The sequence below is a fragment of the Salvelinus alpinus genome, chromosome 28 (genome assembly GCF_045679555.1).
Source record: "Salvelinus alpinus chromosome 28, SLU_Salpinus.1, whole genome shotgun sequence".
NCBI classification, from domain to species: Eukaryota; Metazoa; Chordata; class Actinopteri; order Salmoniformes; family Salmonidae; genus Salvelinus; species Salvelinus alpinus.
The window spans coordinates 19,740,570-19,811,757 of record NC_092113.1 but is presented as its reverse complement, the minus strand read 5'-3'; the positions used below and the strand labels follow the sequence as shown (position 1 = coordinate 19,811,757).

General features: G+C 42.7%; 4 protein-coding genes across 10 annotated transcripts in view; 2 read left to right on the top strand and 2 right to left on the bottom strand.

Moving 5' to 3' along the window:
• The window catches only part of sike1 (suppressor of IKBKE 1), a 2,706-nt gene extending 49 nt beyond the window's left edge, over window positions 1–2,657 (top strand). The window contains exons 1-6 of one of the 3 annotated variants that reach the window (XM_071372052.1): window positions 1–78; window positions 321–494; window positions 602–707; window positions 897–1,039; window positions 1,167–1,280; window positions 1,396–2,657. The exon at window positions 1–78 is cut by the window's left edge and continues 49 nt beyond it. In XM_071372052.1, the coding sequence (XP_071228153.1) occupies window positions 336–494; window positions 602–707; window positions 897–1,039; window positions 1,167–1,280; window positions 1,396–1,515 (642 nt within the window). In that variant the 5' untranslated portion in view covers window positions 1–78; window positions 321–335 and the 3' untranslated portion in view covers window positions 1,516–2,657. Of the gene's footprint in view, window positions 118–207; window positions 495–601; window positions 708–896; window positions 1,040–1,166; window positions 1,281–1,395 lie in introns of those variants that run through there. The other 2 variants (XM_071372053.1, XM_071372051.1) reach the window with 2 other exon arrangements.
• Window positions 2,658–20,640: 17,983 nt separating this feature from the next.
• LOC139557355 (5-hydroxytryptamine receptor 6-like) lies at window positions 20,641–33,392 on the top strand. Its single transcript, XM_071372050.1, has 3 exons — window positions 20,641–21,723; window positions 25,764–25,898; window positions 32,713–33,392. Exons 1-3 carry the CDS (start codon window positions 20,755–20,757, stop codon window positions 33,058–33,060), a joined length of 1,452 nt encoding a protein of 483 aa, XP_071228151.1. The 5' UTR covers window positions 20,641–20,754; the 3' UTR covers window positions 33,061–33,392.
• Window positions 33,381–53,166, bottom strand: tmco4 (transmembrane and coiled-coil domains 4). Of its 3 annotated transcripts, XM_071372047.1 has the most exons (14): window positions 52,909–53,166; window positions 52,235–52,385; window positions 51,197–51,371; window positions 50,954–50,981; window positions 50,712–50,841; window positions 50,232–50,329; window positions 48,602–48,745; window positions 48,312–48,431; window positions 47,797–47,961; window positions 46,639–46,775; window positions 43,927–44,011; window positions 43,582–43,699; window positions 43,174–43,291; window positions 33,381–34,260 (listed from the first exon to the last, which is right to left on the bottom strand). In XM_071372047.1, exons 1-14 carry the CDS (start codon window positions 52,958–52,960, stop codon window positions 33,703–33,705), a joined length of 2,079 nt encoding a protein of 692 aa, XP_071228148.1. In that variant the 5' UTR covers window positions 52,961–53,166; the 3' UTR covers window positions 33,381–33,702. The 3 variants fall into 3 exon arrangements, with proteins under 3 accessions (XP_071228148.1, XP_071228149.1, XP_071228150.1); XM_071372048.1 differs by lacking the exon at window positions 48,602–48,745; XM_071372049.1 differs by lacking the exons at window positions 48,312–48,431; window positions 48,602–48,745.
• Window positions 53,167–61,966: 8,800 nt separating this feature from the next.
• LOC139557353 (myb/SANT-like DNA-binding domain-containing protein 4) lies at window positions 61,967–66,526 on the bottom strand. Of its 3 annotated transcripts, XM_071372045.1 has the most exons (11): window positions 65,287–66,526; window positions 64,921–64,991; window positions 64,657–64,833; window positions 64,505–64,566; window positions 64,336–64,422; window positions 64,207–64,248; window positions 63,965–64,138; window positions 63,850–63,885; window positions 63,197–63,751; window positions 62,804–63,127; window positions 61,967–62,709 (listed from the first exon to the last, which is right to left on the bottom strand). In XM_071372045.1, exons 1-8 carry the CDS (start codon window positions 65,442–65,444, stop codon window positions 63,850–63,852), a joined length of 807 nt encoding a protein of 268 aa, XP_071228146.1. In that variant the 5' UTR covers window positions 65,445–66,526; the 3' UTR covers window positions 61,967–62,709; window positions 62,804–63,127; window positions 63,197–63,751. The 3 variants fall into 3 exon arrangements, with proteins under 3 accessions (XP_071228146.1, XP_071228145.1, XP_071228147.1); XM_071372044.1 differs by having other exon boundaries at window positions 62,804–63,751; XM_071372046.1 differs by lacking the exon at window positions 64,207–64,248 and having other exon boundaries at window positions 62,804–63,751; window positions 65,287–66,525.
• Between the last annotated feature and the right edge of the window lie 4,662 nt (window positions 66,527–71,188).

Genomic DNA, 71,188 nt, shown 5'->3' with positions numbered 1-71,188 from the left:
TGAACGCAACCCTGCTTACGACCGGAAGTGATGTAAAACTAATGAGTCACATTTTGTTCCGAAAACAGCGGTCTCCAGGTCAGAGAGTTTGTTTTTGAAGTATTTCTTGAGATTTTGGTAAATTTCCACAAAATACTTGACGATACTCATGTTTATCTATGACGTATATCAGTAAAGCAAGGATTTAATCTGTCCGCTAATCTACAAAAGATCTGCCACTGTAACTAGCTAGCTAAGGTTAGCTATTTCGATGATTGGTTAGCTAATTTAGCTAGCAAATGTAATGTAAAAAGGACCTGCGTCTTCCGTTTGTAATCAAGCTAGTGCAGAAGGCTATGGCGTGCACTTTGGAAAAGGTTCTTGGAGATGCTCGCACGCTGCTTGAGAGGCTCAAAGAGCACGACACGGCAGCGGAAGGACTAATCGAGCAGTCTGGAGCGCTCAGCCAGAAGGTTCAGGGCATGAGAGAGGTGGGGAATGCCCTTCCAGACAAGGTACATTTGGTTGCTACTATCTTTCGAGCTTGCTGAATACCTATCTAGTATTTTTTTAATGGCATATAGATGAGAGCCTTGGATTTATCTGTTCACTGTTCCCCTAGTACATGGAGGACAGTTCTGAGATACAGGAGTTGTCAAAGTACAAGCCTCACGTCCTGTTAACGCAAGAGAATACCCAAATAAAGGAACTACAGCAAGAAAACCGAGGCAAGACACAATTCATATGTTTTAATCACTTTAATATTTTATTCTACCCCACTTTGTCTCAATCAAATGTAATTCGGTGTCAAATGTTTGCAGCATGAGAAAAACAACATCTGTTAATATATTACACCAATGTATGTGTCACATATTTGAGGCACAGAAATGACCGGTAAATGTGTTAAATCTCCACAGAACTGTGGCTGTCTTTGGAGGAGCACCAGTATGCACTAGAATTGATCATGGGTAGATACCGCAAGCAAATGCTACAGCTTATGATGGAAAAGAAGGAGCTGGACACAAAGCCTGTTCTTAGCCTTCATGAGGACCATGCCAAGGTACACACCCTTTCTGTCTACTCAGAATGAATGTAATAACATTTGACATTGACTCTGTTTTTATCATGTGATAAATGTATTAGCTATGTGTCGTGTTTTATTTGTTTGAATTTGTATTATCATGAAGGAAGTGCAAAGCCAACTGGAGCGGATATGCGAGATGGGTCAGGTGATGAGAAGAGCTGTTCAGGTGGATGACCAGCACTACTGCTCTGTGCGAGAGAGGCTTGCCCAGCTAGAGGTAAAAAATTGTTAAATCAAGCAAATTACTATTTTTATTATTATCTATGACTCTGGGTCAGGGTAAATTAAAAATACTATTTATCAACCCATGGCCAATATTCTCATGCATTTAGATTGAAAACAAGGAGCTGCGAGATCTACTGACCATTAGTAAGAGTTCTGTGAGGCCACAGAAGGAAGACTCCAGCCAATCAGCGACAGAGGAAGAAGCCGAACAGGGGACCAATCAGTGATGGAATCGATAGAGAAGATCTCAGTTGCATACTCCTCGCATCCTCTCCTCGTCTCCTTCTCAAAACCCTTTGGATGAGAAAGCCAGAGATCCCGCCCCTCTGACATTCTCCTCCAGTGGGTTTTGAGGAGAGAGGACAGGAGGAGTATGCAATTGAGAACTTCCCATAGAGAGGAGTTTGGATTGTTCACGGAGAAGAACAGTTCTCCAGGGCCACAAGACAGGGTTGATTACATTTTCACCACCGGTCACCCCTTCCCTTTAAGACAAAGTCCATGTTTTGTGTTGTTAGTTACCATTTAATATATATTTCCAAAGGTGCTCCTGCTGCCCAATGAAGCACTGTAAAGGCACAGAGAAGAGAGAATACTGTTTTTTGTCAGGAAAGATTAGCTCCTGTAAAACAGTTTTAGTATAGAGGGTGAACTTTTGCATTGGCCAAAGAGAATCACATTTGCTTTTTATGGCATGGTCTCTAGCTTTTCATTTTGAGTCATTTGTTCAAATGTACTTGCAAAATTGTAGAAACAATCATGTGGTCAATTCACAGGAAACCAAATGCCAACTCCCCACATGGTTTAGCAAATGTTATGCTGTCAAAATGCAAGTCTTGATGTTTATTCCCCTGGGCCTGATATGACCTCTTGTTGTCTCCAAATGTTTAAAATCAAATTGCGTTTTTCACATGTGCTTACTTATGGGCCCTTAACCAACAATGCAGACTTTAAAAAAAGTAAGAAATACAGTCAGTCAATTTTCAGTCTGACTTGCTTGTAGCAGATTAACAGTTTGTATCTGTATGTAATTATCTGCTACTTTAGAACTATTTGAAATATTTTGTTAATGTCTGTAATTCATGTGTAAAAAAATATATATATTTTTCATGTCTGGTATAATACTTACATAATGAGTCAGTGTGTGAGTGTAACATGTTCTAGACATTAGCGTTTGACCATAACTTTGATTTGAGGGGCTCTTTTTTTTTTTAACAATCCAACAGCTTGACGGACTGTTAAATTGTATATGACATTGTCATCTCAGGAAACTTTCTTGTCATTATTGCAAAAGTGAGCTGTAATTTCTTCAATGCTTTGATGAATTTATTAATTTGATGTGTCAAATAAATAGTAATCAAATGCCTAATTTTACTGATTTTATTTTTTACAGCAAAAGGAAATGCGGACATTGCAAGATATGGAGCACTTGCTTGATGGATAGATTTGGTGAAAATGTCCCTTTACTCAGGATGACAAAAATGTTCTTTGAATTTCCCAGTTCACTCAAAAGTAATGGCGATCTGAAATTCGGGGCTTTCGCTCGATGGAGACATTGCTTTTAGGTCTTCACTTAAAACGAGCTATCGTGAGATTTAGGTTATGGCTCCAGAATCCAGGGACTGCGTTTGACATTTTTAGCAAGAAAAAAAGTTAGTCATGCCAGGAAAAAGCTCTCGCAGAGACTGCCATCAAACTTGGTAAATAACCCAATTTGTTCCAGAACGTTAGCTACGTTCTGCTTTGCCAGATAATAAAAGCGTGTGCATGTCTTCATTTGCTGGCTAGCTATCTAGCTGTCACTTACTGCTAGCTAGGTCTACTAAAGACTAGTATTGTAGTAGCCAGCCATCCTATTCTCATTATATAGCTATTATAGTAACACAGTAATTTACACCCACTATCAGTCCAGCTAGTATGCAGGATGTGCATAACCATATATTTTGCTAGTAGCAGACATCTAATGACATATCTCACTATATTGCTGCTACCTACCTGTCAGTGTCGGTCCAAAAGGGTGTTGGGCTGCATAAGAGTAGCCTAATATTTCCAGGGCTGCCAACTTTTGAAGAAAGCTTGGAGTGAAATTTGCTATGATAATTTTATTGCTCCCTGGCACAACCCCAAGATGGGGGGGTCTGAAAATGTTACTGTTTTAAAGCTTATTTCCTGCAATTCTATGTATTTTTATATGGTTTACACCTATGATCTGAATACAGATAAATTGTATTCAGGATGCTTTGAACATTAAATGAACACTCAAAATTGTATCACTTTCTTACTTAGTGATTTTTGGGGGATTCAATTTAAAGTATGCACATATTTATTTGACACATTTTTTAGGTTGTTTGAAATTAGATGGGGAGACACTAATGTGAGAAACAGTGTGAAGGTTTGAAGCAGGGATTGATTCCTGTTCTCAGGTGGAAAGTTGTATGCAACATGTCGGGGAGTGTTACCACTACACCAAGGCTCTGCACAGGAAATAATAATGTTGATGGCAGTGGGTAACCAAACATAGATTGCAGTCTCCTTGTCCATAGACTGATTTCAAGGTATGGACAGAATTTTTTTGTAATTTGGATGAATTCTTTAAAATAGGTCTGGAAGAAAATCCTGCTTACGCTCCAGGAGTGTTGGCCACGCCTGATCTATGTTTCCCAAGTGCTGGGTGTTTAAAAATGCTTCTCTGGCATTAGCACCTAATTCTAATGTTATAATGTTGTTATAATGTTATGTTGTTATAATGTTGTTATAACAATTAATTTCTCAAAATCACTCAACCTTCAAGAAAATGTTTATGAGTATCAATATTCAGGTAGTTATACAAATAAATACATTTTAATTAAGTGATAATGCCAGAGAAGCCGGTGTTTGGGGTATATATTGGCATGGGTGTTGTTCTCTCGGGCCGGCAAACCGTACCAATATATCCTCCAAACACCGGCATCGAGGGCATTATAACTTTTATACAATGGGTTACTAATATTAAAATAATGATTTACATATTTTCATAAATGTTTTTCTTTTGATGAATTTATTCATACTATTTCATCCTACAAGATATAGTCCCGACATAAATCTAGGGTTGCTAGCCAAACTGGCTGGTAGTTTGTTCTATTGGTTAGGTTGCCAGAGACGCGACCCAGTCTTTAAGTCTTTTTGTTTTGTATCTATGGACGCGACTCAATCATTCGTACTTTCTAAATGTTCTATTGCCATACTGGCTGTCAACGTTCTTATCCCTTGCTTGCTAGCTAGCCAAATACGGCTAACTTACAGTCACGTCAAACAGTGCAGCCAGAATAACAACAAAGTAGCCGCTTTCTTTTATGCTGTTTTCTAGTGACATTTATTTAGCATATTTTTCTTTTATTTAACCTTTATTTAACTAGGCAAGTCAGTTATGAACAAATTCTTATTTACAATGACAGCCTACCAAAAGGCCCCCTGCGGGGATGGGGGCTGGGATTAAAAAATAAAATAGAGGACAAAACACACATCACGACAAGAAAGACACCACAACACTACATAAAGCGATACCTAAGACAACAACATAGCGTGGCAGCAACACATGACAACACAGCATAGTAGAAACACAACATGACAACATGGTAGCAACACATGGTAGCAGCACAAAACATGGTACAAACATTATTGGGCAAAGACAACAGCACAAAGGGCAAGAAGGTAGAGACAACAATACATCAGGCGAAGTAGCCACAACTGTCAGTAAGAGTGTCCATGATTGAGTCTTGAATGAAGAGATGGAGATAAAACTGTCCAGTTTGAGTGTTTTTTGCAACTTGTTCCAGTCGCTAGCTGCAGCGAATTGAAAAGAGGAGCGACCCAGGGATTTGTGTGCTTTGGGGACCTTTAACAGAATGTGACTGGCGGAACGAGTGTTGTACGTGGAGGATGCAGTAGGTATCTCAGATAGGGGGGAGTGAGGCCTAAGAGGGTTTTATAAATAAGAATCAACCAGGGGGTCTTGAGACGGGTATACAGAGATGACCAGTTTACAGAGGAGTATAGAGTGCAGTGATGTGTCCTATATGGAGCATTGGTGGTAAATCTGATGGCCGAATGGTAAAGAACATCTAGCCTCTCGAGAGCACCCATACCTGCCGATCTATAAATTACGTCTCCGTAATCTAGCATGGGTAGGATGGTCATCTGAATCAGGGTTATTTTGGCAGCTCGGGTGAAAGAGGAGTGATTACGATAGCGGAAACCAAGTCTAGATTTAGCCTTAGCCTGCAGCTTTGATATGTGCTGAGAGAAGGACAGTGTACCGTCTAGCCATACTCCCAAGTAATTGTATGAGGTGACTACCTCAAGCTCTAAACCCTCAGATAGTAATCACACCAGTGGGGAGAGGGGCATTCTTCTTACCAAACCACATTACCTTTGTTTTAGAGGTGTTCAGAACAAGATTAAGAGCAGAGAAAGCTTCTTGGACACTAAGAAAGCTTTGTTGTAGAGCGTTCCACACAAAATCCAGGGAGGGGCCAGGGGAGTATAAGACTTTATCATCTGCATATAAATGGATTAGAGAGCTTCCTACTGCCTGAGCTATGTAGTTGATGTATATTGGGAGAGCGTGGGGCTTAAGATCGAGCCTTGGGATACTCCCTTGCTGACAGGCAGTGGCTGAGAGCAGATGTTCTGACTTTATACACTGCACTCTTTGAGAAAGGTAGTTAGCAAACCAGGCCAAAGACCCCTCAGAGACACCAATACTCCTTAGCCGGCCCACAAGATTGGAATGGTCTACCGTATCAAAAGCTTTGGCCAAGTCAATAAAAATAGCAGCACAACATGGCTTAGAATCAAGGGCAATGGTGACATCATTTAGGACCTTTAAGGTTGCAGTGACACATCCATAACCTGAGCGGAAACCAGATTGCATACCAGAGAGAATACTATAGACATCAAGAAAGCCAGTCAGTTTATTATTGACAAGTTTTTCCAACACTTTTGATCAACAGGGCAAAATAGAAATTGGCCTATAACAGTTAGGATCAGCTTGATCTCCCCCTTTAATTAAATAAAGGACGCACCGTGGCTGCCTACCAAGCAATAGGAACCTCCCCAGAGAGGAGAGACATGTTAAAAAGGTCAGCGATAGGCTTGGCGATGATAGGGGCAGCAACCTTAAAGAAGAAAGGGTCTAAACCATCTGACCCAGATGTTTTTTGGGGGTCTAGTTTAAGGAGCTCCTTTAGCACTCAGTGACCGCCTGCAGGGAGAAACTTTATAGCAGGGCAGGGGAAAAAGAGAAGGGGTGGGAGATGAAGAAATGTTAGACGGCAAGGAGGTATGGCTGAGTCAAATAGAAATCCTGACTTAATAAAGTGGTGATTAAAGATCTCAGCCATGTGCTCCTTGTCAGTAACAACCACATCATCAACATTAAGGGACATGGGTAGCTGTGAGGAGGAGGGTTTATTCTCCAGGTCTTTAACCGTTTTCCAGAACTTCTTGGGGTTAGACCCACAGAGCGAGAACTGCTCCTCAAAGTAACTAACTTTGACCTTCCGGATAGCCTGAGTGCACTTATTTTTCATTTGCCTGAACGAGAGCCAGTCAGCCTGAGTATGTGTGTGCCTTTCGCCAAATGGAATTCTTGAGGTGGAGTAACTCTGCCAGATCACGGTTGAACCAGGGGCTGAACCTGTTTTTAATGATCATTTTCTTTATGGGGGCGTGTTTGTTAACAGTACCACTGAAGATATAAAAAAAGAAGGTCCAAGCGTCTTCGACAGAGGGGATCAAGCTGATTCTATACCAATTTACAGAGGCCAGGTCATGAAGGAAGGCTTGCTCATTCAAGTTTTTTTAGCAAGCGTCTATGACAAATCAGGACAGGTCATTTCACTGAGCAGCCATTACGAACACAGGCTGTAAAACAGTTATCACTAAGGTCATTACAGAAAACACCAGACTGATACCTACCACCAGACTGATACCAGGATTATTTGTGAGAATAACATCGAGGAGAGTAGCCTTTTCTGGGTATTTGGAGTCATGCCTTGTGGGATTGGTAATAACCTGAGAAATATTTATATAGTCCCATTGCTTTCGGACTTGGTCAGGTGGTTTAAGCATGTCCCAGTTTAGGTCACCTAGCAGGACAAATTCAGACTTAGTGTAAGGGGCCAGGAGAGAGCTTAGGGCATTTAGGATACAGGCCAGTGCTGATGGTGGACGATAACACCCAGCAACAGTGAACAAAGAGCTATTTGAAAGTTTAATGCTTAAAACCAGCAAATCAAATTGTTTAGGGACAGACTTGGTGGAGACAACCGACCACTGAAGGTGTTCCTTGGTAAAGATTGCCACTCCACCCCCTTTGGAAGATCTGTCTTGCTGAAAAAGGTTATAACCAGAGACGTTAACATCACTGTTCAAAACACTCTTTCTTAACCACGTCTCAGTAGTGACCAACACATCTGCATTGGAGCTGTGAACCCACACTTTCAATTGATACATTTTAGGTAATAAGCTTCTAGTGTTAACGTTCAAAAAATCCAGGCGTATAAAATGTGCTCCCTCGTAAATAAGCCTGTAACTTAACAAAATGTGGAAAAAGTCAAGGGGTCTGAATACTTTCCGAATGCACTGTATAATATCCATAAATAATGATGCTGATTCATGATTTCGACTGGCTGAAAAAATCTGCCTGCCTGCCTGTCTCATCCCAACTCCCGACACGTTCATTACTATGGGCCAGCTGGAGATCGAATTTGAATATTGAAACAATGTTGCAAATGTTGGAGAGACAGACAGCAAGAATTATACAAATCTTCGCTGTTGAAAACTAAATCTTAGTCCAAAATAAATGTGAGATAATGTCTAGATGCTTTATATTGCCTGATGAGACAGTGGATTGCACAATCAGATGGAACAGTGTAAATAGGCATTTTAACGTCATAGATTTAGCGGGTGGTAATTTGTGAAATAGACACCAGCTGGAATGCGGTTTTAAACAATCAGCATTCAGGATTAGACACACCCATTGTATAATTAATTGTATGAAGAGTGCCTTGGTCCTCTTTTTGGTTTATGCCTACTAGTTGAAGGTCCTTGCCATCATCTTACTCTATATAGACAAAATATGATGTGTTTATGAGTTGTGAGTCCCCCTACCATCTATGCCTAGCATGTGTACAATATTAAAATGGCAAATTATATTTGAGGCCTGGAGTATTCAATATCCAATGCTTTTTTGTATGACTTATTCAGAACTGTCCATGAATGGCTGCAAAAATACATAGCCTCATAATTCATTCTCAAAGACTCAAGTAGGCATATCAGATTTCAAATATGTGATTACACTGGCAAAATTGGGAAGAAATTGAATAATAAAATACGTGTGGAGAATAAGAGCAGTGTTCTTGCTGACAAGCACACTAATTACCCAATATTTTAGCACATTGGTCCAATGATCAGACTAAATAAAGTAAATAGATCCCCAGCTGGCACAACTGGGGATGGCTATGGAAGAGGTTGTTCGCAGTGTTCAACGTCTCGAACATACCCGAGAGGGGTTGCCTTCAACTAGCGGAGGATACTCTACCACCAGTCGACCCAGCATACCAGCAACCTGCCTAGGTCAGCAATGCCCGTTTGTCCCTCCCGGATAAATATGACGGCACCCCATCTACATGCCGTGGGTTCCTACTCCAGTGCTCTCTCTACTTTGCACACCAGATGGGAGCTCCTACCACGAGAGGTGGTTGCTACGGTTATTTCCCTGCTGACTGGGCGGGCGTTGGAATGGGCCACGGCCATCTGGGAGAGAGGAGAGGTGCTGGATTCGTATGAGGGGTTCATGGCTCCGTCCAGAGGTATCTTCAATCATCCATCGGAGGGCAGAGAGGGGGGTGAGAGTCTACTCTGACTACAGCAGGAGGATCAGACTGTTGCTGAGTATGCGCTCACCTTCCAGACAGTAGCAGCATCCAGGAGATGGAATGAGCTGTCGCTTCGTACGCTATTTAGAAGAGGACTGCGTGAGGAGGTTCAGACGGAACTGGCCTGTCGAGACTACAACCTCTCCTTAGACGCACTCATCGCGATGGCCATCCGTCTGGATAACCTTCTTCGGGAGCGTCGGCACTCTAATCGCTTCTCTCCCTCCTTCAGTGAACACTTTGGATCAGAGCCTGAACCCATGGAGGTAGGGGTCACACGCCTCCCCGCGGTGGAGCGACGTAGACGGAGACAGCTGGGGCTCTATCTCTATTGTGGTTAAGGAGGGCTCCAGCAGTGTCCGGTACGTCCCAACTCGGGATCCACGAGAGCAGAGGGACGATCACGTGATCTTCCACCTCCTGGGGCAGGTGTGAGTATCCACTCTTCATCACTTTCTGCCAAACCCTTTTTGGTGTCAATTGCACTAGTTGACTGTCCTTCATCTACAGCATTACTGGATTCTGGTGCCTCTCTCAACATCACCTCATACCTGCTCTCCTCTCCTTTTCCGGTTCAAGCCCTAAATAATCGGCCATTAGGTTCCGGGACCATCACACACATCACCAAACCACTCACCCTCACCGTGGAGTCCATCCATCAGGAGAACATCCCCTTCTTCATCACCAGTGCACCAGCTCACAAGATCATCCTCTGCCTACCTTGGCTTCAACGCCACAACCCTACCATCTCATGGTCGAGGATAAAAATCACAGACTGGGCACCCGAATGCCGGAGGACCTGCTTCCCCGTCCCTTGTGGTTTCACGTCGGTTGAGAGTCCTGTGGTTGCCCTTGAGCCCGACATTCCAGAGGCATACCAGGACCTGTGGGAGGTATTTTCCAAAACCCGCACAACCTGTCTCCCTCATCGCCCCTGGGACTGTGCCAACGACCTGCTTGCAGGCTCTGCGCAGATGCATCTACCCTCTGTCGGTGGCTGAAACCCAGGCCATGGAGGAGCACATCCGAGGCGCTCCAACAAGGTTTTATCCGCACGTCCACTTCTTCTGCGTTGGCAAGTTTCTTCTTCGTGGTCAAGAAGGATTGAGGGTTACGCCAATGTATTGATTACAGAGTACTCAATGAAATCACCACCAAGTACCGTTACTTCCCTGCTAAAACATACTCTAGGACTGTCTGCTTGCTGAAAATCATCAAACCAGGGGACTAATGCAAGTGTGGATTAAATCGACTTTAGTACATGCTGTCAAAAGGTTGCATTCGGCAATAGGGACGGGAGAAACAGCAATCTAATTTTGTTAACAACATTGTATATGAAACAGTGCTACCGTCTCTTTTACAATTTTATAAACTCAGCGGAGAACGTTCTCTCTCTCCATTCAGCTCCACTCTCCTAATCTTGAGGGGCGTTTCTTTAAAATGCACATCCAATTCCCTTGATCCCTTACATAACTAGACCAATCGTATGCTTAAATGTGCTGCGGGTCACAGTGCTGTGGTAAGACAGGACAATGATAGAGGTTCCGCTCGTGATGTTAAATTGCAGGCGCAGATGCTACGATTTGGAGCACTGTTGAAATGTTAACGCACACTATACAGTGGACTGTTTAAAAAATAAACACAGTACTTTTCAATACGTGAGATATAAGAGGCTGTGAGAGTGTCAAATACATGTGTCTCACGGCTAATGCGTGAGAGTTCGCAGCTCTGTATTTCTCAAGCCGTTGGATATTAATTTACATTTTCTAGCTAAATGTGTAAAAGAAGGTAGGATACTCTGGCAATGCTTTCATTATGTAACCTATTTGATGTGCATTGGTGGTGACATTAAAAGGTAACTCTCAACTCCAATTTTCGCCTTTGCCCAACCACTTCAAATAAATAAAAAATCCATTCAGGTGAGAAGTGGGGGGGAATTTATCATAAATATTCATTTAGGGGGTGGGTAAACATAGTTGTACCTGCATACATACAAAAAGTCCACTGGCACACAAAAAAAAAAAAAATATGTGCATCGGGAGCAAATACGGCTCAAATCACAGCCATTGAACTATGAGCAAACTGTCTTACCGGACTGCACCACCAATCTATCGAACGCCGATTGGGTCTTCGCTTGTCCCAAAAAATGTATGTCTGATAACTCTGAGGACATTGGGAATAAAGCACTTGGGTACTGAGTAGACTGATACCCCATTTCACTGATCCACAATCCTTAGGTCAGGCTGTACAGTGCAATATCAATGTCAATACGCACAATACGCTTCTCCATATTCCTGAATGGATCAAACGGCACCTTCTGGTAAGAGTAGGGGGGGTTATGTTTCATAAACAATTCCTGGTGTATCGAAGTTGAAGGCATTGCGAGCTCTCCGGACGACCAGGTGCTTTCGCTCTCCGAGGCTGGCGTGAGGAAAACTCTCAAAAAAGTGAATACTCACAAAGCCGCCGGCCCAGATGGCATCCCTGGACGTGTCCTCCGTGTGTGCTGACCAGCTGGCGGGCGTCTTCTCGGGCATCTTACACGTCCCTGTCCCAAGCTGTAGTCCCTACCTGCTTTAAGGAGACCACCATCTTCACAGTGCCCAAGAAAAACAAGGTGACATGCCCAAATGAGTATCGCCCTGTCGCGCTCACCTCGGTCATCATGAAGTGCTGGTCATGGACCACGTCAAGTCCAGTGTGCCAGGCACACTGGACCCACTCCAATTTACCTACCACTCCAACAGATCCGCAGAAGATGCCATTTCCATTGCTATTCACACAGCTGTAACACATGTGGAGAAGAGGAACATCTATGTGAGAGTGCTATTCATTGACTACAGTTCAGCATTCAACACTATTTTTCCCTCCAAGATCGACACCAAGCTTAGAGCCCTGGGTCTGGACACCACCCTCTGCAACTGGATCCTGGACTTCCTGATAGGTAAACCACTGGTTGTGAAGATTGGCAACAACACCCCCTCTTAGCACGGGGGCCCCCCAGGGGTGGGTCTTCAGTCCTCTGCTGTACTCCCTGTTCACCCATGACTGTGTGTCTTTGCATGACACCAACTCCATCATCAAGTTTGCTGACAACACCACGGTTGGCGCCCACCCCACGTCATGCTTCAGCCGGCCCATCAGGCTCCCACGCCTCAGCCGGCTCGCTAGGCTCCCACTCCTCTGCCGGTTCGTCGGGCTTCTACGCCCCAGCCAGCTTGTCCAGCGTCCATGCCTCGGTCGGCCCGTCAGGCTCGCCCAGGTGGGACGCTGGGTGGCAACCCTAGAGGGGGGGTACTGTCACGCCTGCTCCTGCTCTCCCTCTTTGGGGCTCGAGGGCACCAGGCTGTCCTTCATTACGCACACCTGTCACCATCATTATGCGCAGCAGCGCTCATTGGACTCACCTGGACTCCTTCCCTTTGTTGATTGCCGGGTCTATAACTGTCTGCTTCCCGTTTGTTCCCTGTGTCTGCATTAATGTCATTATGTGTTTATGTCCAGACACTGTCCTGTCCTGTTCCATGTCCCTCGCCATTAAATGTTCACTCCCTGTACCTGCTTCTTGTCTCTACCAGCGTTGACCCTTACAATTTGTTTCCATTTTAATCACTTTCAAAGAGAGACTTTTATTTTGAAGGCGAACTGCAAATTCCACTATTGTGGCTAATCCTTATTGTGGCTAGCTTCACATAGGTGTCTTACCAGGTCCAGTCAAGCCACACTAGCCAGATGAAGCTAGATAGCTGCTTATAACATCAGGTTGGGGCAACAGGGATAGATAGATGGCTAGGTTGTTTAGTTCATTATCTAGCTAGTTAAAACCATGCTTTGGTTTTGAAAAGAACAGAGAGGAGAGGGCTGCCTCACTTAGGAAACTTTGCAGTATTTTTTTTCATGTATTATTTCTTATATTGTTAACCCAGAATTTTTAGGGTGTTATTACATACAGCCGGAAAGAGCTATTGGATATCAGAGCGGCGGTAACTCACCAACATTACAACCAGGAATACGACTTTCCCGAAGCGGATCCTTTGTTCGCACCCACCAGGGCAATTGAACTGATTCCAGAAGCCGACCCAAAACAACGCCAGCGGAGGAGAGGTACTCGGAGTGATCAGGGATTTTAACATACTCTGTTTCATGGAAACATGGCTCTCTCGGAATATACTGTCTGAGTCGGTCCAAGCAGTTGGGTTCTCAGTTCATCGCGCAGACAGGAATAAATATCTCTCCGGGAAGAAGGAAGAAGGGCGGGGTTGTATGTTTCATGATTAACGACTCATGGTGTAATTGTGATAACATACAGCAACTCAAGTCATTTTATTCACCCGACCTAGAATACCTCACAATCAAATACCTACCGTATTATCTCCCAAGATAATTTTCTTTGGTTATAGTCACGGTCATGTATATCCCCCCTCAAGCCAATAACACGACGGCCCCCAAGAACTTCACTGGACCTTATGCAAACTGGAAACCACATATCCTGAGGCTACATTTATTGTAGCTGGGGATTTTAACAAAGCAAATTTGAGAAAAAGGCTGCCGAAGTTCTATCAACATATCGACTGTAGTACTTGTGCTGCTAAAACACTCGACCACTGTTATTCCAACTTCCGCAAAGCCTACAAGGCCCTCCCCCGTCCTCCTTTCGGGCTAATCTTACCATGACTTCATTTAGCTCCACTCTTCCTATAGGCAGAAACTCAAACAGGAAGTACTCGTGCTAAGAACTTTTTAACACTGGTCTGACCAATCGGAATCCATGCTTCAAAATTGTTTTGATCACGCAGACTGGGATATGTTCCGGGTAGCTTCAGAAAATAATATCGCAGAATATACTGATACACTGACTGAGTTTATCAGGAAGATGTTGTACCCACTGTGACTATTAACCTAACCTAACCAGAAACCGTGGATAGATAGCAGCATTCGCGCAAAACTGAAAGCGCGAACCACCACATTTAACCATGTCAAGGTGACTGTGAATATGGAAGAATACAACCAGTGTAGTTATTCCCTCCGCAACGCAATCAAACAGGCAAAACGTCAGTATAGAGACAAAGTGGAGTCGCAATTCAAAGGCTCAGACACGAGACGTATGTGGCAAGGTCTACAGACAATCACGGACTACAAAAAGAAAACCAGCCACGTCATGAACACCGAGGTCTTCATCCCGGACAAGCTAAACAACTTCTTTGCCCGCTTTGAGGATAACACAGTGCCACCGACGTGGCCCGCTACCAAGGACTGTGGGCGCTCCTTCTCCGTGGCCGATGTGAGTAAGACATTTAAGCATGTTAACCCTCGCAAGGCTGCCGGCCCAGACAGCATCCCTAGCCGCGTCCTCAGAGCATGCGCAGACCAGCTGGCTGGTGTGTTACAGACATATTCAATCTCTCCCCATACCAGACTGATGTCCCCACATGCACCCAAGAAAGCAAAGATAACTGAACTAAATGACTATCGCCACATAGCACTCACTTCTGTCATCATGAAGTGCTTTGAGAGACTAGTCAAGGATCATATCACCTCTACCTTACCTGTCACCCTAGACCCACTTCAATTTGTTTACCGCCCCAATAGATCCACAGACGATGAAATCGCCACCACACTGCACACTGCCCTATCCCATCTGGACAATAGGAATACCTATGTAAGAATGCTGTTCATTGACTATAGCTCAGTATTTAACACCATACTACCCTCCAAGCTCATCATTAAGCTCGAGGCCCTAGGTCTGAAGCCCACCCTGTGCAACTTAGTTCTGGACTTTCTAACGGGCCGCCCCCAGGTGGTGAAGGTAGGAAACAACACCTCCACTTCGCTGATCCTCAACACTGGGGCTCCACAAGGGTGCGTGCTCAGCCCCCTCCTGTACTCCTTGTTCACCCATGACTGCATGGCCAAGAACGCCTCCAACTCAATCATCAAGTTTGCAGACAACACAACAGTAGTAGGCTTGATTACCAACAATGACGAGACAGCCTACAGGGAGAAGGTGAAGGCTCTGGGAGTGTGGTGTCAGGAAAATAACTTCTCACTCAACAAAACTAAGGAGATGATCGTGGACTTCAGGAAACAGCAGAGTGAGCACACCCTTATCCATATCGACGGGACCGCTCTCATCCTTCTAGACCTATCGGCTGCCTTTGATACTGTGAACCATCAGATCCTCCTCTCCACCCTCTCCGAGCTGGGCATCTCCGGCGCGGCCCACGCTTGGATTGCGTCCTACCTGACAGGTCGCTCCTACCAGGTGGCGTGGCGAGAATCTGTCTCCGCACCACGTGCTCTCACCACTGGTGTCCCCCAGGGCTCTGTTCTAGGCCCTCTCCTATTCTCGCTATACACCAAGTCACTTGGCTCTGTCATATCCTCACATGGTCTCTCCTATCATTGCTATGCAGACGACACACAATTAATCTTCTCCTTTCCCCCCTCTGATAACCAGGTGGTGAATCGCATCTCTGCATGTCTGGCAGACATATCAGTGTGGATGACGGATCACCACCTCAAGCTGAACCTCGGCAAGACGGAGCTGCTCTTCCTCCCGGGGAAGGACTGCCCGTTCCATGATCTCGCCATCACGGTTGACAACTCCATTGTGTCCTCCTCCCAGAGTGCTAAGAACCTTGGCGTGATCCTGGACAACACCCTGTCGTTCTCAACTAACATCAAGGCGGTGACCCGTTCCTGTAGGTTCATGCTCTACAACATTCGCAGAGTACGACCCTGCCTCACGCAGGAAGCGGCGCAGGTCCTAATCCAGGCACTTGTCATCTCCCGTCTGGATTACTGCAACTCGCTGTTGGCTGGGCTCCCTGCCTGTGCCATTAAACCCCTACAACTCATCCAGAATGCCGCAGCCCGTCTGGTGTTCAACTTTCCCAAGTTCTCTCACGTCACCCCGCTCCTCCGCTCTCTCCACTGGCTTCCAGTTGAAGCTCGCATCCGCTACAAGACCATGGTGCTTGCCTACGGAGCTGTGAGGGGAACGGCACCTCCGTACCTTCAGGCTCTGATCAGGCCCTACACCCAAACAAGGGCACTGCGTTCATCCACCTCTGGCCTGCTCGCCTCCCTACCTCTGAGGAAGTACAGTTCCCGCTCAGCCCAGTCAAAACTGTTCGCTGCTCTGGCACCCCAATGGTGGAACAAACTCCCTCACGACGCCAGGTCAGCGGAGTCAATCACCACCTTCCGGAGACACCTGAAACCCCACCTCTTTAAGGAATACCTAGGATAGGATAAAGTAATCCTTCTAACCCCCCCCCCCCCCCTTAAAAGAGTTAGATGCACTATTGTAAAGTGGTTGTTCCACTGGATATCATAAGGTGAATGCACCAATTTGTAAGTCGCTCTGGATAAGAGCGTCTGCTAAATGACTTAAATGTAAATGTAAATGAGAAGGTGGAAAGCTTCAAGTTCCTTGGCCTACACATCACTGACAAACTCAAATGGTCCACCCACACAGACAGCCTGGTGAAAGAGGCGCAACAGCGCCTCTTCAACCTCAGAAGGCTGAAGGAATTTGTCTTGCCACCTTAAACCCTCACAAACTTTACAGATGCACAATTGAGAGCATTCTGTCGGGCTGTATCACCGCTTGGTATGGCAACGGTACCGCCCAAAACTGCAGGGCTGCCCAATGCATCACCGGGGGCAAATTACCTGCCCTCCAGGACACCTACAGCACCCGATGTCACAGGGAGCTTAAAAGATCATCAAGGACAACAACCACCCCAGCCACAGCCTGTTCACCCTGCTATCATCCAGAAGGCGAGGTCAGTACAGGTGCATCAAAGCTGGGACCGAGAGATTGAAAAACAGCTATCTCAAGGCCATCAAACTGTTAAATAGCCATCACTAGCACATAGAGGCTGCTGCCTACATACATAGACTTGAAATCACTGGCCACTTTAATAAATGGAACACTAGTCACTTGTCATAATGTTTACATATCTTGCAATACTCATCTCATATGTATATACTGAATTCTATACTATTCTACTGTATCTTAGTCTATGTTGCTCTGACATTGCTCATCCATATATTTATATATTCTTAATTCCATTCCTTTACTTAGATTTGTGTGTATTGGGTATATGTTGGGAAATTGTTCAATATTACTGCACTGTCGAGCTAGAAACATAAGCATTTCGCTACACCCACAATAACATCTGCTTAACATGTGTATGTGACCAATAAAATTTGATTCGATTTTTACCTGGACACTCTTTCAAATGCTAACGTTTTAGCATTTGTGGCTCAAATCCAAAGCAAGTCAATGGTACCTATATTAACATTTTCACACTTCATATCCAAAATATCTATAAGGAACATGATTGAGTTACACAATACATTTTTATATACTTTAGGATCATTTTGACATGAACTGTGAAAATGCTAATATAGGTACCATTGACTTGCTTTGGATTTGTGCCACAAATGCAAAAAAGTTTGCATTTGAAACATTGGACAACAAAACCAGATCATGGATTGCTGTAATACCATGTCCATAGACTACTTACAGCAGTGGTATTCAATGTCGGGGTCGCGACCCACTGGGGGAAACTGCAGTGCGGTCACCGTAAATATATATTTTGGGATTTTAAGGTTACAGGTTTAAGTTTAAGGTTAATTTTAGGCTATTACATAGCCTAGATTGAAATAGCATTATTTTAATATTTTTTCCATTGGCCCAAGCATATCTACTTCAGAGAAACATTAAGGTCAGTATAAGAATCCTTGCACATTTCGTATTGAAGATGTGGTACAAATGCATAGTATATTGGACCGATATTCAAGACCATATCGTGCATTAATGTTATTGTATAATGTACTGAGATGTAAATCCAAATGAAAACTAACTCCATTTTATCTTCACTCTTTTCCTCACAGGAGCAGTAGCCACACGTCAGCGACGAACTGTCTTTTTTTGGTTGCCCATCATTTGCAATGATCTCCAGCCAGACTCATTTCTTTCTGTGGGTCGACCCTTCCATACTTACGCATATAATTTCTACGTGCCTGAACAGGAAAATCTGTGTTTATTAAATAAAATAATCGTAAAATAAGGACAATTGTGGTTTTTGTGTGTTTTTGAAGGAAGACAAAATTACATTGCCATGAGCAGCACCGCAGATATTGCCATAGCGAGATGCAATACTTCGCTCTCACACAGTCACATCTGCGTATGTGCAGGGATTCGCTTCACACCGTTAACGTAAACTCACCCCACTCCGTACAAATGTGCGCAACCGCAACATTCAAACGAGGCTGCAAAGAAAACTAATGGGACTGTAGTGACTGTGTTGACTTCAAAATCGGGGGTGTGAACTAAGTTTCTATTCAAGCGTTGATCGACATGGTAATGGCTCTATAGTATTGGAGAAAAGTTGAAAAAACGGACCCTCCGTTACATCGTGACGTGTCATGTCGTAGCGTACAGCACGCATATAGCAACTATTTCTGTCTTACAATCTCTCTCCACCAGGTGTAGCACTTCTCTCATCGTTTAAAAACAAGAAATGGACAGTGACTGGGGTAAGGGGGGATACCTAGTCATTTTTTTGCGTCATCATTGCATGCGATCATCATTCTCAAAGCCACTGTTTACTTCTAAGATCACTTTAGCACCGCCCTAAAAACCCGATTCAAATTCGACACAAACCTTCAAATAGGTATGTAATGACACATTATATAAACTCTTTATTGTGTTTTATTTTCATTTTAGAGGTGATAAGGTGATAAGTTGGACAGATCGAGTGAAGAAAAAAAAAATTCCCGTCACAATATCTCTCCTTCTCACTCTCACGCATTAGTTTCGCTTCCCCACCCGCCATTTTTAATAAGACCCGACGGGGCTCATTGCCTGCTTGAATTATGCAGAAACGGGCAGCATTTAGGTCATGTAATTGATTCTGTTGGAAAGGGGAGAAATTGTGCTTTACAATGGTATGGACATTACAGTTGATCTGGAAGTATTACGTTTTTGGGGCGCTAAAATAAGGGCAATTGTACGGACCAAGGCGATGTACGAGTTTACGTGAGTTTACGTTACGTGGTAGTTACGGGAGCAAAACAGCGGAGAAGTTTAGCCTTGTTAATAATTACCAGTTGCGGTAATTGACCCACTGTACTGTTTACTTTGTGCATCTAAGTCATATAACTTAATCTACCTTTAAAACATCTGATTAGATGTGTTGTGTTATATCATAGAGTGAACTGGAAGATACATCAACAATGCAAAACCGGCATTAATTTGTGTGGATACAAACACTTCCATGGAAGCACATTTTGTACTCATTAGCATTCAAGTGCCCTCCGACTAAGCCGACTAATTTACCTTGTCTTAGAATCAATTGTAAACGGTGTCAGAGAATCTGCATAATTGTCTGAAACACAATGTTCTTGACATCCTTGACTTTTACTTAGTCTATTGTTAAGATGTTAACATTGAGGGACAAAAAGCTATTAGTAGTTCTGTGAAAAATGAAGCTTTATGCTATTATTAAATAAGTAAGTGGAATAAATATGATAAACCACATATACCCACAGAATTGAATAGTACACAATTTCACAATTATATATACCATAAATGCTCTACAAAGAAAATATGAGTCAATACATTTCCAACTTTTTTCACAGAAATAATGCAGAATGTCACAACAAGCACTGGCTATTAAATGAAATTGTCCAACAGATGTAGAGTGTATAAAGCCCACACTGCCTCCTTGCTGTGATACAGAATTTGCATCACCTAGCTGTGTATTAGCAGCTCAATGCTCAGACACGCTCCTTCCCCGGGAGCAAAATGCTCTTGCTGGGAGGCACACTGGAGTGGCTGGCATGGGGATTATCAGGAGAGGGGATCCAGAGGCAACCCCACAGCAACCATGATACCTGTAGAGCACTTGTGGCCAGAGCCTTGCTTACAAATGACAGCCTCACAGTGGTGTTTATTCTATTCAAGAAAAAGGGAGCAGCTAATAGACTTCACACCGCTCACTCACTCTCTCTCTCACACACACATATTAAACATAATATCATTAACCTTGTGTGTGTAGTAAAGAATATCTTGGATAATTTATTTTTCCCTCTTCTCGCATTTCGTCTCTAACTGCCTTTGCGCTCCCACGTTGTAGCCCACCTCTCAATTTTCCCTCCCCCAGCGAGTGTCATCGTGACGCACTGAAAGCCACAGAATTGCTCACACTGGCTCCAAAGCTGAGAAGAAGCAGGACTATTTGACACGATGGAGATATGGAAACAGTGTTGGCACTTCTGATCACAGTGTTAAGAGGAGATTTTCACACTTAGGAGAGAGAAATGACTCTCAGGCTCCTCTCTAACCTTGGGAAGGATGTGGTGAATGGATGATCAACACAGGACTTCAGTGGCTTCTCTTTATTCTCCTCAAGTGTCAGGAAAGCTTTAGTGACACTAACAAGCACCAGAAGTCACATACATTTTGCGCTTCACAGCAACTTTTCGTGTTCACAGACTGGGAGAGGAACAGGGAAGCTCTCACATTGACCAATGTCAACTACCGCTATGGGCGACTCTGCCTTAACTGGCCTAGAGGCAGCAGGTGTGGATGCTGTTAACCCTTTAGGGAGCTCCAATGGTAGCTTGTCCACGAGCAGTGCCTGGGGCATCAGTGGCAGCGGTCCGTGGCTGTTGGCGTGCATGTTAACCCTCATCATCCTGATGACGGCTTGTGGGAACACTCTGTTGATCACTCTGGTGTTTGCCCAGCGCTCCTTACGCAACACCTCCAACTGTTTCCTGGTGTCTCTCTTCCTGTCGGACCTGATGGTGGCGCTGGTGGTGATGCCGCCAGCCATGCTCAATGTGCTGTGCGGGGCCTGGGTGTTGTCGCCGGGCTTTTGCCCCGTGTGGCTCTGCTTCGACGTCATGTGCTGCAGTGCCTCCATTCTCAACCTATGTGTGATCAGCCTGGACCGCTACCTGCTCATCATCTCGCCTCTGCGGTACAAGCAGAGGATGACCCTTCCCCGGGCCCTGCTTCTGGTGGGAGGGGCCTGGAGTCTGGCCGCCCTCGCCTCCTTCTTGCCCATCAAGATGAACTGGCACAGCTTGGGTCACCGAAGTGACCATTTCCCAATGCACGGGGCTGGCAGTGCCAACATCAGCACATACCCAGAGCTAAGCTTGCGGTACCCCGCTTCCTACTTCCAACTGTCACCCTCCGATGGCCTGTCCTTCCAGTGTCGTCTGCGGGTCACCCTGCCCTTTGCCCTGGTGGCATCCGTCCTCACCTTCTTCCTGCCATCCAGCGCTATCTGCTTCACCTACTGTCGGATTCTCCTGGTGGCACGGAGACAGGCAAGGCGAGTGGCGGCGCTAAGTCACCCTCCGTACCCGCAACATTCGCCCAGGGGGCCTTCTCAGCCTCCCTCACCAGGTGGGGGCGCCGCGGGACATGCTCACCATGACAGAGAAGACTACAGTCATCAGGAGCGCTCTATGTCACGCCAAGTACCGGTGAGAGGGAGAGGGGAGTTGTAGAGGAAATGAAGGGAGATACATTGAGGCTACATCTCACAGCTGTGTAAACTGTCACTGCATGATCACTGTGTGCCTAGATAGGTTTCCACCATGATGCCTTCTCTGCCTTTCCAATCAGTTGGGTCGTTCCACAAAAAGAGTGCCTTTCGCGTCCCTTTGATATTTTTATAGAAATTGAGCTCCAATATTGAATTGTAAAAGACTGTTATATTAAATGAAGTGCACCTTTAATATCGACCACATGGAGAATTCAATAAATCTGATTTTTAAAATATTATTCATATTCAACATCCATGTCCCTCCATGGACTCTCTGTGACTTCTGGAAGATTTTAACCCACTTAACCCCAAAATGTCTCCAAGTTTTCACCATCATTGTAAAGCCCTAGTTATTTGGTTGCTTTGACAAAGTCATTCATGAAGATTATTATTTATTCATGTGATTAGTGATTATTTTAAGGTCAACCCTGTTACGTGAACTGAACTCTCATTTAATAAGGTGAAACTATTGCTTTTTAAAGAAAAAAATAAACATTGAACATCTTATAATTAAATCATAGTGTAAAAGCAGGTGAGCTAGTTCTACTCTTTTTGGCTGTTTTCTGGTGGAAAACTGACCTGGTAGACCATAACGCGTCAACCGCTAGAAATGTTTTAACAATAAAAAAATAAATAATTGCCACTCCCTGTTTCACACAACAAGGGGATTTATGGTTGATTTAAGATGAAGTCGTCAACTCTTTCAATCAACCCTACTTTATTCGGCACTTAATAGGCACTGACTATAGTAAAAATGTAATTCAACCTCTTAAAATGGGAAAACATGTTTTTTATTAAGTTGAACAGGTGCTCTTAATGATAGGATGTTCAAATTAGGTGAAATTAAACTCCCCCCCCCCCTAAGTTACACTGCTTAAAAGTTACCAAATTGGTGGAACGACCCAGTTGTCATGAAGGAAAACAAATGTGGTGATCTAGCTAGATAATTAGGAAGCGGCCATTGACTTGGGAGATGAATCAAGAAGGTGAGATTAAAGAGCGACTGAACAAATGTCGATTGGCACGTGTTTTTATGTTGCTCATTAGAAAAACGAGATTTCAGTCTTGGAGGTTTCCTGACTGATTCTGCGTTTGGTTAATGATGTTTGTCTTCCATGAGACACTGTAGACGTGGAAGCCTATTTCACTTCCTCAAAATCCCCAGAATGAATCTAAGATAACTCATGAAATCTGTACTAAATGTTGACATTTTTTTGAGGATGATATATTTGCGCAATTTTACATCTAAGGTGTTTGGTGCAGTATTTCTCAAGTAAAAAAATGTGCTATGTGTTGTCGTATGCATACAAAGTCAGAGCTGCTGGGGCAGGTGTCTCACTGTCTATGCTATTGGATAGAGAGCAATCACTGCAGCTGATCACGCTATGTTAGTAGGCAAATGGAAATCGGCAAATCAAAACCCAACCTTCATTTACCCGCTGTGATGCACGGATGTTCCAAACTTCGTTTTAGACTACTTACTTTATGACCAAAATTATCCTATTTACACATGTAGTACATTTTGACACTAGAATAACTGTTTGACTCATATCGTTGCCATATAGGCTGTTTTCAAATGGATTTGTTGCTTTTTAAAGGCAGTTGCTCTTTAAAGGTGGAGTGGGTGGGTTACAGGGCCTTCAGAAAGTATGCATACCCCTTGACTTATTCCACATTTTATTGTGTTACTGCCTGAATTCAACATTTATTTACAAAACTAAAACATGTTTTTTGAAATGTTAGCTAATTTATTGAAAATGAAATACCGTACATATGTATTCATACCCCTGAGTCACTACTTTGTAGAAGTACCTTAGGTGGCGATTACAGCTTTGAGTTGTCTTGGGAATGTATGTATTAGCATTGCACATCTGGATTTGGTGATTTTCTCCCATTCTTCCTTGCAGATTTTCTCAAGCTCTATTAAAATACATGGGGAGTGGCGGTGAACAGCAATCTTCAAGTCTTGCCACAGATTTTCAATGGGATTTAAGTCTGTGCTTTGGCTGGGCCACTCAAGGACTTTCACATTTTTGTTCTGAAGCCATTCCAGCGTTGCTTTGGCTGTAAGCTTGGGGTCATTGTCCTGTTGGAACGTAAATCTTCGCCCACAGTCTAAGGTCGTTTGCACTATGAAGCAGGTACTCATCAAGGATTTGCCTGTATTTGGCTCCATTCATTGTTTCCTCTATCCTTACCAGTCACCCAGTCCCTGCTGCTGAAAAGCATCCCCACATCATGATGCTGCCACCAACATGCTTCCCGGTAGGGAAGGTGTTAGACGGGTGATGAGCTGTGCCTGCTTTTCTCCAGACATAGCGCTTTGCATTCAGGCTAAATAGTTACATTTTTGTCTCATCAGACCACAGAATCTTTTGCCTTATGCTCTGAGTCTTTCACATGCGTTTTTGCAAATTCCAGGCGTGTTGTCATGTGCCTTTTTCTCAGGAGTGGCTTCCGTCTGGCCACTCTCCCATAAAGCCCAGATTGGTGAAGTGCTTTAGAGATTGTTGTCCTTCTGGCAGGTTCTGGGTAGTCCCATATTTTTTCAATTTTCCAATGATGGTGACCACTGTGCCCTTGGTAACTTTCAACACACTAGAAATTGTTTTATATCCTTCCACAGATATATGCCTCATCACAATTATATGTCAGAGATCTACAGACAGTTCCTTGAACTTCATGGTATATTTTCTGATCTGACATACACTGTCAACTGTGGGACCGTATATAGACAGGTGTGTTTCTCTCTAAATCATGTCCAATTGGTCACAGTTGGACTCCAATCAAGTTGTGCTGACATCTCAAGGATGATGAAAGAAATTTGAAGTATCATAGCAAAGGGTTGTGAATACTTATGTAAATTAGATTTCTGTATTTCATTTTCAAATACATTTGCAAAAATGTCTAAAAACATGTTTTTACTTTGTCATTATGGGGTATTGTGTGTACATGGGTGAGAACCCCCCATTTAATACATGTTGAATTCAGGCTGTAACGCAACAAAATGTGGAATAAGTCAAGGGTTATGAATACTTTCTGAAGGCACTGTAGATAAGTGTGTTTGTGTGTGTGAGAGTTGGCCTTGCCACTGCACTCATTGATCTCCCCTCTATTAAAGTGAGGTGGGCAGCTGAGGAATTGACACACTGAATACAACATTTTCTTACATCCACTAAAATAAAATAAACTGAATAGAGTGAAATAAGTGAAAGACAGTTTAAGATGAAAGATGGGAAAGAGCTTGAAATTCAGAAATGAAACATGATTAAAAAACATTTGAAAGAGACAGAGGGAGGAGAGACGATGGCGCCTGTTGAAGGCAAAGTGGTTGCTAGTTAGAATAAATGGCACAGACCTTGCATTGTATTTATGTAGTCAAGGGCCTGCGTCTCCACTCCTGAGATTGAGTGCCAAGGACAATAATTCATAACAATGTTGTTCCACGCAGAGACTTTTCAATGTATTCAGCAACACGTCACATTTCTTTCAATGTGATAATTACATCTTGTTAAATGCAAGCGTTAACTTTTTTCAGACTCCTCGACAATACCAGGCCAAGGATGCAACTAAAGTGTGTCATCTTCTCTTGAAAGCAATATGGTGGAAGCTATAGTTTATCGACTTTCGCCACTCCAATTATTAAACCTAAGTATTTACATGGTAGCTCTTAGGTACAGAGTAAGTAAGTGCACATTGTTACATAATACTTACAGCTATTTATTCCCGTTTGCTGTTTCTACATAATGAACTTTCTATGCATTAGATTTGTACTCACCCTGGAATTATTGTTTTAATTCCATTGAGTTCATTTGAAAATCCTTGAAAATGTGCATGCCGCAAACATGTGTAACAGTTTTAAGAATCATGTAACAGTGTGGACCTGTAGTTACCATGTCAATTTAAATACCTAGGTTTTTGGACACATTGTGATGCAGTCCTTGCCTCTGACTGCCCTGTGTGTCCCTCTATCCTCAGTTGTCAGTGAACAGCGAGCGGCGGCTGGCCCACAGGCAGGGCCGGAGGGCAGTGAAGGCCAGTCTGACCCTGGGAGTCCTGCTGGGCCTCTTCTTCAGCGCCTGGCTGCCCTTCTTCATCACCAACATGGCCCAGGTCAGTGGCTCAGACTAGGTGAGCCTCTGGATTAAAGGGATAGTTCAGTGATTTAAGCAATCTATCCCTTTAATGTCAAGCTTGGAAGAGTATACATGTAATCCTGAAATTCTAGTGAAATCTTAATTTCCAAACTTGCACTTTACATCCAAGTTAATAAATGAAATTGGCTTATAAGATGCGTAATCAAATCTGGCCATTATTTTTTCTTTGATATTGATACAATGATATTGATACAATGATATTGTGCCTTGTTGCTGTAAACTGTTAGATTCAAAGGACTCTCTTAACGTCTTAAATTGAGGGATTTTCAGGAAAAACGATGAGCCAAAACACTATGGGATCAGCTAGCTGCTCTGAGACTAATAGAAATCTTTAAATTCGTTGCTGCTCATCTTCTCAGGGTCGAAACTTGCAAACCACAAGCACACAGTATATTGTCTATCTGTTCTCCTTATGTTCATTGTGTACAGCCTATTCATTGAAATTAATTCCCTGTATTACAGAACCTGGATCACATAAATTCAATGCCTGATGCATCGTCTTATAGCAATTAAGCTCCCCTTTGTCTGTGCTCTAACTCTGAGGTTACCTTATTCCTCTGACTGGGAAAGGTGTCAGCACAGTGTGTAACATAAAAGGATTTAATCTAAATTGGTAATTATTGTTGTCCTGCTTTCAGGCTTTCAATGATCCAGTCATTTCATTTCCCATCTGTGTCCCTCACTTCACTCCTCCAGAATATAGCCAACAGAGGTTTCAGTGTCTGCCTTCCTCCCCCCCTCCCTTCACACTCCATGTGGTATGTGAACACCACCTCCCTTTTTTCACCTTCTCACTCCCTGCCTCCTTCCATCTTGATAAGATAGGACACTTTCCTACAACAGCAGTCTCCTCCCTCTCTCTCTGATATGCCATAGTGAGCCAATTTCTCACCCTTCTATGGGTTATGTCCCTAATTTACATATATATGTTCTACTCAGGCCCAATTACAGTAGCTGTACACTGATGAAAAGAGCATTTGAAATAATATTTTCTGTTTTACCTCTTATTGGCTACATATTTCCATTGGATACATACATGGATACATATAAGTATTGACCCCCCCTTCCTGGATTTCTTCACATTTTGTGTTACAAAGTAACATACTAATATATATTGAATAGATAAGTATTCATCCCCCGAGTCAATACAAAAAAACACCCCTGGCAGCGATTATAGCTGAGTTTTGGGGGGTTAAGTCTCTAAGCTTTGCACACCTGGATTGTGCAATACTTGCCCATTATTCTTTTCAAAGATTGTTCAAGCTCTGTCAAGTTGGTATTTAGTATTTTATTAGGATCCCCATTAGCAGATTGAAAAGCAGCAGCTACTCTTCCTGAGGTCCACACAATACATGAAATAATACAGAACATTAATAGACACGAACAGCTCAAGGACATAACTGCTAAATGGCTGTCTAGCAATGATGAACAACCAAATTCTGGGAAAGTGAAAATACTGTGCATTCGGAAAGTATTCAGACCTGTTCCCTTTTTCCACATTTTGTTACGTTACGGCCTTATTCTAAAATGTATTAAATATATACACACAATACCCCATAATGACAAAGCGACAACATGTTTTTATAAATTTTTGCACATGTATTAAAAATGAAAAACATACTTTACATAAGTATTCAGACACTTCTATGAGACTCGAAATTGAGCTAATGAAAGATTAGTGAAATCTGTGGGTAGCTGGACAGGTAGGATGACTGACAGTGAAGGTGAACAGGTGGTCACGTGTCAGGTGACAGAGGAATGGATGAGACTGAGGCAGGAATTCCTTTAACCATAAAGTGGTATATTTACTGAGTAGTGTGGATTCATGGACGCACAGAACTTCTGGAGCAGACGGAGTTAAGGAAGAGAAAGCAGCGAGATCAGCCGATGGCGTTTTCCTCCTTTTATGGGGATGAGATCTGTCGGTCATTGCCACCTGACCTAATTAAAGTGCCCCTGGCCCAGCTGAGTAAGTGGCCATGAATTAAAGGATTATTCCACCAACTCCATGGGCCTTTTCTACAGCTAAGGTGCATCCCGTTTCCATTGGAGTCCACCTGTGGTCAATTCAATTGATTAAACATGATTTGGAAAGGCACACACCTGTCTATATAAGGTCCCACAGTTGATCGTGCATGACAGAGCAAAAACCAAGCCATGAAATCAAAGGAATTGTCTGTAGAGCTTTGAGACAGGATTGTGTCGAGGCACAGATCTGGGGAAGAGTACCAAAACAATTCTGCAGCATTGAAGGTCCCCAAGAACACAGTGGCCTCCATCATTCTTAAATGGAAGAAGTTTGGAACCACCAAGACTCTTCCTAGAGCTGGCCACCCGGCCAATCTGAGCAATCGAGGGAGAAGGGCCTTTGTCAGGGAGGTGACCAAGAACCCAATGGTCACTCTGACAGAGTTCCAGAGTTCCTCTGTGAAGATGGGAGAAACTTCCAGAAGGACAACCACCTCTGCAGCACTCCACCAATCAGTCTTTTATAGTAGAGTGGCCAGATGGAAGCCACTCCTCAGTAGAAGGCACATAACAGCCTACTTGGAGTTTGCCAAAGGGAACCTAAAGGACTTTCAGACCATGAGAAACAAGATTCTTTGGCCTGAATGCCAAGCGTCACGTCTGGAGGAAACCTGGCACCATCCCTACCGTGAAGCATGGTGGTGGCAGCATCATGCTGTGGGGATGTTTTTCAGCGGCAGGGACTGGGAGACTAGTCAGGATCAAGGGAAAGATGAACGGAGCAAAGTACAGAGAGATCCTTGATGAAAACCTGCTCCAGAACACTCAGGACCTCAGACTGGGGCAAAGGTTCACCTTCCAACAGGACAACAACCCTAAGCACACAGCCAAGACAACACAGGAGTAGCTTCGGGACAAGTCTCAACGTCCTTGAGTGACCCAGCCAGAGCCCGGACTTGAACCCGATCAAACAACTCTGGAGAGACCTCAAAATAGATGTGCAGCAATACTCCCCATCCAACCTGACACAGCTTGAGAGGATCTGCAGAGTAGAATGGGAGAAACTCCCCAAATACAGGTGCCAAGCTTGTAGCATCATATCCAGAAGACTCGAGGCTGTAATCGCTGCCAAAGGTGCTTCAACAAAGTACTGAGTAAAGGGTCTGAATACTTACACTACCGTCAAGTTTCAGAACACATACTCATTCAAGGGTTTTTCTTAATTTTTTACTATTTTCTACATTGTAGAATAATAGTGAAGACATCAAAACAATGAAACAAAATATCATAACCGCCATCGATAAGAGACAATACTGTGCAGCTGTATTCATCAACCTGGCCAAGGCTTTCGACTCTGTCAATCACCACATTCTTATCAGCAGACTCAACAGCCTTGGTTTCTCAAAATGACTGCCTCGCCTGGTTCACCAACTACTTCTCAGACAGAGTTCAGTGTGTCAAATCGGAGGGCCTGTTGTCCGGACCTCTGGCAGTCTCTATGGGGGTGCCACAGGGTTCAATTCTCAGGCCGACTCTTTTTCTCTGTATATATCAATGATGTCGCTCTTGCTGCTGGTAATTCTCTGATCCACCTCTACGTAGACGACACCATTCTGTATACTTCTGGCCCTTCTTTGGACACTGTGCTAACAAACCTCCAGACGAGCGTCAATGCCATACAACTCTCCTTCCGTGGCCTCCAACTTCTCTTAAATGCAAGTAAAACTAAATGCATGCTCTTCAACCGATCGCTGCCCACACCCGTCCGCCCGTCCATCACTACTCGGTTCTGACGGTTCTGGACGGTTCTGACTTAGAATATGTGGACAACTACAAATACCTAGGTGTCTGGTTAGACTGTAAACTCTCCTCCCAGACTCACATTAAGCATCTCCAATCCAAAATTAAATCTAGAATCGGCTTCCTATTTCGCAACAAAACATCCTTCACTCATGTTGCCAAACATACCCTCGTAAAACTGACTATCCTACTGATCCTTGACTTCGGCGTTGTCATTTACAAAATAGCCTCCAACACTCTACTCGGCAAACTGGATGTAGTCTATCACAGTGCCATCCATTTTGTCACCAAAGCCCCATATACTACCCACCACTGCGACCTATACGCTCTCGTTGGCTGGCCCTCGCTTCATATTCGTCGCCAAACCCACTGGCTCCAGGTTATCTATTAGTCTTTGCTAGGTAAAGCCCCACCTTATCTCAGCTCACTGGTCACCATAGCAGCACCCACCCGTAGCACGCGGCCCAGCAGGTATATTTCACTGGTCACCCCCAAAGCCAATTCTTCCTTTGGCCACCTTTCCTTCCAGTTCTCTGCTGCCAATGGCTGGGACGAACTGCAAAAAAAATCACTGAAGCTGGAGACTCATATCTCCCTCACTAACTTTAAGCACCAGCTGTCAGAGCAGCTCACAGATCACTGCACCTATACAGATCACTGCACCCATCTGTAAATAGCCCATCCAACTACCTCATCCCCATACTGTTTTTTATTTTAGCTCCATTGCACCCCAGTATCTCTACTTGCACACTCATCTTCTGCACATCTATCACTCCAGTGTTTAATTGCTATATTGTAATTATTTCACCACTGTGGCCTATTTATTGCCTTACCTCATTTATCCTACCTCATTTGCACACACTGTATACAGACCTTTTCTATTTTATTATTGACTGTATGTTTGTTTATTCCATGTGTAACTCTGTGTTGTTTGTTGCACTGCTTTGCTTTCTCTTGGCCAGGCCGCAGTTGTAAATGAGAACTTGTTCTCAACTAGCCTACCTGGTTAAATAAAGGTGAAATAAAAAATAAAATAAAAAATTGACTGTACATTTGTTTATGTGTACCTCTGTGTTGTTTTTGTCACACTGCTTTTCTTTATCTTGGCCAGGTTGCAGTTGTAAATGAGAACTTGTTCTCAACTGGCCTACCTGGTAAAATAAAGGTGAAATGCAATTGTTTTAAGGTAACCCAAAAAGTGTTAAATCAAAATATATTTTATTTTTCAGATTCTTCAAATAACCACCCTTTGCCTTGATGACAGCTTTGCATACTCTTGGCATTCTCTCAACCAGCTTCATGAGGTAGTCACCTGGAATGCATTTCAATTAACAAGTGTGCCTTGTTAAAAGTTAATTTATGGAATTACTTCCCTTCTTAATGCATTTGAACCAATCAGTTGTGTTGTGACAAGGTAGGGGGTATACAGAAGATATACCTATTTGGTAAAAGACCAAGTCCATATTATTGCAAGAAGAGCTCAAATAAGCAAAGAGAAATGACAGTCCATCATTACTTTAAGACATGAAGGTCAGTCAACACGGATCATTTCAAGAACTTTTAAAGTTTCTGCAAGTGAAGTCGCAAAAACCATCAAGCTCAATGATGAAAATGGCTCTCATGAGGACCGCCAAAGAAATGGAAGACCCAGAGTTACTTCTGCTGCAGAGGATAAGTTCATTAGAGTTACCGCCTCAGAAATTGCAGGCCAAAAAAATTCAACATCACCTGTTCAGCGGAGACGGCGTGAATCAGGCCTTCATTGTCGAATTGCTGCAAAGAAACCACTACTAAAGGACACCAATAATAATAAGAGACTTGCTTGGGCCAAGAAACACGAGCAATGGACATTAGACTGGTGGACATTTGTCCTTTGGCCTGGAGTCCAAATTGGAGATTTTTTGTTCCAACCACCGTCTTTGTGAGATACGGTGTGGGTGAACGGATGATCTCTGCATGTGTATTTCCCACTGTAAAGCATGGAGGTGGTGGTGTTATGGTGTGGGGGTGATTTGCTGGTGACACTGTCTGTGATTTATTTAGAATTCAAGGCACACTTAACCAGCATGGCTACCACAGCATTCTGCAGCGATATGCAATCCCATCTGGTTTGGGCTTAGTGGGACTATCATTTGTTTTTCAACAGGACAATGACGCAACACACCTCCAGGCTGTGTAAGGGCTATTTGACCAAGAAGGAGAGTGATGGAGTGCTGCATCAATGACCTGGCCGCCACAATCCCCCGACCTCAACCAAATTGAGATGGTTTGGGATGAGTCGGACCGCAGAGTGAAGAAAAAGCAGCCAAAAAGTGCTCAGCATATGTGGGTCCTTCAAGACTGTTGGAAAAGCATTCCAGGTAAAGCTGGTTGAGAGAATGTCAAGCATGTACAAAGCTGACATCAAGGCAAAGTGTTGCTATTTGAAGAATCTCAAATATATTTTGATTTGTTCAACACTTCCTTGGTTACCACATGATTACATGTCTTCACTATTATTATTGTACACATTTTTAAAAAAAAACCTTGAATGAGTCGGTGTTCTAAAACTTTTGACCGGTGTGATGTGAATTTAATAGCTGTATTTTTTTTTTTAATTAGCAAAAATGTCTAAACTTGTTTTTGTTTAGTCATTATGAGGTATTGTGTGTAGATTTGAGATTTATTTAGAATAAGGCTGTAACGGTCTGAATATTTTCTGAATGCACTGTATATTAATTAGGCTTGCCATAAATACATATGCAACCTTTCACTTAAAACATTTTTCATTAATTTGTAAGCATTTATATAAAAATCGGTGACCCCCTATAAAATTCAATCCCACTTTGTAACGCAACAAAACGTGAAAAAAACACAAGGGGGAGCATACTTATGATAGGCACTATATTTCCGACAGGCTACATATTTCTGATAAGAATACTTGTTTCACAAAATCTTAAATGTTGTGTACATACTGAACACAACCCCAATGCCTGTCTGTTGCCCTCTCTCTCACCTGTCAGGCGGTATGCGAGTGTGTTTCCCCGACACTCTTCGATGCCATCACTTGGCTGGGCTACTGTAACAGCACCATGAACCCCATTATCTACCCGCTGTTCATGCGTGACTTCAAACGGGCCCTGGGGCGACTGCTGTCCTGCTGCTCTACCCGCTCGCCCCGCAGACCCTCGCCGGAGCTCTCCCTCTGCAACTCTGGTGAGCCCAACCTGCCCACAGAGCCCCCCTCCCTGGCTTCCGATCCCCGACAGCCCCCCGCCACCGCCACTGACGCCGTCAACTTGTATGACGCAGAGCATGCTGGGATTGAGCTGCCCTTGCTGCTGCCTAATCAGGTGGACACGCTGGACTGAAGGGGATGATGAAGAAGAGAGCATGAACAGATGCTGTGTTACATACTAACGTATGACCACCCAGAGTAGAGGATGAGAAACTTGGCTGAGGGGAAAGGTTGGTTGGAGGAAGGTGTGTCTTGTTGGGGTTGGTAGCAAGATGGAAAAATTATCTAGGTGTAATTTAGCATACAGGGCAGGAGTGGATGAGGAAGAGCTAAGCACTGAGATAACCATAATCCCCAACAGATGGAATAATCGACCAGAGGAATTCAGGAATATAGTTAGAACTCATTCATGCTGCATTGTCTTTATATCCATAAAAGTGGGGGATGTCTATATTTCAATGTTTTGTAATTAAATGTTTTTAATTTACATCCTGCCTACATAAAACCAACAATACTTGAACACACTATACATTATGCAACACTTTTTTTCAGATTAACTTGTAAATGAAATGATTGACAAAACTTAGACTGCCATAGTTAAATAAAAAAATACTTAAAAAAATTATAATATTTTTTTAAACATTTGTGGTACTGACGACTTAGCTGAGTGTTCTGGCACCTGAGTGTGCTGTGAAGGTAAAGGAGGTCTTTCCACACACGATTGGGATGTTGTTGGTAATTCAAGTTGAGAAGAGGCAGTTGGTCCTGTAACGTCCTATGTCCGCCTGTTTGGTCCCATGTGTTTGTGCTCGGGAGTCCAGTGTGTGTCCTCCCAACTCCAGGACGTGTGTTCAGTGTCAGTCTCTGTCCCCTCCACTCCCTCCCCCCATTCCTCCTCCAGCTCTTTTCCCCATCCATCAAACTCTAGATGGGAAGGTGCACAGTTGTCCTCATGAGTGGCATTCCCCTCAGAACTCTGTTGCAGGTTGCCCTCAAGAATGTTTTCAGTTGTAACAACATCGATCTCGTTTAGCGAGTCCAACAGATCTGATATGTCGGGGATATCCCAACCGTCTCCCATATCCTCTTTTTCCTCCAGCTGCCCTCCCTCACCCATGCAAGTCTCATCTGCTCCAGCCGAAGAACCAACCAGTTTTTGCTCTTCAGCCACGTCCCCTTGTACTGATTGGACCATGGCTATGTCCAGTTTTCTCTCGGTCATAGTGAGTGGTTGAAGAGGTCCGCCCCCAGCTCCTGGAACTTCTCTGGTGGGCACGCCCACTGCTACGAGGATGGTATCCATCTGACGCATGTAGTCCAAGTGACCTTTCACCTAAAAGAAGGGGGGGGTTTAAAATCATTTGAATATGTGCAAAGAAGGAAAAGTGGGCTTTGTGGACACATTTTCACCCTTTTACCGATGGAAATTAAAAACACACCATGGACTTGTTTTAATAACTGGAAATTACATTACACTTTAGATTTCACGTTGTGGTAACTGAAGTTTTGCCATGAATAGGCCACTTTATAACCCGCAAACAACTGTAAAACATAATGCTGTAGAATTCCATAATTTCCATTCAAACACTAGGGCCAGGACAAAACCAGTGTCGCAATATTTTTTCATGGCAAAAATGAAAACACGAAGCAGACCAAACTCTCTGGTCCTCTAAAAACCTGCTGTATGTAAAATATTGTGTGCTATAGCTTGGAAAATAAATCCATGTGCTCTGGATAACAACATAATGATTTAATGATGATTCGTGTTCTGTTTCCTTGCCACGATACTGGTATCATCCCAACCCTATTCAACACATGTCAAGGTTGTAATGCTCTCCAAGTTGTCCTTTGCCTAGTTAAGTAAAGGATACATTTAAAATTAAATAAAAATCTACCATGAGGATTTTCTGTCAAAAGTCCATGGGGGTGGTGGCTGAATACCTAAGCCTGGTTGTGAACTGACAGTACAAGCTGCAGTTACCTTAACATAGTTTTCCTTCAACTTTAAATAAATGGTGTATTATGAATACATGTCTATTATGTTGTAGTAATAAAAGGTTTTAGAGACAGTATTGGCAAACAAGAGAAAGTACAAGGTTGCCTGACACCAACTGAAATGTACTATTGAACACAGCCATTGTGTAGCTAGAAGTCTTCTCAACCTTCAGTCTGCTGAAGAACTCACGCAATCAATGCCTCCCGGCAGCTCAATAGTAAACGTTTTCAGATCTCAATAGCTTGGCCTCTAACTCCATTCCCAAGGCCGTGGAGGCATTGAGGCCTGTAGCATCATGAAGCTACAATGGGCGTTTAGAGGATGAAAGGATCACACCTTATCAACACCTGTGATTGCTTTATGCCTCTCTCTAATGTCAATATGCCTTGTCTACTGCTGTCTTGGCTAGTTTTTACAGTTTTATTTCACTGTAGAGCCTTCAGTCCCACTCAAAATGAATTAGATAGCTCTTTTGTCCCACCCCACACACATGCGGAGACCTCACCTGGCTTAACATGTCCCTCCAGAGACAAAACCTCTCTCCATCACTCAACACCTAGGTTTACCTCCACTGTACTCACATCCTACCATACCCTTGTCTGTACATTATGCCTTGAATCTATTCTACCACGCCCAGAAATCTGCTCCTTTTCCCCCTCTGTCCCCCAACGCACTAGACGACCAGTTCTTATAGCCTTTAGCCGTACCCTTATCCTACTCCTCCTCTGTTCCTCTGGTGATGTAGAGGTTAACCCAGGCCCTGTAGCCCCTAGTTCCACTCCTATTCCCCAGGCGCTATCATTTGTTGACTCCTGTAAACGCAAAAGCCTTGGTTTCATGCATGTTAACATCAGAAGCCTCCTCCTTAAGTTTGTTTTATTCACTGCTTTAGCACACTCCGCCAACCCTGATGTCCTAGCCGTGTCTGAATCCTGGCTTAGGAAGGCCACCAAAAATCCGTACATTTTCATCCCCAACTACAACATTTCCCGACAAGATAGAACTGCCAAAGTGGTGGAGTTGCAACCTACTGCAGAGATAGCCTGCCTAGTTCTGTCATGCTATCCAGGTCTGTACCCAAACAGTTCGAGCTTCTACTTTTAAAAATCCACCTTTCCAGAAATAAGTCTCTCACTGTTGCCACTTGTTATAGACCACCTCAGCCCCCAGCTGTACCCTGGACAACATATGTGAATTAATATCTCCCCATTTATCTTCAGAGTTTGTACTGTTAGGTGACCTAAACTAGGATATGCTTAACACCCCGGCCGTCCTACAATATAAGCTAGATGCCCTCAATCTCACACAAATTATCATGGAACCCACCAGGTACAACCCTAAATCCGTAAACACGGGCACCCTCACAGATATCATCCTGACCAACCTGCCCTCTAAATACACCTCTGCTGTCTTCAACCAGGATCTCAGCGATCACTGCCTCATTGCCTGCGTGCATAATGGGTCCGCAGTCAAACGACCACCACTCATCACTGTCAAATGCTCCCTAAAAAACACTTCAGCAAGCAGGCCTTTCTAATCGACCTGGCCCAGGTATACTGGAAGAATATTGACCTCATTCCGTCAGTAGAGGATGCCTGGTTATTCTTTAAAAATGCTTTCCTCACCATCTTAAATAAGCATGCCCCATTCAAAAAAATGTAGAACTAAGAACAGATATAGCCCCTGGTTCACTCCAGACCTGACTGCCCTTCACCAGCACAAAAACATCCTGTGGCGTAATGCATTAGCATCGAATAGCCCCAGCGATATGCAACTTTTCAGGGAGGTTAGGAACCAATATACACAGGCAGTTAGGAAAGCAAAGGCTAGCTTTTTCAAACAGAAATTTGCATCATGTAGCTCTAACTCCAAAAAGTTCTGGGACACTGTAAAGCCCATGGAGAATAAGAGCACCTCCTCCCAGCTGTCCACTGCACTGAGGCTAGGAAACACAGTCACCACCGATAAATCTACGATAATCGAGAATTTCAATAAGCATTTTTCTACGGCTGGCCATGCTTTCCACCTGGCTACCCCTACCCCGGTCAACAGCTCTGCACCCACCACAGCAACTTGCCCAAGCCTCCCCCATTTCTCCTTCACCCAATCCAGATAGCTGATGTTCTGAAAGAGCTGCAAAATCTGGACCCCTACAAATCAGCTGGACTAGACAATCTGGACCCTCTCTAAAATTATCCGCTGTAATTGTTGCAACCCCGATTACTAGCCTGTTCAACCTCTCGTATCGTCTGAGATCCCTAAAGATTGGAAAGCTGCCGCGGTCATCCCCCTCTTCAAAGGGGGAGACACTCTAGACCCAAACTGTTACAGACCTATATCTATCCTACCCTGCCTTTCGAAAGTCTTCAAAAGCCAAGTTAACAAACAGATCACCGACCATTTCGAATCCCACCATAGCTTCTCCGCTATGCAATCTGGTTTCCGAGTTGGTCATGGGTGCACCACAGCCACGCTCAAGGTCCTAAACGATATCATAACCGCCATCGATAAAAGACAATACTGCGCAGCCGTATTCATCAACCTGGCCAAGGCTTTCGACTCTGTCAATCCCCGCATTCTTATCGGCAGACTCAATAGCCCTGGTTTCTCAAAATGACTGCCTCGCCTGGTTCACCAACTACTTCTCAGACAGAGTTCAGTGTGTCAAATCGGAGGGCCTGTTGTCTGGACCTCTGGCAGTCTATGGGGGTGCCACAGGGTTTAATTCTCAGGCCGACTCTTTTTCTCTGTATACATCAATGATGTCGCTCTTGCTGCTGGTGATTCTCTGATCCACCTCTACGCAGACGACACCATTCTGTATACCTCTGGCCCTTCTTTGGACACTGTGTTAACAAACCTCCAGACAAGCTTCAATGCCATACAACACTCCTTCCGTGGTCTCCAACTGCTCTAAAATGCAAGCAAAACTAAATGCATGCTCTTCAACCGATCGCTGCCCGCACCCAAACACCCGTCTAGCATCACTGCTCTGGACGGTTCTGAATATGTGGACAACTACAAATACCTAGGTGTCTGGTTAGACTGTAAACTCTCCTTCCAGACTCACTTAATGTGCATCTCCAATCCAAAATTAAATCTAGAATTTTGCAACAAAGCATCCTTCACTCATGCTGCCAAACATACTAGAGGCCGATTTCAAGTTTTCATAACAATCGGAAATCGGTATTTTTGGACGGCGATTTGCCAATTTTTTTTACATTTATTTTTAAAACACCTTTTTAAAAATCTTTATTTAACTAGGCAAGTCAGTTAAGAACACATTCTTATTTTCAATGACGGCCTAGGAACGTTCTGCCTAGGAACGACAGATTTTTAACCTTGTCAGCTCGGGGGATCTAATCTTGCATTGATTACATTGCACTCCACGAGGAGCCTGCCTGTTAGCGAATGCAGTAAGCTAAGGTAAGTTGCTAGCTAGCATTAAACTTATCTTATAAAAAACAATCAATCAATTACTGTCATTGCTCCAATGTGTACTTAACCATAAACATCAATGCCTTTCTTAAAATCAATACACAAGTATATATTTTTAAACCTGCATATTTAGCTAAAAGAAATCCAGGTTAGCAGGCAATATTAACCAGGTGAAATTGTGTAATTTCTCTTGCGTTCATTGCACGCAGAGTCAGGGTATATGCAACAGTTTGGGCCGTTTGGGCTCTTTGCGAACTAATTTGCCAGAATTTTACGTAATTATGACAACATTGAAGGTTGTGCAATGTAACAGGAATATTTAGACTCATGGATGCCACCCATTAGATAAAATACGGAACGGAATAAACGTTTTGTTTTCGAGGTGATAGTTTCCGGATTAGTCAAAGGTATATGGTTTAGAGAGAAATAGTCGACGCGTTATAATTCCTGTAATAACTTGCGGCTGAATTTGAAAGGGGTTCCTTCGTTATTCCATAGAATATTCCATAGTCTTCCATAGAGAATGTCTTGATCTACTTCAAATAAGGTCTGTGTTTCGTGCAGGCTTAAACCGCCTCGACGTTTTGATACCCGTGTAAATCTCACTAGGATAAGGTAACGTTTGTCAACATATTTTCATAAATCCACTCTACATTTTTTTTTATCTTCGCTTTTATTTAGCCAATATTGATCAGAGTTACCTTGTCCTATGGATATCTACACAGTTATAAAATTAGCACGTGATGTAAGCCTACACGAAACACAGACCTTATTTTAAGTGAATCTAAAAATATCCTATGGAATAAATGAAGGAACCGCTTTTCAGATTTTGCTAGGTGTCATGGGAATTATGACTCGCACTTTGGTTGTCAATTCTTACCATGCCCATTATTAACTTCTTTGGGCTGCAGGGGCAGTATTGAGTAGCTTGGATGAAAGGTGCCCATTTCAAACGGCCTCGTACTCAATTCTTGCTCGTACAATATGCATATTATTATTACTATTGGATAGAAAACACTCTCTAGTTTCTAAAACCGTTTGAATTATATCTGTGAGTAAAACAGAACTCATTTTGCAGCAAACTTCCTGACAGGAAGTGGAAAATCTGAAATCGATGCTCTGTTCCAGGGCATCCCTATTCATTTGCTTGATATGTATTAGTATACATGCACTTCATACGCCTTCCACTAGATGTCAACAGGCAGTGAGAGAAGAAATGGAGTGTATATCTTGATCTGAGGTCGAATAAGAGCTCTTGGCATGACGTGACACAAATGTCCTGTTTTCTGGAAGGCGCGAGAAGGAACCGGGTATTGCCTTCTGAAAAGCTGTCGTTATAGACGGCTACTATCTCCGGCTTTGATTTTATTTGATAAATGTGACAATATCATCGTAAAGTATGTTTTTTCAATATAGTTTTATCATATTATTGAATTTTTTTCGGGAGGTTAGGCGTGTTGCGTTCTCTGCGTTTGTTCAGGAAGGAGAGCTTCGCGCCACTTGGCTAGTGTGCTTGCTAATTCAAGAGGGAAAAATGCCATTCTAAAACCAAACAACGATTGTTCCCGACAAAGGACCCCTTGTACAGCATTCTGATGGAAGATCATCAAAAGTAGGACCCATTTATGATGTTATTTCATATATCTGTCGAACATGTGTACTATTAGTTTGCGCCCAGATTTTGGGCGCTCTCTCGCCATAACGTAAGCTGCATGTCGTAATGAAGTTATTTTTAGAATTCTAACACGGCGATTGCATTAAGAACTAAGCTATCTTTAATTTGCTGTCCAACATGTATTTTTTAGTAACGTTTATGAATAGTTATTTGATTAGATTAGGTGCCTCTCCAAGATTTCTCCGGACATTGTTATTGCATTTTGCCTAGTATTCACATTGTATAACCACAATTTGTGCCGCTAAATATGCACATTTTCGAACAAACAATATATGTATTGTGTAATATGATGTTATAGGACTGTCATCTGATGAATTTTGAGAAGGTTAGTGAAAAAATTCATATATTTTGCTGGTTTATTCGTTATCGCTACTGTTGGCTTGAATCAATGCTGTTGTGTTTTTGGCTATTGTGGTAAGCTAATATAATGCTATATTGTGTTTTCGCTGTAAAACACTTAAAGAATCGGAAATATTGGCTGGATTCACAAGATGTTTGTCTTTAATTTGCTGTACACCATGTATTTTTCATAAATGTTTTATGATGAGTATTTAGGTATTTCAATTTGGTCTCTGTAATTGTTCTAGCTGCTTCGGTGCTATTTCCGATTGTAGCTGCAATGTAAAACTATGATTTATACCTCAAATATGCACATTTTTCGAACAAAACATAGATTTATTGTATAACTTGTTATAAGACTGTCATCTGATGAAGTTGTTTCTTGGTTAGTTTGGTTGGTTCTTGGTTAGTTAGGTTGGTTTTGTGCAAGCTACCTGTGCTGTGAAAAATGTCTGTGCTTTTTTGTATTTGGTGGTGAGCTAACATAAATATACGTGGTGTTTTCGCTGTAAAACATTTTAAAAATCGGACATGTTGGCTGGATTCACAAGATGTGTATCTTTCATTTGCTGTATTGGACTTGTTAATGTGTGAAAGTTAAATATTTCTAAAAAATATCCTTTGAATTTCGCGCCCTGCACTTGGACGGGCTGTTGTCATAAGTGTACCGGCACCGCCCTGCAGCCATAAGAAGTTAAAATAGGATTTCCTGCATATAGAAATTAAAGTTTTTGTTTTCAACATTCATCACAGGTAACTTAAACTCTATTTTTATTCAAACAGTTGAGAGTATTCGTCTCCTAAGCAGACTCTTCAGTATCATTGTCACTTCAGAGCTGTGTGCGTGTGTGTATTTATGTATTATATTAAGTTAAAATAAAAGTGTTCATTGTTGGTAATGTTGGGACAACATTTATTTTGTCGGGGAGAGTGTGACAGGTTAAAGGAAATAATAATAGCCTGTTATACATTAAAACGTATTAGTAAATTCATAGTATGTGAGGATCTGAAAACATCTAAGGTTAAGAAGATCATGCATTCAGTATTAGTTGATAGATTGATAACATTTATATAATTCTGTTAAAATCCATCAAGCATACAAAGGGTACGAATTGTGAGAGGAATGTGTAAACGTTATGTTGATTACTTTATGCTGTCGTGGATAAAAGTGTTAATCTGTGATCTACTAAATGCTCTTAATCTATGAGCCTGAGATCGATTGCTCTGGTCTCCACTCAAGTTCACGGAGAATTCGCGGTCTTTTTCTCATTGCACTAAACGTTCAATGAGTAAACATTCCGTATCACGCTCTCGTGATTCTTTCTCCCCTTTTTCAGGTACGTTATTGATGATAAAAAAGAGTAATTTAAATGTAATAACTTGCTAACATGTCAAGAGTGTTTAAGGTTTGTTTTAGTAACATATTGAGGAAGTTAGTTAAATTTGCAGAGAGTAATGAGCCCTGCTCGGTTGCAGCTAGCTTCGTACTGCTAGGTACTGCTACGTAGCTGCCATTTTATGTCGATTGTGAATGAACAGGTGCGTTGTTAATAAGATATTTTGCGGCGTTATTTGTGTAATGGTTTTTCAAACACTTTATTGCCTGTTAAATTGAGTTATGGTTTACTGAGTTAAAGCTTTGCTTGACAGTTATATTGAAAATAGTATTTGTTTCAGTGATGTACAGTGTATACTGTTATGATTTGAATAAGCCTTGTACCCTACACAACTATTTCCTGTAGATCTGTTATTCTGTAAAATGTGTTACTTTTGTAAAATGATTGCACTAAACGTTCAATGAGTAAACATTCCGTATCACGCTCTCGTGATTCTTTCTACCCTTTTTCAGGGGTGTAACATATGCTCTCGTTGGGTGGCCCTCGATTCATATTAGTCGCCAAACCCACTGGCTCCAGGTCATCTGTAAGTCTTTGCTTGGTAAAGCCCCACCTTATCTCAGCTGGTTACCATAGCAGCACCCACCCGTAGCACGTGCTCCAGCAGGTATATTTCACTGGTCACCCCTAAAGCCAACTCCTCTTTTGGCCGCCTTTCCTTCCAGTTCTCTGCTGCCATTGACTGGAACAAATTGTAAAAATCACTGAAGCTGGAGACTTAAATCTCCCGAACTAACTTTAAGCATCAGCTGTCAGAGCAGCTTACCGATCATTGCACCTGTACATAGCCCATCTGTAAATAGCCCACCCAACTACCTCATCCCCATATCGTTTTTTTTATTTTTTATAGCTCCTTTGCACCCCAGTATCTCTACTTGCACATTCATCTTCTACACATCTATCACTCCAGTGTTGAATTGCTAAATTGTAATTATTTCGCCACTATTTATCGCCTTACCTCCCTAATCTTACTACATTTGCACACACTGTATATAGATTTTTCTATTGTGTTTTTGACTGTACATTTGTTTATCCCATGTGTAACTCTGTGTTGCACTACTTTGCTCCAGCTTGGCCAGGTCGCAGTTGTAAATGAGAACTTGTTCTCAACTGGCCTACCTGGTTAAATAAAAAATAAAAATCACCAGGTGAGTCGGTACTGCACAGTGATGTGTGAATTCTCCCTCTGCTTACACCTGGTAGTCATTGACTTCAGGCAAATTATTTTGTTAAGCAGCATGTGCTAAACAACAACAGTCAGTGCAATAACAAAAGCACAATGATGCTGTGTTGGATAGAAAATAAATAGACTAAGCTGAAACCTAGTGTCATGTAATGTCATGTAAAAGCTGCCACTTTTCATTTGGAAATTACTAATTGAGGTACAATAGTCTAACTCACCACAGAAGATAGATCCACGTTGAATATGCGCCGATCATTCAAGCTGATTGGCTGAAGCCCTGCAACAGACAGCTGTGCCGACGAACCCCTGTACACGTATCCCAGTAGCCAGTCCCCTCTGACAGGTTGATGGACCAATTAATAAAAACCACAGCACCTTTATATCATGAATGTGCTACCTTTATCAATGAAGAGACTAAATAATTTATATGCTTATTTATGCCATTCCTAGTAGATAAAGAATGCATGCATATGGAAATATTTAATGCATTCTTATAATTTCGAAATGGTCATATACATTAATATTTTTTATTGACAATAGCTCAAATTCAAAACTTGCTGTATACATATTTTGCATCACCCAGACAACAATCTCACCCCCAAGGTAAGATGGGATATCTTTCTCACCTGCAGTATCCATTCACTATCTTCCCAGCGACCACCTTGACCATTCTCTCCCAGGCTTGGGCAGTGCCATCTACTGGGGCACCCAATAGGACAACATCCTCCACCACGCCCTCACAACCTGAGACCATGTACAACAGGATAGGAAGAGAGAGATTGTTCATTTCAACAGTTCTGTATTGCAGTTGTGTGTGTGTGGAAGCGGTGACATGTATCTGTTAAAAATCTCACAAAACATTTCATTTGAACATTTCAGTAAAATGCAACAATACAATTTGACGATTGTTAGGCTTGTTACACTCTATAGTATGTATAAAGTCAGGCAAGGGTTTAGTGTGCTTGCTCTACCTTGATCTTTGGCAAGTTCCTGAAGGCAGAAGTAGATAACCCTCGCTCCAAGACTGAAGCCAATGAGACTCACAGGACGCTTTCCCTTTAAAAACACCCATGCTGATTTGTTGACAACAAACATCATGACACAGGCTTTCAAAATCCAGATAATTGTAAACACATCTACAGCAAAAAATCTATCAAATCTAACTTAAGTTTTATAAAGATATGTCCATTGTAAAACCTTCAATGTGAATACTCAAACTCCAATGACAAAACCAGCTAGGGCTCAGCGATATGGCATAAAAATCATATCTGGATTTAGTTTTAATTTACAGGATTTTCACGATATTTTTACATTTTGTTACATTTTTACACACTGCATTTCAAACAGTCTGCAATAATTTAATGAATTCAGTGCTTGTGAAATTATACCTAGGATAAATAATCCTTCCACAACCATAAGACCCACTAATAATTTAATTATTTTTATTAAAATGGTTTAAAACAGGATTTTTGCAAAAATCACTGATCTGGCTATGAAAATGCCCTTTTTGTCTCAAATTTAACCAGAACCATGCATAATGCACATTCACTAATAACGACTAACTTCTTGTAGCAGGCATTTAAAAAAATAACAGGTCTCAAACAATATCTCAAGCACAAGCCCACGTGCTCGTGAGTAGCCAGCTCATCTTTATATTTCAAGTTAAGCCAAATTAGCAACGTTGTCGATATATTTAGCGAGTTTTCATATTCCTCCAGCAACTTGTATTAGCAACAAATTCAATTACTTTTCAGGCTGCCTTCGGGGAGTTATGACACCAAGGGTTACTATGGTTTTGAAAAGTATTCAACAACTTTTCCCACTCAATTCTGCCACAAATGAGAGCAGGTGAAGCTGTCTGTGCAACAGAAGTCACAGCAACTTCGCACACACAGGTGTAGAAGCAGAAGGGGTGGGGGTGAAAATCTACATCCGGGACTGCAGCAAGGCAAATTGGTGCTGTGACGTTGTCACGGGAAAAACACCATCTAGCGACAAATCAAGGAGCCAATAGCAGATCTCACTGAAAAATAACTTTATTTAACTAAGCAAGTCAGTTAAGAAAAAAAATATTATTTACAATGACGGCTTATCCCAGACGACGCTGGGCCAATTGTGCACCACCCTGTGGGACTCCCAATCACGGCCAGATGTGATAGTCTGAATTGGAACCAGGTACTGTAGTGACGCCTCTTGCACTGAGATGCAGTGCCTTAGACCGCTGTGCCACTCAGGAGACTAATGCACACTGCTTGCTAGCTAACAAGGTAGAACAGCTGAACTGTTATGAACACACCCCTCTGTCCATCTCCAACTGTTTGAACAGCATGCTAGCCTGTCCACTTTGTTCAAACTGAGTATTCATTTTCCAGAACCAATGTTAATTGATGCTCCTGTTTTAGTAGTGTCTGTTCTGAGTGCAATTTGAAGAGTTGAGACAGAAAAAGGGCATTGTTAGAAAGGTTAAGTTATTTTAAAGTAAAATAATGTCTCAATGTCTTTCGGTGTCCATATGAACTATTCTGTTGGTCCAAACCTCAATTGCAAATAGCAAGTTGAAACCGTTTGTCAGAGAGGAAGAAGTGATCTCTCTTCTTTGTTGTTGTGAGTGGCAGGGGCTTGGTGTGTGTGTGTGTGTGTGTGTGTGTGTGTGTGTGTGTGTGTGTGTGTGTGTGTGTGTGTGTGTGTGTGTGTAAATGGGAAGGTGCACAGCCACAGCAGAAGTGAAGGAGACGAGACAAAAAGACATTAGAACAAGTGGACATTAACGCTTATACAAAAATTAAATAAAACTCCATTATTGCGATATCACGATATTTCAAATACGTCTCACATAATTTGTAATAATTTGATGTATTGCCGAGCCCCAATTACAGCTACAGTGTCTCCGTAACTATTTGTACAGTGAAGCATTTTTTCTTATTTTGGCTCTATACTCCAAAAGTTAGGATTTGAAATCAAACAATGACTATAAGGTTAAAGTGCAGACTGTCAGCTTTAATTTTTGTGTATTTTCATCCATATCAGGTGAAGGATTTAGAAATTACAGCAGTTTTTGTACATCAGAAAGTATTGGTACAAATTCACTTGTGTAGTAAAAAGTTAAGTATATTTTCCCATATTCATAGCATGCAACTCTTTGTTTTGGTTGTTTCAGATGATTTTGTGCCCAACAGAAATGAATGTTAAATAATGTACTGTATCATTTTGGAGTCACTTTTATTGTAAATAAGAATAGAATATGTTTCTAAACACTTCTACATTAAAGTAGATGCTACCATGATTACAGATAATCCTGAATGAATCGTGAATAATGATACACAAGTGAATTTGTCCCAATACTTTTGCTCCACTGGGGGGGACTATGTACAAAAAGTGCTGTAATATCGAAACGGTTCACCCGTAATGGGTGTAAATACCCTAAAATTAAAGGTGACAGTCTGCACTTTAACCTCAGTCATTGTTTGATTTAATATCCAAACCTTTGAAGTATAGAGCCAAAAGAAGAAAAAAATGCTTCACTGCCCCAATAATTAGAGGGCACTGTAAATCTATATTTCATCCATCCTTAAACGTATTTACTTATGTAAATAACAAGAGATCCCTGTTTCAACGGGATTGAATCCTACTGAGCGGTCATGCTGGTGTGTGGTGGCAGCTGTTATCAGTAGTGAGAAGCGTACCTGCTGCCTACTCCTCAGCACCTGAGCGAGGTGTTTTCCCACCTCGGCTGAGCGACTAAGACACACAGACCAGGGATTGTCTATAACACTGGCCACCGCAAGCAGAGAGGCAGGCCACGTAAGAGCAGTCACAATACCTAGACAGGGACAAGTAGGGGAAAGAGCGTCTCAGTAGGAGGGTTACTAGGCTATCTATGACACTGGAGGACAACACTCAATTTAGGATGCTGGTTGGAATTCAACAATCAAACTTGCTATGTTCATGGAAAAAGTTTTACTTTAAACAAAAATGTATTTAGACTGTTTCTACAGTGCAGGATTAATATCAAATCAAATCAAATTGTATTTGTCACATACACATGGTTAGCAGATGTTAATGCGAGTGTAGCGAAATGCTTGTGCTTCTAGTTCCGACAATGCAGTAATAACCAACAAGTAATCTAACCTAACAATTCCACAACTACTACCTTATACACACAAGTGTAAAGGGATAAAGAATATGTACATAAAGATATATGAATGAGTGATGGTACAGAACGGCATAGATGCAGTAGATGGTATAGAGTACAGTATATACATATGAGATGAGTAATGTAGGGTATGTAAACATACCCTACATACCTATACATGTAAACATAAAATTGAGTGAGGGGCATGTTCAAAGTTAGTCCTTGAACTCCTGGGTGAAACCAGAAAGAATTCTCAATGGTGTAGCCTACTACAAAATCCCATTCAACCAAACAAAGGCTCATTTAACTCAGTCACATTGCTTGCATATAAACTCACATGGCCCCTTATTTCCACCCACACAAACATCAAAGGAACCCTCAGGCTTCTTTCTAACAGCTGTTGCCGACGTTCTATCAGACAAGCCTCCGCATCACGACGTGTCATCTCTATTGATGGCATTTTCAGCACAAGATATTATAACCTATAAAAATATGCCTCCCCTTGACAAGATCAACATAAGGTATCATCTGTTCAACCAGCTTCTCTGAATGTATCCCTCTCTATGTCTTCCCTCTCATTTCAATGCCTGTCTAAATAAAGTAAATAAAAATGTGTACAATTTAGTGGAATTCCACTCTACATTTTTAAAAAAACAACTAGCCTGGGGCGAGGCATGTTCTGATGGGGAGGCGTGGTGTGATTACCTACCTGACAGCACGGTATACTTGAGGGCCTCCTGGGCCACCATGCTGACCAGGCCATCGAGAAGAGCAGCCATGGTGGAACCCAGGTCCCTAAGGAAACGAGACTCCCACACCAGACAGTACTGCTCCCCGCACGCACCAAGACTGCACCAAGGAGCCTGGAACGAACCTGAAGGTGGGAGAGAGGACAGGAAGCGGGAGTTCAGCAAAGTGGATACCGGTAAGTGTGCGTCTCATGAAACTATTAGTTGTAATAGTGATGGACACCGATATGGAAAATCTATATCAGTTGCATTTTTTCAATTTGCTACCGATATCATATGGTGTTATGAATAACATTGCAGCTTTCTGTTCCGTCAAGATTCTCCTACATTTTGCCTCCATGGGTTTGTAAAGTATGTACAGTAGATGACCTTGGTAGTTTTTAAGTGGCAGTCAGTGTATGTGGACACAGTTTGATGTTAATATCATTGATGGTAAATTCTAAAGTGAGACTGGTGAGAGGTTATGCTTGCTCACTGTATTTTCCAGTGCACAGCCAGCCAGTCACAGCCACAGTCAGGTGTAGGTGCTTCCCTGAGCTCAGTGGCAGAAACTCAAACTCCTCTATTGCTCCCACCCGCTTATTCATCTTATAGCCTAGCGAGAGACAGAGAAAGAGCGAGTGAGAAAATAAGGCAAATGATCAAAGGAAAGGGATTCTGATCTCAAACAAAAGATGTAAAAAGTAGACAAACTATCACCAATAAAAAACGAGACCAACTATCTTCATACACTGCCAAAGCCCCTTCATCTCCCAGTGATCTCACCAGTTAAGCCAGCCCCTGCTGCTCCAAACAGGGAGGCCATGATGGCGATGCCAGTGGCTGAGCCCAGAACAGCCGCCCCTCCTGCCCCTAGTACGGCCGATGCCCCCGCCGCCACCAGTGGCGCCGCCAACCCGCCCGTCACACCTACAGTTGAAGTCGGAAGTTTAAATACACCTTAGCCAAATACATTTAAACTCATTTAAGCTTCCCACAACAAATTGGGTGAATTTTGGCCCATTCCTCATGACAGAGCTGGTGTAACTGAGTCAAGTTTGTAGGCCTCCTTGCTCGCACACGCTTTTTCAGTTCTGCCCACAAATTTTCTATAAAATTGAGGTCAGGGCTTTGTGATGGCCACTCCAATACCTTGAATTTGTTGTCCTTAAGCCATTTTGCCACAACTTTGGAAGTATGCTTGGGGTCATTGTCCATTTGGAAGACCCATTTGCGACCAAGCTTTAACTTCCTGACTGATGTCTTGAGATGTTGCTTCAATATATTCACATCCTCATGATGCCATCTATTTTGTGAAGTGCATCAGTCCCTCCTGCAGCAAAGCACCCACACAATATGATGCTGCACGGTTGGGATGGTGTTCTTCGGCTTGCAAGCTTCCCCCTTTTCCCTCCAAACATAAATATGGTCATTATGGCCAAATAGTTCTATTTTTGTTTCATCAGACCAGAGGACATTTCTCCAAAAAGTACGATCTTTGTCCCCACGTCGATTTGAAAACCGTAGTCTGGCTTTCTTATGCCGGTTTTGGAGCAGTGGCTTCTTCCTTGCTGAGCGGCCTTTCAGGTTATGTCGATATAGGACTCGTTTTACTGTGGATTTAGATACTTCGTTACCCGTTTTCTCCAGCATCTTCACAAGGTCCTTTGCTGTTGTTCTGGGATTGATTTGCACTTTTCGCACCAAAGTACGTTCATCTCTAGGAGACGGAATGCGTCTCCTTCCTGAGCGGTATGGCAGCTGTGTGGTCACATGGTGTTTATACTTGCGTACTATTGTTTGTACAGATGAACGTGGTACCTACAGGCGTTTGGAAATTGCTCCCAAGGATGAACCAGACTTGTGGAGGTCTTCAATTTTGTTTCTGAGGTCTTGGCTGATTTCTTTTGATTTTTCCATGATGTCAAGCAAAGAGACACTGAGTTTGAAGGTAGGCCTTGAAATACATCCACAGGTACACCTCCAATTGACTCAAATGATGTCAATTAGCCCATCAGAAGCTTCTAAAGCCATGAAATCATTTTCTGGAATTTTCCAAGCTGTTTAAAGGCATAGTGAACTTTAGTATATGTAATCTTCTGACCCACTGGTATTGTGATACAGTGAATTATAAGTTAAATAATCTGTCTGTAAACAATTGTTGGAAAAATTACTTGTGTCGTGTACTAAGTAGATGTCCTAACCGACTTGACAAAACTGTAGGTTGTTAACAAGAAATTTGTGGAGTGGTTGAAAAAGTAGTTTTAATGACTCCAACGTAAGTGTATGTAAACTTCTGACTTCAATTGTACATTAAATAATGGCATAATTTTCTAATGAGTGAGTAATACATTTTTGGGGGAATTTCTCAATGTTGCCTCTCATACTAGCAATTGGCCCAAGTAAAAGCACTGACCAATCACAGCTCCTCCGCCCACAGTGGCCAGGCCAATGAGGAGGTAGCGTCGTAATTTGCGTCCTCTCTCTTTTGTCTGTCGCCGAGATGACTCCTCTCTGAGAGATAAAAGAAAGAAGACAATCTGAATATACAGTGAGATACATAATGGTCTATAAACAATAGATGTATTGGTGCATTCATATAGGCTACTCAAAGACAATGTTTACAATGTGACGGAAATACTACAGTTTATGGTTACATGTTTCACCACAGGGTCATTCCATACTAAAATCAAACCAAGTAGACCATAAAGGATAAACAAACTTACTGTTGTAGTCAGTCCTGAGGCAAAGCAATGACACATAAAAGAGAGTAAACTGAATGTAATTACCCATGCAAAAATCACACTGCCGCCTACATAGTTAAACATTTTATCTAGTTAAACATCTTCATGACTAGGGAAACTCGTTTTTATTCATTCTTCTCTCCCTCACTTACGCGGTCTCCACCACTCCCTCTCTCAGTCGTTCGCCCAGCGTCGCCTCAAACTCCTCCAGTTGCTGAGGGGACACTCGCAGTAGACAGCTGACATGGCGAATTAGGACTCGTGATCTGGAATCGTACAGGCCTGTGGACAAAGTATGTTTTGGTCACATTCAGTACTTTATGAATTTAGTACTTTATGAACTTTCCAGTTATGATGAAGCCCAACTACTAATTAATTAATGTAAGCTACTTACCATCTTTGACGGAAAAAGACACAAGGTCCTGTGAGTGAGAGAAAATGACACAAGGAACTTGTGAATGATCTTAGAAGTGTCAGTATGCCCAAAGCTTACTTTGTTTTGAAGTGCTGGGCCACAAACATAATAAGTTACATGCATCACTTGTGCAAAAAAGAGAGAGCATGGTCATATCACCAATACACTGATGAATCATTCCAGCATTTGATTAGATATGTGCAGGGCAGTGACCGAACCCACCTGTGTGATGGGAGTGGCACCTGCAGACAGTAGTGGCTCAGCCTGAAGGATAGAGAGGAAGGTGTCGCTGCCCTCGAATCCCAGGCCTGCTAGAAAGGCCCCCATGACGGGCATCACCGACTCGTCCAGACCCAGCCATTGCACCAGCCCCTCCAGGTACTGCTCCCGGAAACACCTGTACAACGATTAGAGGACAAAAGTTTAGGCAAAGCCAGCAAGACGTTCATATTCATATCAACAAATGTATTAAAATAACCTTACAGAAGGACAACCATCTCTGCAGCACTTTTATAGCTTCTTTAATCAGAACAACAGTTTTCAGCTGTGCTAACATAATTGCAAAAGAGTTTGCTAATGATCAATTAGCCTTTTAAAATGATAAACATGGTTTAGCTAACACAACGTGCCATTGGAACACAGGAGTGATGGTTGCTGATAATGGGCCTCTATACGCCTACGTAGATATTCCATTGAAAAAAAATCTGCCGTTTCCAGCTACAATAGTCATTTACAACATTAACAATGTCTACACTGTATTTCTGATCAATTTGATGTTATTTTAATGGACAAAAAAAAATTGCTTTTCTTTCAAAAACAAGGTGTGTATATATATATATATTTTTTTTTTCTTTTTAAGGAATGCAGTCTTGCTTTAAATTTACTCCTCAGAGTTGTAATAGTAGCACGCAATTTCTAAATTGGGTAGTGCATCATCAGTTCCTCTTGTCATGTTTGTCATTGGATACCTTACCTTATTTATAACTTTTTATTTATGTTTTTTAGCCCATAGATATTGTTCGAATTTGTCACTCAAATATAACATGAATACACATTAGACATGGCAAAATGCATAGAATTGCAGGAATATTTGCTTTAAAACTGCAAAATTCTCTCCACCAACAAGAGGGATGTGAACAGTTTGTCATGTACAGTACTAGTGCCCATAGAAATAGACGTGGCATGTGCGTCGGGGGGGATGTTCCCCAATGCTGAAAAGGGCCCGTGTGAAACAGTTTGGTAACCCCTGCAGTACAGTACCTGTTCTCAGGTCCAGGAAATAGCTGGCCCAAGGAGACCCCACAGAGCCCAGCGTAGGCAAAGCGCCCTGGTTCAGTCAGCTGCCTGCCAATCACTGCCACAGCGATCGGTTCATCCGGCCTTTCTCGCCCGGGCTTCTCCCCCCCTGGATCTGAAGATATTGACAGATAACGTTACTGCTATTACACATTAAGAAAATGTATCATATCTTGATAAAGGTTTGATACATCTGACATTTTCAACGATGCTGCACTAGAACAGTCAGTGAAAGTTAACAAATCTACAAAAATGTGGTAGTTAGCTACATGAAAAACAAATGTTATCCTGCATCACGGAGAAACTCACTGAATCCAGGCAAAAATAAGTCCCCCCAAAAATATTTAGCAACTTGCTAGTTAGCTAGCTACCTCTTTCCATACACTGCCTCAAATGAGTACGTTCGCTAACTAGTTAGACAACAAAAATAAGTTAAGTGTTCTAGTTAGCTATCTAGCCAAATAAACTGGGGACTATGATACAAGTTATCAAGCAAATGTGCACTCACTGTTCGAAACAGCTGGCGGATAGATAGCTAACGTTAGCTAGCTTACGTTAACTAGTTTAAGTTAACTAGCTAGATAACCACACGTTGACACGTAGATGTTTCTTTATAAATGCAAAACATTATCGATTACCTGGAGTCAACACTGGATTAAAACAGTGTTGTTTTGATCTTTCATCCTCCATTTCACTTTGTTAGCATGATGGCTCAGCTAGGTTGTTGTTATCTACTTGTGGTTGAAAGTTCAATGAACTTTTTGCAACTTGACCAAAGAGCTGACGCGTCCAAGCAAGGTCGTGTTCAAAATTGTAACGTTGAGACACAGCTTGTACAGACGTGTAACGATCTGAAACACCTCGTTCGTTCATTCAGCAAGAGTAAATGGATGAGGGGAAATTATTATATGACCCTCGATATTTATTGGAAAGGAGCATCAAGCTCATCAACGTGCACTTTCACCATACTGTGAAGTACATCATAACTTTTCATCTGTAGCCTAATAAACTGCATACGTTCAGTGTTGCCAACTCCTCAGTAAGGAAAGTAGCTATTGGCTGTCCTAAAATTCGCTAAATGACGCCATCACCTAATTTGCATAATTGGCCATGTGAATGTAATTGTGATGGACGCTGTAGGAGAGAGGAATAACGTAGTGGGAGAGACAACAAGTAAGTAAAAAAACTCCCTAAATATGTTTAGAACTACAAATTAACTTTCTTCTGTCGATTCTTGTTTTTTTTTTATGTCACAATTCCAACCCTCCTCCTTTATCCGGGTTTGGGACCGGCAAACGTGACCCAAAAGAGACACTCTGGCGGAGTTACTTCGTTTTTTAGTTTTTAGTTTTTTAGTTTCGTTTTCTTAATTTGGTTTGGTTTGGTTTTTAACCTTATGGTCAATTTAGGAGCCTACAACAAGTCACAGTAAAACATTAACATTTTTAACCATAATTTCTTTAATAATTTTTTTTTGTATACAATCTACATTAACAATCTAAATGGACCAAAATGAGACAATAGAAAAAACTGTCAATGGCAATGTGAGAAAATTATGGTAACTAGTCTGGCCCTAATTCAGGTTATTTTTTTTATTTTTTCCCCATACCCCCCTCCACACACACACAGGCTGTGCTGACTCACAGAAAGAGTGGGTCATCATCATTTTGGTCAAGGCTCTCTATGGCAGGTTCAGCAACTGAGGGAGCTGACTTAAATGAGTTAGCAGCTGATGTGCCAAAAAGCTACAAAACATTATCAGGCAGCTGGTGCTCATAGCAAGCTTCACCAGACAGCTTCAGTCCATATCGAATGTACAGGATGGAGTTAAGGGTCTGCAAGGACATCCAATTTCTAAGTTTGCTTTTTACCACAGTCATCTGGCTGAATACTCTCTCGACTTCAGCATTCGAGTGTGGTAAGGACAACACAGACACAGCAGCCATGGCAAGTTCTTGAAACGGGTTGATATCAGCTGCATCCCTGAACTTCCAAATCTCACTCCAGAAGCCCAGTTTTTTTTTTGTCTCATTCCATTTACTAAGATGGATGGCACGACATTGCTGGACAATCTTGTCTATCTCTGCAGGGGAGTAGCCAAGGAGCTTGGCTATTTTTTTCTACTTTACCAGAGCTCTTATTGTGCTTTAGAGTTTCCTCCACATTGAAAAGTGACATGTACTGCTGTGATGTTGTCTGGCAGTCTCACCCTCAACTCATTCATGAGGGAGATGGTGAAGGCTACACACCGCTTTCAGACATTGTTTTCATCCTCAGGCGCAAGGTGGAGCTCAGCTGCCTTTGTCTCAAAAAGGTAACCAAGGTACGGTTTGGGACTGATGTATCCATCTATTGGCCCTTTGAGTACATCAACATTTGCCAGTGGATTCAGCACCCTGCTGCTCACAGACTTGATCAGGCTAACCAAGCTGTCAAGTAGCTTAAGAGGATCTACTTGCTCTCCCTCAAAAGCCTTGATGGCCAACTGTACCTCGCCCAGCACTGACTTTAAAAAAAAGTCAGATACAATATGTTTTCAGGATCACTGTACATGGAGTATAAAACCTCAGCCATGTAGCAGTGTTCACTGGGCCTTTATCTGTAAAGGTTTCTCCCCACAGTTGATGGTCTCATATATGGCCATGTAGGCCTCCCTGCGCTTTGGAGACACTGAAAACCAGTTCTAAGTCTCTCGTACCAAGTACTCCACACTACGGGGGATGGTGTCATTGGTAGCATGACTTACAGCAAGCTGCAGAGAGTTGCACACACAGTGAATAAGAACCAGATATTTGAGGCCATACTCCTCCTTCAGCACTTTATGGACCCCATTGTTAATCCCCGTCATAACAGAGGCATTGTCAGTCCCTATCCCCAGGAGTTTCTCTTTTTTAAGACAACACTTCTCGAGGAAAGCCACAACAGCACAGGCTATAGATTTGGCATCTCCTCCCTCGAACTCAACAAGCCCTGGAAATGTTGAAACATTTGTCTGCTTGGTGTCACTAAAGTACCTTATCACAACCCCCAGGTACTTTGAAACATTTACATCCGTGGACTCATCGAGGAGGAGGCTGAAACGCTGGTCACCCACATTTGCGATCAACTTTTTCAGAAAGTATGGTGCTAGAACACCATTAATCATTTCTGTGCACTTTGTCCTGTGCATTTTGAAGTGGGTAGCAGTGGAGTCTGTGAAAGCAGCTCAACATGCTTCTCAAATGTGATCAGATGCCAGCATGGAACAGTGTTCAGCGATAGCTAATGCCATGGTGGCCTCAGCCTTTTTTGCTGAGTAATTTTTTTTAACCATAAATGGCAGCTTGTTTTGGGTGGAGCTGTTATAAGGCTTTGCCTTTTGAGTATGTTTTTGAGTTGTCATGTGTTTTTTTACATCACTAAGTTTGGCGAAGAAATCAGCCTTACAGTATTCCCGTGTATCATCTCCAATAAACGGCTTCAACCAGTCTTTGAATTCAGGATTCCCACTGCGCTCTGTATTTTTGAGTGTACAGTTTAGACTGAGACATGATGAGCTAGTGTTAGGGTTGCGTCAATTCAATCTGGTATAAGGACAAGTATGACAATGAGTCACTAATTGTATGCTATGTACTTTTTATTAACTAAGTAATAAATGGCAAATGCAATTTCCGTATATACGGGTTCACTGTAACATCACGCAGGATGAAAAACAGAGAAGACACTTGTTACTGTTAAAGACATTATAATAAATACTCATGACAGAGATAGTTCCCACTTCCGAGCCGGCCTGTCAGAGTAGAGACTGGGCGTGGTTTAGACTTACCCAGCCTATCGTTGATGTTGGCGCCTTAAGCCAGTCCTGGCCCCTTAGCGCATGTGATGTCCCGACGCTGTTGCTGTGTAGATTACGCTCCTTCACCCCAAAGACTGAGGTCAGACAGCTCTGTAATATTGTCTGAGATATCTGCACCTGTATACATTGTCCACTGTTCTCGCTCAAGGCTAACTACAGCTTCCCAGCTTCTTATCTGAGCTAACTGTTACTTCCAGCACACACACACAGACACCCAGGCGCCCAGGCCAACAGTTAGCTAATATTCAATCACATTTAATACAGTTACTAATCACGTTTGTTATAGTATTCAATCACATGTAATACAGTTGCTAATATTCAATCACGTGTGTTATAGTATTACTCAGAACCTCACATATGTTTTTCGTGTGTATAGCTTATCTGTTATTGTCCATTGTACACCACAGTCAGCAGTCTCCTGATTCACCCCCTCCTGTGTCTCCCTAAGATTAGCACAGTCTCGGTCACACAGTACAGCGCCCACACTACTGATACTTTGTTGCATACACACACATATTTCATACACACACACATTTCAGGCTGATATTCATGGTTAGGCCCTGAGCACTGGTAAAAGTGAGAACAATGGAAAATGCAGGTTCACAAGAGTCAGCAATTCAAACTTTAATGCATAAGAAGCCCTACTAGCTTATAGTTAGTTAAGCATGTCAAAAAACCTTTATAAAACCCCACACTAGCCAGCTAGATGTTTAGCTTATGTCACAGAGGCACGCACAAGAGTAAGTGACTGAGGTTGTGTGAGTCAAATGCAGTGATTTATTTTGTGCAGTGATTTATTTTAGACAAAGAATTTTAATTTTTTTACCCCCTTTTTCTCCCCAATTTCGTGGTATCCAATTGTTAGTAGTTACTGTCTTGTCTCATCGCTACAACTCCCGTACGGGCTCGGGAGAGACGAAGGTCGAGAGCCATGCGTCCTCCGAAACACAACCCAACCAAGCCGCACTGCTTAACACAGCGCGCATCCAACCCGGAAGCCAACCGCACCAATGTGTCGGAGGAAACACCGTACACCTAGCGACCTGGTCAGCGTGCACTGCGCCTGGCCTGCCACAGGAGTCGCTAGTGCGCGATGAGACAAGGATATCCCTACCGGCCAAACCCTCCCTAACCCAGATGACGCTAGGCCAATTGTGCGTCGCCCCATGGGCTCGAACCCACAGTCTCTGGTGGCACAGCTGCCACCACTGCGATGCAGTGCCTTAGACCACTGCGCCACCCGGGAGGCCGTCAAAGAACATTTTACATTTACATCCCACCCTGAATGTAAGCCAGGGCGGGATCAGCCAGCGGCGGCTTCCTGCATGCGCGATTCATTTGCAGTCTGGACGTGGAGAGGTGAACATCTGACTGCAGCTGGGAGGGACTGCTGCACGAGGGCTGGGCCGCCTGTGAGTGCTTTGGGACGGGGGTGGGGCCCACGGCAGCACCCGCTGCTCGTTGAGAAGAGTAAGAACGATACGTGCTTTCACGTCAGAGTCTCAGTCTCCAATAACACCAGAAAAAGTCACTAGATTTGTCGCTAGTTGATTTTCTTGAAAATGTGTTTTGTTAGAGGGGTCTGAATACTCGCTAAATATAGTGACAAAGTTGCTAAGTTGTCAACACTGCATGCTTTCCCGAGTTGTAGTTGGAGGACCACACAACACAATTTTACGAACACAAAAATATCCCAACTTTTCTATCATGTTTTGTGGACATTTGGAATGTTTACCGATTTTTTTATTTATTTATTTTTTTTTTTTTTTTTTTTTTTTATTTTTTTTTTTTTTAAATTGTCTATTTTCATCAGGCCTGTCCTGACATTTTTATCCAACATGCAGGCTACTTTACTCGCATAAAAAGGTTGAATTGAAACCTGGTCATTTAAAAAGATCAAGAACAAAGATTTATTGAATAATAATACAAGACACATTTTAGTTCTGTCCTGCTCCCATTTGTTAAACTCAGAATTTAGATTGATGTCTCTCAAGAGGTTATAACTTGTGAAGACAACGAAAGAGATAACAAGCAAGGAGGACCTTTGTTAATCTCTCTCAAAACTATTTGTTAACCACAAACTAGGTTTCCAATTGACAACAGATTTTCATGCGAATATTTGAAAATCTGCATAAACAAAATATGCGCATTTTCCCAGCACTAACCATGTTTCCATCCACAGTTTTTATTAAAGTAATGTCATAGGCCAACCATATTAATAAAATCATGACAGCTGGGATGGAAACTAAGTTTCGTCACAATTTTATAAATGCTGACAGAACATTTGTTCATCTGACATGGTGGGATCTTTTTGTGTGGGTAAAATGAATTATGCGAGAAATAGCGGTGGGAATGCCTTAATGCGCAAATATGGATATCCTAATAACCGTCATATAAAAGTAAACTTGGAATCGCACGATGATATGGTGTGTGGTCCTCCCACTGACTCGGGAAACCATGCAGTTTATTAGTTAGGCTATAGATTAAATAATGTATGATGAACATCACAGGGTGGTGAAAGTGCACGGTGATCTTGATGCTCCTTTCCAATAAATATCAAGGGTCTTATTCTGGCGAGGTGATGATCAATGCTTGATTCCCATTTGACAAATAAAAATATTATCTCTCTTAATTATCTCATGTAGACTATCCTACTTGCACTGAATCTGCTTGCTGTTGGCTAGAGCACGCATGCCAAGACCAGAGTCGGCACATTTGATATTTGACCCAGTTTTTGTAAGAAAAATATCGGTAGAAAATGCGATGGATACACATTGAACTTTAGATTTTTATGCGGTACATGAAATCTGATTTTCAAGATGTAGCAGGGCCACCATTGTTCCTGTTCCCAAGAAAGCTAAGGTAACTGAGCTAAACGACTACCGCCCCGTAGCACTCACTTCCGTCATCATGAAGTGCTTTGAGAGACTAGTCAAGGACCATATCACCTCCACCCTACCGGACACCCTAGAGCCTAGACCCACTCCAATTTGCTTACCGACCCAATAGGTCCACAGACGACGCAATCGCAACCACACTGCACACTGCCCTAACCCATCTGGACAAGAGGAATACCTATGTGAGAATGCTGTTCATCGACTACAGCTCAGCATTTAACACCATAGTACCCTCAACTCGTCATCAAGCTCGAGACCCTGGGTCTCGACCCCGCCCTGTGCAACTGGGTCCTGGACTTCCTGACGGGCCGCCCCCAGGTGGTGAGGGTAGGTAACATCTCCACCCCGCTGATCCTCAACACTGGGGCCCCACAAGGGTGCGTTCTGAGCCCTCTCCTGTACTCCCTGTTCACCCACGACTGCGTGGCCATGCACGCCTCCAACTCAATCATCAAGTTTGCGGATGACACTACAGTGGTAGGCTTGATTACCAACAACGACGAGACGGCCTACAGGGAGGAGGTGAGGGCCCTCGGAGTGTGGTGTCAGGAAAATAACCTCACACTCAACGTCAACAAAACAAAGGAGATGATTGTGGACTTCAGGAAACAGCAGAGGGAGCACCCCCCTATCCACATCGACGGGTCAGTAGTGGAGAAGGTGGAAAGTTTTAAGTTCCTCGGTGTACACATCACGGACAAACTGAATTGGTCCACCCACACAGACAGCGTTGTGAAGAAGGCGCAGCAGCGCCTCTTCAACCTCAGGAGGCTGAAGAAATTTGGCTTGTCACCAAAAGCACTCACAAACTTCTACAGATGCACAATCGAGAGCATCCTGTCGGGCTGTATCACCGCCTGGTACGGCAACTGCTCCGCCCACAACCGTAAGGCTCTCCAGAGGGTAGTGAGGTCTGCAGAACGTATCACCGGGGGCAAACTACCTGCCCTCCAGGACACCTACACCACCCGATGTCACAGGAAGGCCATAAAGATCATCAAGGACAACAACCACCCAAGCCACTGCCTGTTCACCCCGCTATCATCCAGAAGGCGAGGTCAGTACAGGTGCATCAAAGCAGGGACCGAGAGACTGAAAAACAGCTTCTATCTCAAGGCCATCAGACTGTTAAACAGCCACCACTAACATTTAGCGGCCGCTGCCAACATACTGACTCAACTCCAGCCACTTTAAAAATGGGAATTTATGCAAATTATGTAAAAATGTACCACTAGCCACTTTGAACAATGCCACTTAATATAATGTTTACATACCCTACATTACCCATCTCATATGTATATGTATATACTGTACTCTATATCATCTACTGCATCTTGCCATCTTTATGTAATACATGTATCACTAGCCACTTTAAACTATGCCACTCGTTTATGTATGTTTACATACCCTACAGTACTCATCTCATATGTATATACTGTACTCTATACCATCTACTGCATCTTGCCTATGCCGTTCTGTACCATCACTCATTCATATATCTTTATGTACATATTCTTTATCCCTTTACACTTGTGTGTATAAGGTAGTAGTTGTGGAATTGTTAGGTTAGATTACTTGTTGGTTATTACTGCATTGTCGGAACTAGAAGCACAAGCATTTCGCTACACTCACATTAACATCTGCTAACCATGTGTATGTGACAAATAAAATTTGATTTGATTTAGCATATACAAGGTTTATGCAGACATTGGCAAGTCACATTCAAGCACTTAATTGTAATTTTCAAGGACCTTTATATTTAATTGTTGTAATAGCCTATAGAAAACTAACTCCCCCAAAATGAATGCAACATTTTTTGCTTTACCACTTAAAAAATTATTTATTTTTTAATCTGCATACCCAATGGCATTATGCATTGACGTTCACATTATTTTTACATTCTAAAATATGTCAGAATGTGGGCATTGCCTGGCTAAATAGACAACATGCTCCTGACACAAACACACCAATGTGGTATCAGTGTCACGTTCTGATCTTAGTTATTTTGTTATGTCTTTGTTTTAGTATGGTCAGGGCGTGAGTTGGGTGGGTTGTCTATGTTCGTTTTTCTATGTTGTGTTTTGCGTTTGGCCTGGTATGGTTCTCAGAGGCAGGTGTCGTTAGTTGTCTCTGAGAATCATACTTAGGTAGCCTTTTTCCACCTGTGTTTCGTGGGTGATTATTTTCTGTTCTGTGTTTGTATTTTTCACTGTTCAGGGGCCTGTTGCACAAAACTAGGATAAGGGATTAAGCCAGGATATCTTGGTGATCCTGGCTCAATTGATCCGTAATCCGGTTGCACTAAAGATGGATAGGGGGCAGGAGGATATGTTATGGTATAAATTACCATGGAGATTTATTCTGTGGAGCTAGCCTGCTCCAGACCAGGCTAAATTCCAGGATCTATTTAATCTCATCCCTAATGTCAGTCAGCAGTCACCACAAATGGAAACCAATAGTTATTTCACTGCTCACTATACATTGTTATCACATATAACTAGACCCACTGTTATTATTTAAACGTTTGTGATCATTAATTTCAATGATTTTGGATAAAAAATGATTTTTAGATGATGTTGCTATCATTAGATAATTTACAGTTTCCCATAGACTATAAGGCTATATATAAAATGATAGAATATTAGGGCCACAGAGGGGAAAAAAACACAAGTCATAATATTGTAACCAGTTGTTTTAAAGGAGGACAGTTGTTAAAATGACAGATGTGGGGCATTTCGTGAAATTGTACTTCAGTATGGTTTCATAAACAAAGACATGCTGATGTGCCAGAATATTAAGTATCACATTGTCATAAGTATCAAAACTGTAAAAACAATATGTAGCTTTTCTGCAGAAAGAACCAGCCTCATAAATTTATGACTTGATCCTTTTTCTTCAGTGTGGCCCTAGTACTCTGTCATATAAACAAATACACATTCCATATGAATATAAAAACACAATGTGTAACATTATGTTCCTTTATTGAATAAGGACAAAACAAAGCAGGTAAACCATCAGCTCCTTTCGAAACTGAAGTCACAGTGACTCTACAAGATGGAAAGCACAGAATCCAAGCATATTATACAAAATGATACATACACATTCAAAGGTCTGTATATAACACACCCTGCATGTCTGCACACTAAAATAAATGCAGGACAAATCCATACACATCAACTGAACAGACAAATGAATGGATGCAGTAGCCTCCCTGCAGCCTTGTATTGCACACAGTATACCGCACAAACATCATAAGAGGCCAAATTCGTCAAAAAACGAACCCAAAAATCCTCTGCCACCGCAGGACATATTTAACCAAAATTGAAAGCACACATACTAACTAAAATAATTCAACACATATTGGTCCCTCAGCAGCCGACCACTGTCGTCATCAGGGAAGATTGCCGGATTGTCCCAGTCCATGGCTGGTGGCACTCTGGGGGCCCTCTCCTTCCTCAGGCAGGCCACATTGTGGAGGACAGCACAAGCCACAGTAATATCACATGCCCTAACAGGGCTGACCCTTAATTTGTGAAGGCAGTGAAAGCGTGCCTTCAGGAGGCCAAAGGTCATTTCAACTCTGGCCCTGGTCCTGGCATGGGCATGGTTGTAGGCCTGCTGTGCTTCCTGGGGGTCTGTGAAAGGTGTCAGGAGAAAAGGCTGGCAGCCATACCCCCTGTCTCCCAGCAACACACCAGAGAATTCACCTGTCAACACAAAATCTCATCATTACTACCTCATAAACACAGTGATATTCTTGACACAGCCATGATGGTTATAAATAGGGGTTGTGTGGCTTACCTTGTGATAGGCACTGATAGATTTCAGAGGCCCGAAAGATTCTGGAGTCATGGACTGAGCCAGGCCATTTTGCCACAACATTGCTGATCACACAGTCAGCAATGCAGACCATCTGAAATCATAAGATGAGGAATATTACACCAATCAATGCACATCACTGGCAATGCAGAGTGTTCGTCAATGGACAATATCAAAAAGTTATGTTCACCTGAACATTAATGCTGTGAAAGGATTTCCTATTCACAAAATCGGCCTCATGGGCACCTGAGGGGGCTTTTATCCTTATGTGTGTGCAGTCCACTGCACCAATGACATTGGGGAAACCTGTCACACAAAGTAATGAGTATCCTACTATGTGTTAACAGTTGTCCTGTAATTTGTAGATCCTCTTACCTGCAATCCTATAGAACTCCTCTTTGATGTCACAGAGTCTTCTGTGGCCAGGGAAGGAGATGAAGACATCTGCTAATGCTTTGATAGCCAGACACACACTCCTTATTGTGCGGCAAATTGTGGCCTTGTTCAGCTGTTCTGCATCCCCCACTGAGTACAGGAAGGCTCCACTAGCAAAAAAGCGCAAGGCCACACAAACCATTTGCTCCACACTCAGTGCATGGCTCCGTGCAGTGCGGTGCTTAATCCTGGGACCCAGTAGTCTGCATAGATACCTGATGCCATCTGCAGAAAACCTGTATCTTTCATATAGATGGTCATCAGGGAAGGCCAGTGGGTCCAACCGGTCCCTGAAGACCCTTTCTCGCCTGAAGGCTCTCCTCAGCACAAGTGCTTCTTCATCCACCACATCTCGCACGAATGGGCATGCCATTGTCAGAGCAGAAAGGAACACACAATTTTGGGCCTTCATATAGGCTAGTGGCCACACCTGGTGCTGGGGGGGTGGGCAAAAGAGGGCGATGCCTTATAACGATGACTTGGTTGTACTGATTGCTGGGAAAATAAAAAAAACCTTAGAAAGATGCCACCGTCCTGTGTGCTCACAATAAGAGCTCATATGTCATGGCTCACTTGACTTTACGAGAATATACCTAATTTTTATTTTGAGCTGTGTCATCTTCTTGGAGCTGGGGGAGGAAAGAAAAATAATGAATAATACATTTGTGTTACAGTTAGCATACAGTGTACATTGAAGGCATATCTCACCTCCCTCTCAAGTTTTTTTATTTCAAGGTCCAGTTTCCTAATTGTCCTCTTTTTTATTTCGGACTCCAGTGCAAGATTTTCCATCTTTTTCTTCTTGTACTGAATGTCTATGTCTGCCAGTTCTATTTGGCGCCGGAGGTGGTTGCCATACAACTTTCTGATAGCTTGTGAGCTCTGTGAACACAATACAATTAGCGCAGCTGGAATTTGGCAGGATGTGGTGTCCTTTTATTAATACGCACTATGTTGCCAGGCTGGTTTTCCCACTGTATAGCATCTGGGTCCTGTAAAAGAAATTAGATTTTTTGATTTTGATGAGGACTCCTCACCATTGTAGAGTAAATAGTACTTTCACAGTCTTAACATGATACCTCATGCCTTCTGGAATCCAGAGAGATGGTCTCCTCCTCATCATCGTCTCCATCATGTGCTGTTGCTGCTGCACTGGGGCCTTCACCCTATCACATTTAATCGGATTCATATTGAAGCTAGTAGACAAGACATGCCAGGCCTACAGTATGCCTTTGATGGAGTACTCACTGGATCAGCATCGTCTGGTGCTTGTGCTGGTGGCTCTAACAGGAACACAGTGCTGCCAGACACTGCAAGGCAATAGGTAAACCAAAGTCAGACAGTCCAAATTGATTCAATATGAATGTGGTTGTATCCCATGTAGAGATGGAAGGACATACCTTGAATGAAGCGGGTGGCATCTTGGGAGGAACCTATGCTCGTCTCTTTCCCCCCAGGGATCCCCTCTAAGACGGGCCTGCCTTTATTTAGCTCCAAGGCCATGTCCTCTGCTGGGGTAAGGTCAGCCTTTGGTGACCCACCACCCGTGCCTTGTCTGTGGGTATTCTTTTTCACTGCTAAAACAGTACAGACAATGTGTGAGCAGGCACCTTCTGGGTACAATATATGCTTGTGCTTTGTTAAATATTAGTCAGGGACCATACCATTCTGCAGAATGTTCTTGTATTTGATTTTGACCTGCTGCCATGTCCGTTTTGGCCCGTTCATGTTTAATCTACACACACACACACACACACACACACACACATTTAATGGAGTCACACTGCAAAAAATTACTTGGTATTTTTGTCTTGTTTTCAGTAAAAATATCAAAAAATGTATCATAGCTTTATACAGTGTGATGGAGTTACTTTACACAATTTCACTCATATCTGCAGTGCATTTCAATTAAAAATTTAACCGTTTCATAATTACAGTACAACTGCATTTTTGGAGATGTGAATTAAATATTTGAATTGTAATTGTGATGTTTCAGCGGAGCGGTGAGTGTGTAATTGTGCACTACTTACGCATTCAGGCGGTCTGCAATACTTTGCCACGCTTTTTCTCTTTGCTTTATCACTGTGGCGGTGTTGCCTTTCTTCTTAATTATATCTTTTACCTCCTCGTATGCCTCCATGAGGATTTGTGCTTCCGACGGGGAAAAGTACGCGGCTCTAGTTGCCATGGTAAATCAGTTAATCTGTGATCTGTGGCGGGGTCTATTTGAGTGAGCCGTGAGCGCGCACCTATCCAGGATTGGTTTCACCTGGCTTAATGAATCCGTGTCTGCTCATCCTGGCTTGGTCTTTGTGCAACCAATTAAGCCTGGACGCACATGTTTTGGCTTCATTGAGCTCAGCTGAGTCATTTATCCCGGATGTCTTAATTCTACTTTTGTGCAACAGGCCCCAGGACTGTTTCGTTCTCGTGTTTTGTTTTTGTTCGAGTATTCGTTTTCATTAAAAGAGATAATGAATACTTACCACGCTGCACCTTGGTCCTCCTCTCTTTCTCCCAACGACGAACGTTACAATCTGTCAATGTGGTATCTAGTCAGTCTTGCCATTTTGAGATGTTGAGAGTTAGAGGGGTTATTGTATCACGTTTTAAAACAAGAAAGCAACCAAAAGCCAGGTTCCCTTTGTAATGGAACGCTTTGTATGGAAAGACATTTAGGAAAGCCATTTTTTTAATCAATTATATAGCCTTGATTAAAAATATAATTATTACAATATATTTTTCACTGGCCCTAAGTGGGCCACTGACAGGGAAGATCGACTGGCCCAGAGGGTTTCCAAAATCTCCCCTGTATGTAGAGCTCTGACACACACAGACGGGCATTCCCGTGCAGTTGTTGCCTCTTCAGAAACTTGGTTTATGTTTGGTCAATTGCACATTACAGTTTGAATAAAACATGATTATTAAAAAAAGCTTTGTGAACCAAAAACTAACATGACCAGGTAAAAACATTTCACTAGCACCCTTGCGACCAATAAAAATGTGTGTTGAACTGGAGAGGTGACTCTCTAAACATACCCCCTTTTACCTCTTCCAGGTATTTCCACAGCTTACACGGGGAACTTAATGCCCTACCAGGTTGACCCTCCGGCTGTACAGTGACCTCAGACACAATCTTCGATACGACAAAGCTAAATTTCTGAAGCACTGTGGTTGAGATGCTTGCTGGATTCATCGTGCTGGCATCTTCCTGGGGTTGTGCTGCTCCATGGCTGTACTCTCTGATTTTCTGAAATACAACAGACTCTGCTACCCTCCTTAGTGGCTCCATCTCTGTTGAGAGAAGTACCAGAGACACACGTGGGTCCATCAGGCAAGCTGCTGCAAATCAAAATAAAATTGTATTTGTCATATGCGCCAAATACAACAGGTGTAGTAGACCTTACTGTGAAATGCTTACTTACAAGCCCTTAACTTCTTATGGCTGCAGGGGCAGTATTGAGTAGCTTGGATGAAAGGTGCACAGAGGTGCCCATAGTAAACTGCCTGCTCCTCAGTCCCAGTTGCTAATATATGCATATTATTATTCGTATTGGATAGAAAACACTGAAGTTTCTAAAACTGTTTGAATGATGTCTGTGAGTATAACAGAACTCATATGGCAGGCAAAAACCTGAGAAAAAATCCAAACAGGAAGTGGGAATTCTGAGGTTTGTCGATTTACAACACAGCCCCTACAGAACACACAGTGGGATATGGATGAGTTTGCACTTCCTACGGCTTCCACTAGATGTCAACAGTCTGTAGAACCTTGTCTGATGCCTCTACTGTGTAGTGGGGCCGAAGGAGACAGGAAATAGTCAGGTCTACCATGACCTGGCCATGCTCTGACCATGCGCGTTCACATGAGAGGGAGCTCTGTTCCATCGCACATCTGAAGTCAATGTAATTTTCTGGTTGGAACGTTACTGAAGATTTATGTTAAAAACATTCTAAAGATTGATTCAATACATCGTTTGCCATGTTTCTACTGACTGTTATGGAACTTTTTGACATTTCGTCAGCTTTTAGTGAACGCGCTTTCTGACTTTGGATTTGTTTACCAAACACGCTAACAAAAATAGCTATTTGGACATAAATGATGGACATTACCGAACAAAACAAACATTTCTTGTGGGAGTCCTGGGAATGCATTCCGACGAAGATCAGCAAAGGTAAGTGAAGATTTATAATGCTTTTTATGAGTTTTGTTGACTGCACAATTTGGCGGGTAACTGTATGGCTTCCTTTTGTGGCTGAACGCTGTTCTCAGATGATTGAATATTGTGCTTTTGCCGTAAAGCTTTTTGAAATCTGACACAGCGGTTGCATTAAGAACAAGTATCTTTAATTCTATGTAAAACATGTATCTTTCATCAAAGTTTATGATGAGTATTTATGTTATTTGACGTGGCTCTCTGCAATTTCTCCGGATATTTTGGAGGCATTTCTGATAATGGCGCCAATGTAAACTGAGCTTTTTTTTATATAAATATGAACTTAATCAAACAAGACATATATGTATTGTGTAATATGAAGTCCTATGAGTGTCATCTGATGAAGATCATCAAAGGTTAGTGATTCATTTTATCTCTATTTCTGCTTTTTGTGACTCATGGCTGTTTTTCTGTGATTTTGCGGTGACTTAACATAATCGTTTGTGGTGCTTTCGCTGTAAAGCCTATTTGAAATCGGACACTTTGGTGGGATTAACAACAAGATTACCTTTACAATGGTATAAGATACATGTATGTTTGAGGAATTTTAATTATGAGATTTCTATTGTTTGAATTTGGCGCCCTGCACTTTCACTGGCGTTGTCATATCATCCCGTTAACGGGATTGCAGCCATAAGAAGTTTTAACCAACAATGCAGTTTTAAGAAAAAGACGTGTTAAAGTATTTACTAAAATAAACTGAAGTAAAAAAATAAATATATATATTTATGGCCTTCCTGCAACTCGCTGTTGGCTGGGCTCCCTGCCTGTGCCATTAAACCCCTACAACTCATCCAGAACGCCGCAGCCCGTCTGGTGTTCAACTTTCCCAAGTTCTCTCACGTCACCCCGCTCCTCCGCTCTCTCCACTGGCTTCCAGTTGAAGCTCGCATCCGCTACAAGACCATGGTGCTTGCCTACGGAGCTGTGAGGGGAACGGCACCTCCGTACCTTCAGGCTCTGATCAGGCCCTACACCCAAACAAGGGCACTGCGTTCATCCACCTCTGGCTTGCTCGCCTCCCTACCTCTGAGGAAGTACAGTTCCCGCTCAGCCCAGTCAAAACTGTTCGCTGCTCTGGCACCCCAATGGTGGAACAAACTCCCTCACGACGCCAGGTCAGCGGAGTCAATCACCACCTTCCGGAGACACCTGAAACCCCACCTCTTTAAGGAATACCTAGGATAGGATAAAGTAATCCTTCTAACCCCCCCCCCCTTAAAAGAGTTAGATGCACTATTGTAAAGTGGTTGTTCCACTGGATATCATAAGGTGAATGCACCAATTTGTAAGTCGCTCTGGATAAGAGCGTCTGCTAAATGACTTAAATGTAATATATATATATATATATGTATATACACACAGGGGTACGTGTACAGAGTCAATGTGCGGGGGCACAGGTTAGTTGAGGTAATATGTACTTGTAGGTAGTGTGAGGTTCTGAGTTATGCACTACAACCCAATACTATATGTGATTGTGATTGAATACTCAATGTGATTGAATATTAGCAACTGTTGGCCTGGGCGCCTGGGTGTCTGTGTGTGTGCTGGAAGTAACAGTTAGCCCCAGATAAGTGTGCTGGGAAGCTGTGGTTAGCCTTGAGCGAGAACAGTGTGCATTTGTATACAGGTGCAAATAGCGCAGACAATGTTGCAGAGCTGTCTGACCTCAGTCTCTGGGGTGAGGGAGCGTAATCTACACAGCAACAGCGCCGGGACACCAAAGAGCGCAAAGAGGCTAGGACTAGCCTGAGCGCCGGCGATAGGCTGGGTGAGTCTAAACCACGCCCAGTCTCTACTCAAATCAAATCAAATCTTATTAGTCACATACACATGGTTAGCAGATGTTAATGCGAGTGTAGCGAAATGCTTGTGCTTCTAGTTCCGACAATGCAGTAATAACCAACAAGTAATCTAACCTAACAATTCCACAACTACTACCTTATACACACACACAAGTGTAAAGGGATGAAGAATATGTACATAAGATATATGAATGAGTGGTGGTACAGAACGGCATGGCAAGATGCAGTAGATGGTATAGAGTACGGTATATACATATGAGATGAGTACTGTAGGGTATGTAAACATAAAGTGGCATAGTTTAAAGTGGCTAGTGGTACATGTATTACATAAAGATGGCAAGATGCAGTAGATGATATAGAGTACAGTATATACATATGAGATGGGTAATGTAGGGTATGTAAACATTATATTAAGTGGCATTGTTTAAAGTGGCTAGTGGTACATTTTTACATAATTTGCATAAATTCCCATTTTTAAAGTGGCTGGAGTTGAGTCAGTATGTTGGCAGCGGCCGCTAAATGTTAGTGGTGGCTGTTTAACAGTCTGATGGCCTTGAGATAGAAGCTGTTTTTCAGTCTCTCGGTCCCTGCTTTGATGCACCTGTACTGACCTCGCCTTCTGGATGATAGCGGGGTGAACAGGCAGTGGCTTGGGTGGTTGTTGTCCTTGATGATCTTTATGGCCTTCCTGTGACATCGGGTGGTGTAGGTGTCCTGGAGGGCAGGTAGTTTGCCCCCGGTGATGCGTTCTGCAGACCTCACTACCCTCTGGAGAGCCTTACGGTTGTGGGCGGAGCAGTTGCCGTACCAGGCGGTGATACAGCCCGACAGGATGCTCTCGATTGTGCATCTGTAGAAGTTTGTGAGTGCTTTTGGTGACAAGCCGAATTTCTTCAGCCTCCTGAGGTTGAAGAGGCGCTGCTGCGCCTTCTTCACAACGCTGTCTGTGTGGGTGGACCAATTCAGTTTGTCCGTGATGTGTACACCGAGGAACTTAAAACTTTCCACCTTCTCCACTACTGACCCGTCGATGTGGATAGGGGGGTGCTCCCTCTGCTGTTTCCTGAAGTCCACAATCATCTCCTTTGTTTTGTTGACGTTGAGTGTGAGGTTATTTTCCTGACACCACACTCCGAGGGCCCTCACCTCCTCCCTGTAGGCCGTCTCGTCGTTGTTGGTAATCAAGCCTACCACTGTAGTGTCATCCGCAAACTTGATGATTGAGTTGGAGGCGTGCATGGCCACGCAGTCGTGGGTGAACAGGGAGTACAGGAGAGGGCTCAGAACGCACCCTTGTGGGGCCCCAGTGTTGAGGATCAGCGGGGTGGAGATGTTGTTACCTACCCTCACCACCTGGGGGTGGTGAGCAATTACAGCAATTCTATCGGGATTCACTAGAAAATATTTCACATGCCTCTTATTCTTAATTGTTATACTTACTTAATTACTTCACTTTTCTTATTTGTATAGGCTACTCTGACAGGCCGGCTCGGAAGCGGGAACTATCTCTGTCATGAGTATATTATAATATCTTTGTCAGGAACAAATGGTCCCGTGTGGCTCAGTTGGTAGAGCATGGCGCTTGCAACGCCAGGGTTGTGGGTTCATTCCCCACGGGGGGACCAGGATGAATATGTATGAACTTTCCAATTTGTAAGTCGCTCTGGATAAGAGCGTCAGCTAAATGACTTAAATGTAAATGAACAAGTCAGTTCTCTGTTCCACCCTGCGGGGTGGTGCAGTGAACCCGTATATACGAAAATTGCATTTGCCATTTATTACTTAGTTAATAAAAAGTACCTAGCATACAATTAGTGACTCATTGTCATACTTGTCCTTATACCAGATTGAATTGACGCAACCCTAACAATAGAGGTAAAGTGACTATGCATAAATAATAAATAGAGAGT

Coding starts and splice junctions, on each gene's coding strand:
- LOC139557355 (XM_071372050.1), top strand. CDS start 20,755: ATGTCAACTACCGCTATGGGCGACTCTGCCTTAACTGGCCTAGAGGCA. Junction 21,724..25,763: donor CTATGTCACGCCAAGTACCG/GTGAGAGGGAGA, acceptor CTCTATCCTCAG/TTGTCAGTGAACAGCGAGCG. Junction 25,899..32,712: donor TCATCACCAACATGGCCCAG/GTCAGTGGCTCA, acceptor CTCACCTGTCAG/GCGGTATGCGAGTGTGTTTC.
- tmco4 (XM_071372047.1), bottom strand. CDS start 52,960: ATGGAGGATGAAAGATCAAAACAACACTGTTTTAATCCAGTGTTGACT. Junction 52,386..52,908: donor TAATCCAGTGTTGACTCCAG/GTAATCGATAAT, acceptor CAATATCTTCAG/ATCCAGGGGGGGAGAAGCCC. Junction 47,962..48,311: donor GCTGTGCACTGGAAAATACA/GTGAGCAAGCAT, acceptor TCCCACCTTCAG/GTTCGTTCCAGGCTCCTTGG.
- LOC139557353 (XM_071372044.1), bottom strand. CDS start 65,444: ATGGCAACTAGAGCCGCGTACTTTTCCCCGTCGGAAGCACAAATCCTC. Junction 64,567..64,656: donor TGCCACCCGCTTCATTCAAG/GTATGTCCTTCC, acceptor ATTGCCTTGCAG/TGTCTGGCAGCACTGTGTTC. Junction 64,423..64,504: donor CACCAGACGATGCTGATCCA/GTGAGTACTCCA, acceptor TAAATGTGATAG/GGTGAAGGCCCCAGTGCAGC.